The sequence below is a fragment of the Micromys minutus genome (genome assembly GCF_963924665.1).
Source record: "Micromys minutus genome assembly, chromosome: 1".
In the NCBI taxonomy this organism is placed as follows: domain Eukaryota; kingdom Metazoa; phylum Chordata; class Mammalia; order Rodentia; family Muridae; genus Micromys; species Micromys minutus.
Window position 1 is genome coordinate 131,022,597 of NC_137969.1, and position 72,089 is coordinate 131,094,685.

The following is a 72,089-nucleotide window of genomic DNA, read 5'->3' on the forward strand; positions in this document are numbered from 1 at the left end:
GGGTGAGAAACCATGATGTAGACCACACCAAGGAACTGGCCAAGAGAGTGTGGATTCTTGGCAGATGTATGTGGGAGAATGGACATATTCTGAGACTGACTGAATCTGAGGATGAGGCAGACAACAGAAAGAGCTCCCAGCAAAAGGACAAACTTGGCCAACAGAATTCTTTTGTCGATGGAAAATGCGTAGATACAGTTTTCGAGGATGGGTGTTAAATTCTGTGCGAGGCAGATTTGGGTCAATGAGTGTGACCCAAGGGCAGGTGTTGAGTAGACATACTGATGCAGAAACTTGGAAGGCAGAGATCTTTATGAGAAATGAAACAAAACCAACCAAACAGAAAACTCCCAAGGCATCTTTGGCAGAGCATGGCAAGGTCATGTCAGGTATGAAAAAGAGAGCACAGGGCTGGAGGAGGAGGTACCCGCTGCTGGGGGGACAGGAACCTTTGTGTTCTTGCAGTCTATACTCCAGAGAAACACATACAAGCCTACAGTTGGCTCTACCTCCCAAACCCTCCCCTCCCCCACTCTTGCTTTTCCTGTTTTTGCTTTTCCACCACATCTCTACCTCAGTGTCCTGTACTTACTTTGGCCTCTCTCTTTTCATGTCTTTAAACAAGATAGGTAAGCTCTTCCTGCATCTATCTGGTCTACTACCAGCATTATTCATACATGTCTGTGGTGTAAAGCAGAAACAATGATCTGTTTTGTTCACGCAACTACAGTTTGAAGACTTGAGCAAGAGCTCATGTCTCTTACCCGGGGCAGCCTGATAGAGGTTGGGTTGTCTTCTAATATGGCTCTTATTCATGCCTAGCAATCTGCTACTGACTGACGTCTCAGCCAGGGCTGAGGGCTGGGGGCTGGGGGCTGGGGGCTGGGGGCTGGGGGCTGGGGGCTGGGGGCTGTGGAATTGGCCCATCTGCAAGTGGTTGGATTCTAGGGGCAAGTTCCTAACCAGCAGAGGAGGCTAATCAGAAGCCATGCTGTCTTTGATGATGAATCTCTAAAGACACATGGCATTGTTTCCGATGTGCCTTCTTGGTTAAAATAATCAGAAATACCTGTGTATGCACCCATCGCTCCAGGTAGTATAAGGGTGTTCCTGTGATGGGGAGGATGTGCAGTTGTGTCTAATTTTGAAAAAAATAAACCCTCGTCTTTATGCTACTTTCACTTTTTGTTAGTTGCCCCTAAGTATCTGCTTAAGTTTTGCTCTGCAGCCAGATATGGGACCCCAGATAAACACAGAAAGAGGCCTCTCTCCTCTTTTGTGGTGTTCATCATAATTTTACACTTGTGATAGCTTTGGTGACCTTATAACACACATTGCTTCCTTCCTGTCTGACAGATGCTTCAAGTGTATCAAATGTGGACTCTGGAGTAGGGCATCAAAGTGGTTAGCTGGGATCCTCCTGTCCCTGCTGTTTACACTCGCTGTTAGTCCTCATGGTCTCAGTATCAGGTGCGAGTGAGTGCTAAGGAAACTCTGTTGGGGAGAGTACTCAAATGGCTCGTGAGCGGACATTACACCCTGTGTGAGTGCCAGCGGGACTTACAAGTCATTCTGAACTTGAACACAAAATGATTGCAAATGTACAGGAATGGGAATAGATAATTCAGCATAACTTCCTGGTGTTGAGTCTGCTATTGCTGGTAGATGCTTAACACAGAAAACTGCGTAGTAAAACTAATTTTTTGCTACATTTATTATTATTGGTTTTGTGTGTGTGTGTGCATGTGGAGGTCAGAGGCCAACTTGCAGAGTCGGTCTTCTTTCATCCTGGGTCCCTGGGAACAAGCTCGGGTTATCAGGTTTGGCAGGCAAGCACCTGCTGAACCATGTTGCCAGCCCCAGAAGTTGTTTTAAATGAAAGTTTTACTTGAAAACCCTGGATAGCTAAGACAATTTTGAATGATAAAAGAACTGAAGGAGGTCTCACCATTCCTGAACTCAATGTAAACTATAAATCTACACTCATTAAAAACAGTATAGTATTGAGATAAAAACAGACACATTGATCAATGGAATTGACTTGAAGATCTAGGCATAAACCCATCACCTATGGACACCTAATTTTTGATACAGAAGCTAGAGATATACACTGGGGACATCTTCTTGGATGTCTGCATGTAGAAGAATGCAAATAGATCCACATCTATCACCCTGCACAAAACCTGACTCCAGATGGATCAAAGACCTCAACATGAAACCAGGTACACTGAACCTCCGTAGAAGAGAAGTAGGGACTAGCCTTAAACACATTGGCATAAGAGAAGACCTTCTGAGCAGAACAACATTAACATGGGTACTAAGATCAGCAATTAATAAACAGGACCTCGTGAAACTGAAATGCTCTGTAAGGCAAAGGACACTAAATTGGACAAAGCAGCAGCCTCCAAAATGAGAAATGATAGTAAAAAAGCCTTCAAAATGATAGTTAAAAAACCAAATAACCCAATTAAAAAATGGAATACAGATCTAAGAAGTAGAATTCTCAACAGAAGAAACTCAAATGATTGAGAAACAAAGAAATGTTCATCCTTAGTCATCAGGGAAATGCAAATCAAAACTATTTTGATATTTCATTTTACACCTGTCAAAATGGCTAAATTCAATAATACAAGTTGTAGCTCATGCTGTTGAGGATGTGGAACAAGGAGAACCCTCTTCCATAACTGGTGGGAGTGCAAACTTGTACAACCACCATAGAAATTAGTATGGTGATTCCTCAGAAAGATGGGAATCCACGAGGCAGTGGTGGTTCATGCCTTTAATCCCAGTACTGGGGTGGCAGAAGCAGGTGGGTCTCTGAATTCAAGGCCAGACTGGTCTACAGAGTGAGTTCCAGAATATCCAGGACTACAAAGAGAAACTCTGTCTACACAGAAGACAGACAGACAGAGAGAGAGGGAGAGGGAGAGGGAGAGGGAGAGAGAGAGAGAGAGAGAGAGAGAGAGAGAGAGACAGAGACAGAGACACAGAGAGACAGAGACAGAGACACAGAGGGAGAGAGAGAGACAGAGAGACAGAGAGACAGAGACAGAGACACAGAGGGAGAGAGAGAGAGACAGAGAGACAGAGAGACAGAGACAGAGACACAGAGGGAGAGAGAGAGAGACAGAGAGACAGAGAGACAGAGACAGAGACACAGAGGGAGAGAGAGAGAGACAGACAGAGACAGAGACAGAGACAGAGACACACACAGAGAGAGGAAAATCAATCAATCTACTTCAAGATTCAGCTATACCACTCTTGGGCATATACTCAATGATTCTACCATAGGGACACTTGCTTAGTCATATACATTGCTGCTCTATTAATAATAGCCCGAAATCAGAAATAATAACTCAAATGCTACTCAACCAAATAATGGATAAAGAAAATGTGGTACATTTATATAATGTTGTATTAGCTCTTAAAAAATGACATCATAAAATTTGTAGGCAAATTAGATGGAACTAGAAAAAAACAAAACAAAACAAAACATCCTGAGTGAGGTAACCCAGAACCAGAAAGATAAATATGGCATGTGTTCAGCTATATCTGGATACTAGCCATAAATAATAGCCAATCTACAATCCATAGACCTAGAGAGGTTAGGCATTGAGGAAGGGACTAAGAAGGACACATGGATCTTTCTGGGAGGAGGGAATAGAATAGGTTTTATGGGTGGACTGACACTGAGGGATGGGGCAAGAACAGGAGGATCAGGTGGGAAGAGGGAAGAAGGTGAGATTGAGGTAGGGGATGGGAGGGGACGCAGCAGGAAGGGCAGAGCATTTGAAGGGCAGTGTGGGAGCCTAGTGCAGTGGAAACTTCCTATAATATGGGAAGGCAATGCTAAAGATGTCTCCAAATAATGAGGGAGATAGAACCCTTACTGGCTATGTCTTGTCACCAAATGAAGCATCCAGTGTCAGGACGGGCTTTCATCCACTTGAACTGTTGGCGAAAGGGGCACAATGGAAATCCCCAAACAATCCAGGCTGTTGCCAAGATGACAGACAGGTTGCTGACAACAGACAGCAACATCCCATTGCAGAAGACAACACTCACACAACTCACTGAACACAAATAGGATGAGCTGATGTTTTCATAGAACTCCCCCTCCCCCGTGTTCTAGTGTCTATGACATGAAAAGGTACTTTACAGGCTACCAAAAAAAAAAAAAAAAAAAAAAAAAAAGAACAGTAAACACCAGCCCAACCACAGACCTTTGATCTATAATCTTTTCTGCCTGCAAAATATGCTAAGGCAGTTGTTCTCAACCTGTGGGTAGTGACCCCTTCGGAGAGTTTGAATGACCCTTTCATAGGGGTTGTCTATGACCATCAGAAAATACAGATATTTATCTTGTGGGAGTAACCAACCAATGTCTGATTTGACTGAAGGACCAGTCCACGAGATAGAACCTACCTCTGACAGTCTACATGTGACCAAGATCCAGAGTCTAGATAGCCCAGAGAGCTAGAGTAAAACCAAGTACTACTGGGGATGGGTAGGGGGTAGGGGACAAAAATCCATAAAAAAGAAGAGGTTGTTGGTTTTCAAAGCCTTTTGTGCTGACCAGTCTTTGTTAACCTGACAGCCTTCACAATCAAGTAAAATCCAAGTTGCTGGGCACTCCTGTGAGAGATTTCTTCAATCAGATTATTCAAAGCAGGAAAACTCATCCCAAGTAAGTGCCACATCATCTGGTGGCAGCCTACATGAAAGGACACGGATGAAGGAAGCTGCTCTTACCTGCTTGCCTTGCCTCTCACTTGCAAGTTCATCTCTATTGTTGCAGTTGGTGTGGAATCCAGTGTCCTCAGGAGTTCAGTGCAGACTGAAGACCAGCAGCTCTCTAGGACTATGGCTCTAGACTGATACTGCAGAGATATCAACCTCATGGGTCAATCATGAATCTTTTTATCATGAGACAGTCATTGTACAACTACCTGGGCCACGGTCTAATCTAATTGTAAGCCAATCCAATAACTCCCCCTTTAGTATGTATCTGTTCTCTCTCCTCTAGAGAGCCCAGATTAACACCTGGCTAGTCAGCTTCAATATGAGACAGTCTGACAGTATCTCAAAAAAGAGAATTTTTCTCCTTGTTTTTTAAATTGATCATGGTTTTGGTCTGTTTTCCATCACTGTAACTAAATACCGCAGACAATAATTTACAAAGAAAAAAAAATCTGTTCACTGCTTACAGTTCTGGAGGCTGAAAAGTCTGGTGACATTTTGTTTTTCAGAGTCCTAAGACACAAGCATGTCAGATAAGTTGCTTTGATAACAAAACCACTTCCTCAACCCACATTAATCTGTTAATCAGCAAATGGATAAATCTACTTACAAGAGCAGAACCCTCGTGATCCAGTCTTGTCCCAAAGGTCCTCCTCTAATACCCTTACTTGTGACTTTGTCAACTGAATTTTTGATGCGTGACATTTGTGTTTTGCATGATAACATACAACACACGAGCCATGGTATCCATCTTCAGAGCTTGTGCATCAAATCAGATAAAGAAGCATAAATAATTCACTGAAAGTCAGGATCTTAAGGCAGCAGAGAACCAACTGCTCTGCTTTGGGTGGGAGGATGTAGGAGCTATGGGATGGAGGAGAATGCTTTGGGTGTTAATGGAACTCTGATGTTCCTAAATACAAGCTTCTTGCCAAGTCTTCATTTCATCTGGACTCACTCCATCCCTCTGAGGTAGTAGGATATACCATTCCCATGGGAAAGGCAAGAAGCCCAAAGTTCCAAGTAACTAAAGATCACATTTAGTTCTCTGTGGCTTTTGAGTCTGCACCATGCAGAATCAAGCCAGAGATGACAATGAGCTTGTATTGGGGCTTTCAAATATCTTAATTTCTGAGCAAATAGTTCAACAGGGACCATCCATATTCTTTGCTACTTATTTATATGAGCCCAGTTCTTCTAGATATTGAAATGACAGAAAACTGGGTAAGCCAGGAGCAAATTGGTATGTGTGTGTGTGTGTGTGTGTGTGTGTGTGTGTGTGTATGTATGTATGTATGTATGTGTAGACAGAGTTTCAGGCTAGCCTTGAACTCAGTGTCTTAGTTACTATTAAGAGACACAGCTATCAAGGCAATTTATAAAAGGATGCATTTAATTGGAGGATTGTTTACAATTTCAGAGAGCTAGTCCTTCATCATCATGGTGGGTAGTGTGATGACAAGCATGGTGCTATAGATGTAGCTGAGAACTCACATGATCCTTAAGTTGCAGGTCAGAAGAGACTGGGTCTAGCATGGACTTTTGAAACAAAGCCACCCCTAATGATATACCTCTTTCAATGAGGCCACACCCACTCCAGTAAAGCCATACCTTAATCCTTTCCAAACAGTTCCACTAACTGAAAGCCAAGCATTCAAATATATGAGCCTATGGGGGCCATTCTCATTCAAACCACCATACTTTACATCACCTCCCACCTGCCAAGTGCTAGGATTACGGGCATTAACTTTCACCCTGTTTTGTTTTGTTGTTTTGAGATAGGGTCTCATTTTACCCTACGGTGCTCTCAGATTCATGACAATCTTCTTGACAACTAATTCTGAGTGCTTCTTAGGTTTGAGCCAAGACATCTGGCTAATGGATATATTTCTGAATTTCAATTTGCCAGCATGGAACAAGAAACTAAAGGACATCTTGTAGCCAGTGACTCCATGTGTATTTGCTATTTCTATTGTTGCTATGGCAGAATAGATGTCAAGAAACAGCCTAAAGGAGAAAGAGTGGACTTAGCTTATAGTTCAAGAGGACGGTCTATCATGGCAGCTAAGGCATGGCAGCAGGGTTGTGAAGTGGTTGGCTACATTGTATCTGCAGTCAGGAAGCAGAGAGAGATGAATTGTAATGCTCAACTTATTCAGTCTAGGATCATTGACTAAAGAATGGTTCTGCCCAGAGTTATGGTGGATCTTCTCATCTCAGCTTACCCAGTCTAGGAACCCCTTCCCAGGCATGCCTGAAGGTTTGTTTCTATAGATTCTAAACACTATCAAGCTCATCAACAAGATTAATCATCACAGCTCTCCAAGGAAAACAGAAATGATCAGATTCCCCCCCCCCCCCGATCATTACTTCAGAATCACCTACAAAAAGCACAAAGGGTGTTTGATGAGATGGCTGGAAGGGTAAAGGCGTTGGCTGCCAAGCCTGATGACATGAGTTCACTCTCTGGGACACACAGAGGGAAGGGAGGGAACTGACTCCCACAAGTTGTTCTCTGACTTTCACACATGCACGCCCACCATTAAATAAACACATCTCATAAAAAATTAAAAATATAAAAAGTAGCAGAGATGTTGGTATGATTGCACGGGTTGCTGAGATGAACATTTACCAGCATCAGTGGAAAACATCTTCAGGAATGAAAAAATATAAGATCTCGCCATTTGCCTGCCCTGGCCACATTCCAAGGCTAATCCTTTGTCTTCTCCTTTTCTTTCCTTGAACAATCTCTGCCAGGAGAAACCACTCCTCAGAGGGGAGATCACAGGACTTTAAACTGGAGATACCAGAAGAACAAATGGTGTCACACTGGCCATATAAAACACCAAGGTTACTTCTTTTTTTAATATATGAAAACATTTATCTTACTAAGGCACCTGGAAGGTTACTTCCAGCACTAAGGAAGTTAATTAAGACTATAACCTGAAGGGCTGGTAGCCTTGGACTGTGCTGATTTCTAAGATAGCTTGTTAACCCAGGGTAATGAATAATTAAACAGAATGTTAATGTCCTCCGTATGTGTCTAGACCGGCAGTGTACAGGAGGAATATGAGAGCCACAGGTATGAAGCACAAGCTGAAGTTAAGTCTCCAGTAGCCATCTTAAAAAGGAAAAACAAAACAAAACAAAACAACAACAAAAACCCCCATGTAAATGTAATTTTGGTAGCAAATTATATACCTATCAGAATACTATAATCTCAACATACAATAGGCATTATAAATTATTAATAACACATTTCTTGTTTAAGATATATATGGTTCTTACACATTTATATCTCAGTGATACACACACACACACACACACACACACACACACACACACACATACACACATACATTCACACACACATACCTTACTTACCTTTCAAGCGCCCAGTAGCCTAGTGGCTATGGTGACATAGTAGACAGGAGGTTCAGGATGAACCAGAAGGAGCCTAACTGATATTTACAAGGATAAAAACCTAGAGGCCACCTAACATTTGAATTGGTCAAATAAACATTGGTCAGTCCATACGATATGCTTTTATTAAAAATAATGTAAAGGGCAATGATAAAAAAATCACATTGAAGATACACATTTTAGTGAAAAAAAATTCAGTCCGGGCAGCGCCATTTTTAGTCCCTGATATGACTCACATCTCAAGTGTCCCCTCAAGGGTCATTTCACAGAAGTTTAGCCCCCAGGTAGTAATATTCAGAAGTGTGTGTGGGGAAGTGATTGGATGAGGGTTCTGATCACATGGATAATCAATCCATTGATGGATTAATTATTGGATAGAGTCCTTTGGAAATGTCCTTGGGGGCTAGGAGTTTCCCCGAGGCCTTTCCTTCCTTCTCTCTCCTCCCCTCTGTAGCATGAGGTCATGTCCACTACATCTTCTCTGCCAAAGTCTTCACTGTAGACACAAAACAATGAAGCCAAGTGGGCGGGCCTGGGACTTTAGAAGCTCGGAGCCCAGGTAAACCTTTTCTTCTTTAAGTTGTTTATACCTATCATTTTTCTGAATTATTTTTATGGAGAATATACATACTTAGCCGATCATTTCTCTTCCTCTTTATTCTCCACTCCCTAATCTGCTTCATTTCATTTCATAACTTAAACACATCAACTACACGAATATGACCCGCTAATTTACCAACTTATTTGTTTCATTTCTGTCTACTTCCAGAATACAAAAGGTTAGACTGTGTGGAAAACATTATTCTAGTTCCCAAGCATAAAGCTCTGGACGGAGATTTAAAATATGTCTGTGCCTGCCCGTGGCCTAATGCTTAGTAGAAAGGTTTCATATAAGTCATGTGTGAGCAAATTTGCTAGATTATTAACCTCGCTCTTTCTTTGCCATTGCAGGGGGTGGGCTGTTCAAGAGATTCTTCTTTCCTTATGATGGCAGTTGAACCGAGGATCTGACACATACTAGGCGAGGGCCACTGAGCTACCTCCTCCAGTGTTGTTTGTTTCTGAGAGAAGGAACAATAGGAAAATTCTGGTAAGTTTTGTCTACTGGCAAAAATGATGAGGCACACGGGAGGAATCAAGACGGAGAGCAAATTGTGTGGGAGAGAGGAACTTGGGGTGGAGTGCAGAACTAATAATAGGAACACAACCAGTTGACCTCTGAACCGGAAGGGAGCATGGGATACACAGGCTCAGATGTGGGTCTGGAGGCTTGGAGGGTGAGGGGTTCTTTTATCTTTTGTCTATTTGCTCAGGGAACTACAAAGGAAGGCGTACGGTTAGATTATAGGCAGATTGGGGTGCTCCGGGCATTAAAAATAGTTCCCTCTATGTGTGGAGTTATGGACCTTTTCAGTGATCTTGGTTTTGCATCTGATACTGCTATCAAGGATGTCTGAGCATAGTCCTTTCTTTAGAGGCAGTATCCATAACTCCCCTTGTTAGCTGCTCTGAAGGGTGAGCCTAAACAGCCTGCCCCCTTGTGGTCCATCCGCAAGTTACTTAGATATCTCTGTGCCTTAAAAAAAAAAATCACAGCACAGTAATGTGTGCACCTTTCAACCCACTCAGACAGAAGACTCTAATGAGGAAGTCGGTGCACAGATAATTTGTAAAGCATCAGCATAGCATGGATATAGAAAATCCTTATTGTGGCTGTTTGTAGTCTAGGCAGGGAGGGATGAAGAGAGGCAGGATCTAAGAATAGCCCCAGATTCACCTCACTGGTACCCAACTGTCTCAATAGCAGAAACATTGTTCCAGATTTAATCTCAATGCATCTCTTTCTATCAACTGTGATTAAGATGAAAACCTTTGTGCTCACCCTAAAATACAAAATATGAGACACCCCCCCCCTTGCCTTCACATTAACTTCTCTTTATTGTTTGAAACCCCCGAGTTAAAACATTTCCTACAGAGCCAGGTTTCCCCTTTTGGCTCCAGATACATTAATTGTGAACATTTACCAAAAATTTTGCATTTGTATTCAAAACTACTCAGAGGCTATATAGCCATGATTATCCTTTTGTTAGTTTTTTCAAATCCCCGTGATTGCATTGTTAGATACGCTTCAGCACATGGGCCCCACTGGCTTGTCATCATTAGACACATTTATAGAAATCTACTAAATAAAAAAAAATTCACAAGATGAAGATAAAACCACTTGTTTAAGGCACTTTGCATGAATTAAGTAATGATAGTGGAGTCACATTACTCTTCCTCAAGGATAATTCTGGGATGCTTTTGTGTTTCTTGGCATTTGAATATTTCATTGTCAGCCTCAGGGATTAGGAAATGAAAAGACAATGCCGGGCCTGAGCTGTTGTACGATGTGTATACTGTTCAAGATAAATGCTCATTAATCTTTGCTTTCAATGTATTTACATTCTTCCCCTGTTTATTGTAACCCCAGCATCAAAGGAAAATTTGAAAAATGAGGAAAACACTCCCAGCCGTCTTCTCTTCTCAGTACAACTGTTCCTCCTTTGTGTATTCTTGGCCCATCATCCTCTAATGATCAAATATTTGCATGGTTGCAATCCTTCCACGCATGACACCTTGGATGTGGAGTTTCATTTATTTATTTATTTATTTATTTTCACCATACATTTTTTATTGATCTTCTGGGAATTTCCTATCATGTACTATGATTGCACTCACTTCCTAGTCCTTCCATGTCCACTCCACACCCTGGTTACCCCCTAAAAAAGTAATAATAATAATAATGATAATGATAATAATAATAATAATAATGATGATGATGATAATAAAAACTCAAGTTCACTCTGTATTATCCATATACTCACCGTGGCGTAGCTAAACTCCTAGTGGCTTGCTCCTTAAATAGAACTGTGTCCTTCCCCTCCTACACCCCCCTACCAGCCATCATTGTGGGGAGCTGCACTTCAGCTTCCCTATCACACTTTTTAAGAGTTCTTTTTGGTAGCTTTTGTCTAGACTGTTACTTTTCTCCGGGGGTTGGAGGGTAGGGTGGGAGTGGGGGTTGTCACAGAAGACGTCCATATCCTGTGGAGTTTCATTTAAAACAAAGTCTTTTTATACAGGAAGATGGCTCAAGTAGTGTCATGTTTATCTCTTGTCAAATCTTGATTGTATCAATAGAGGGCTGTGACCAGGACTCTTTGTTGGAACAACTGTAATGATCTCCCATTCTCTGCAATCTCAGGACTGGAAACATAACCTACAGACATGGGAACTTCCCACTTGCCTCAGACCCAGCACCACCTTCCAAAGCATCATCAGGAATTGATGAGCTTTTCCTCTGAGGACAAAAATCATAGAGGGAGAAAAGAGGATCAAGGTCTGATGTGGTGCTTATGAGTTTTAGGTCTGTGGTAGTTTGAAAATGCTTGGCCCATGGGAAGTGTCACTATTAAGAGGTGTTGCCTTGTTGGAGGAAGTGTGCCACTGTCTAGGCAGACTTTGGGGACTCCTGGTACCTAAGCCCCACCCAAAGTGCAGAGGGAGACTCCTTCTGACTGCCTTCAGATCAAGATGTAGAACTCCCAGCTCTTTCTCCAGCACCATGTCTGCCTACATGCTGCCATTCTTTCTACCATGATGATAATGGACTGAACCTCTGAAACTGTAAACCAGTCCCAATTAAATGTTTCCCTTTATAGGAGTTGCCTCAGTCATGGTGTTTCTTCACAGCAATGAAACCCAAAATAAGACAAGGTCTTTGACTTAGACTTTTTTTCTTTCTACGGTATGATTTACACGGTCTCGGAGTGATTACAACAGGGTAACATCTTTCGTGATCATTGTCTCTCATTTTACATCTCACCATGGGTCAAGTGTGAGACAGGTCAAGAATATTGTCCTTTCCATCCACCCATCCCTATAAATGCACCCTCCACTAAGTGACTGTGATATTCTTCCTACCGGTGGCCTGGTCCATGATATGCTTTCATGAATGGATACAGTAGATTTGGAAGAGTTTTGTTCTGAGTTTGGAACTCCTTAGGTTGTGTGTCAATCCATTTTCACTCTTAGGACACGGTCCAGCTACTTGGGTTGCACTGGTGGAGAGTGAGAGAACGTGGACGATCATCATGACCCAGTCTCCTTCCAACCATCAGCTGGCCTGCGCCTTAGCAAGTGCTCTGTTTGTGTGAATAGCCCCTGGCACACACGTTCCCCCCACTGTGTCTGGGAGTACTTTTGCCAAGCCTTCCTTTTCATGGCAAATTGATGCCCAATGAATCCACAAGCCAGAGTGGACTCTGCCTTCTTTGTATTATTTCAGTTAGGTTTTTAATTTTTTTTAAAAAATGTATTTACTAATTTATGTGTATGAGTGGTTTGCCTGCATGTATATCTGTATACCATGTTAATGCCTGGTGCCCCTAGAGTCCAGAAGAGGCCAGAAGATCCCCTGAAAGTGAGTTACAGGTGCATAAAGATGTGCCCCATCATGTCTAGCACACTGTCAGGTATTTCTGTCACAGAAAGTATGTAATCAAGCTGCTTAGTTATAAGGCAATAGGTTGCAGGGCAGTATTTTGGTATCAGGTAACTAAGAAGATGTCTCATCATATTTCGTACAATTCTGTTTGTCCCTCTTGCCTTTCCATCATAGCAATAAGTTATAAATTAGAGATAAGGACATCAGGAAGACAAATGCATCCTTCCCCTCATCTGTGAGATGCTTGAGGTCTCTACTGTGTAGGCTAACTGGCAAGGACTTCCAATCCCCAATGAATTACTGGGCTATTCCATCCCACCTTAGAGAAGCCACGCTACCTTCTTCAACCGGAATCCATCACACCTATGCTGTCTTTTCAATAGACAAGTCAGTGGGATCCAGATGCATGTGCTCAATTCACAAAGACCTCACAAAGCCACCTAAAATGTAAACACTTTGCTCTTCCAGTAGAGAGTTTGAAGCTATTCATCTTGACTACAATTTCTAAATGGTTCGTGATATATACTCACCTTTATTCCATACATAGCACAAGTACACGAGACTATGCCTAAGCTTGGGTTTAGGCATCACATGGGTCAAACATATCTCCAGGTCAGGTAATGTTCTTCAGCAGACAGCAACCATATTAGCCATTTATTTAAGTCTCTTGGTGCATTGAGTTCCTCGCTTACTTTTTTGTTTCTCTCTTGTTTGCAGGACTGAGGAATTGAACCCAGGACCTTGCACATACTAGACCAACACCATCTATGCTCTACAGCATTTCCCCTTTTGTCTTTAGTCAGATTCTCTCTAAGTTGCTCAGGCTGTCCTTGAACTCATTCTGTAGGGAAAGCAGGCCTTAAACTTGGGAATCCTCTTTCCTCAGCATCCAGAGAAGCTAGGATTACAAGCTTGTACTACCAGACCCAACTCTGGTTTCTTATTTATATGTTCTGACAAGAGAGTCTAAATTATTTCAAAAAGAGAGCAATAGAACCGATCTCTTATTCCATCTTACATATCTCAGTAAGCACACACACACACACACAGACATACACAATTAGGCTTAAAAATTTGCAAGTCTCAAAAAATAGAAGGCCTATAAACATCCAAGGTTTCTGTCTCTTGCTATGTGGTTCTTTGTACAGCCTCAAAAGTAGGATGCCAGACTAATAACTTCCGAACAGATGTTCTTCCCCTCTGCCCCAGTGTCATTACCAGAAGGCTGGTGTGTGTTGTATCAGCTGACACTCTTCAGGTCTGCAGAAAAGCTGAGTATAGCTCTGCCTGCTGTTTTTTTTTTTTTTTTAATGGCTACTGTATTATTTGGTCAAGAGGAATCATTTGTAATCACTCTAAAACACAGAAGTTAGTTTGCTGATGTGTGTGTGTGTGTGTGTGTGTGTGTGTGTGTGTGTATGTGTGTGTGTGTGTGTGTGTGTAGGGACATTAGTAGCTTCACAGTGCTTTTAAATTTGGCTCTATAACCAAGTTGATCACCTGAACAGTCTAGGTGTAGATGTGTTATTGGGACTCAATTTACTATTTGTCATAGATAAGTTGACACTAACTGTGGTGCAAAGGTGCAAAAAAATGTGTAGCTGTCAATGGGTTGCAAATGCTTAATGCAGCAAAAAAAGAAATCAAAATAAAAAATGATTAATGTGCATCAGTTGTTCAAATAATAGGCTTCATCATGCCATTTTCATGTATGCATATAACATACTTTACTTATTTGTTTATACATCATATTTACTTCATTTCCTTCTTTCGTTCTCATACCCCTCCTTTCTTTTTCTAAATAATCTCTCCTCTACTTTCATGTCTTTTTAAAAAGTCTAGATTTCATATATGAGAGGAAACATGAGATTTACTCATCAGAGTCCGAGTCGCTTCCCCGAACACAACCCGCCTCCAGCTTTCTAGTTCATTTTCTTGTTATCAGCACGGCTTTATTCTTCATGATTAAATAAGACACTATTTTCTTTATCTGTTCACCTGGTAATGGGCACCCAGGCTGAGTCCACATCTTGGCTTCTGTGAACAGTGGGGAAATAAACGTGGACACGCAGGTGTTTCTATCCTACGCTGACATTGATTCCTTTAGGGATATTCTGGGAGTGGTGCAGTTGGACCACACAGTATGTCTATTTTTAGATGAACCTCCATACGGGTGTCTACAACGTCTGCTTTCATTTGTGGATCTTTTCACCTTCCTATTTACCATCTTCTGCTGTTTTCCTGAAGACAGGTTTTGCATAGTTCTGACCAGCATTTCCCTGATGGCTGAAGATGGCAGGGATTTTTTTTTCCATGTATTTATTGGACATTAGTATTTCTCCTTTATGAGGACTGTCTGATCAATTTATCCGCTCACTTGTTGACTGGGTTATTCTTTCTTTTGGTATTACTTGGAGTCCTTTACATATTATCGATAGCAATCCCCTCTTGGATGAATAACTGACAGAGATTTTTTTTCCTGTTCTGTGGTTCATCTCTATTCCGAGAATTATTTTCTTTGCTGCACAGAAGCTTTTTAGTTTCATGAAATCCCATTTGTCAGGTCTTTATATTACTTCCGAGCTATCTGGAGTCTCATTCAGAAAGTCCTTGGCTATGCTTTTATTAAAACAAAAATTTTGATCAGTCAAAAAAGACAAAAAAATTAATAAAGTATTGTCCTTCAAATAACCACTACACTTTGGGACATTTACTTCTTTTATTCCTTTTTTTTCTCCCTACACAAGGCTTGGAATAGACTTGAGACAGGGTTACACTCCATAGGTCAGGCTAGCCCAGAGCTTAACGTAGCCCAGGCTGACCTTGAACTTATGATCTTGAATTTATGGTAATCTCCCTGGCTTAGCTTCCTGAGTGCTGGGACTCCAGGTCTGAGCCACCACCTGTGACTTCTACACATAACCAAAATAAAACATAATAAAACTGAAGGTATTTTCATAAGAGCTTAATAAAGATAACATCAAAGTCAGAAGCTCAAGGAGACCAGGACCAGCCACAGGCCATCCATCTGTTTCCTACTCTAGAACCACAGGGAATCTCCCAGCAAACCCTCTGAGTCTTTCCACCCCTCCTTCTGCAAGGTTCCCTGAGCCTTTGGTGCAAGAGTCCTGCTTTAGACTGATTCATTTGGACTGGGCTCCACGTCTCAGCGTTTTGATTGAGGTTTTTTTTTTTTTAATAGTAATTGCAAAGAGAAGTTTTTCTTGATGAATGATGAGGGCTACTCTTATCTGTGGGCATAAGGGCGAATATTTGTCTTTTGGGTCTGGGTTACCTTACCCAGTGTGATCTTTCCTAGTTCCATTTATTAAGAAGTTAGCAAATTTCACAATTTTGCTTTTCTTTACAGCTGAATAGTGTTCCACAGATCCCAGTTCTCACCCTGTGTCAGGTGGAGGCCATTTATGTTGTTTCTATCTTCTAGCCATGGCGACTTAGAGCAGCAGTAAACATGGCTGAGCATGTATGTAGGCAAGATGCACAGTCTGTGGGGCATGTGCCAGGGAGTGGGATAGCTGGGTCACGTGGTCAGAGCTTTAGCTTTTAAAATATTCTCCACACTGGTTTCCAAAGTGCTTAGTCTAGTTTGCAACTCCATCAGCAGCGAGGAAGGGCGTCCTTCCCTGATACACCCAAAATTTGTCATCTATAATTTTGTTGATCTTTATTGATCTAACTGGGGGGAGATGAGATCTCAAAGCTGTTTTACTTGCATCCCCAGTTGCTAGAGATGCCGAACATATTTTGAATATCTCTTAGCAGTTTTTAAAAAAATTCTTTTGAGAACTCTCTGTTAAATAGTCCAGGCCCAGTTTTTGAATGGGTTGTTTGTTTATTTGTTTGTTTAAACTTTTTATTACTATTGTTTTTTCTATGCACTGGATATTGTTTTTGTCAGACATAAAGCTATAGAAGCCACGGGTATAAAATCTCACCAACAAGGCTGCCTAAACCTAACCTGAACAAGAAGGGTGGAACCAACAGATAAGTCATCACAGAGTGGAACCTAAGCTGTACACAAAGAACCACAAGGAATGCTGGGAACAGGAGAAGCAGCTTTTCCTGTGGAAGAGGACACTAATGGGTTGTTCAATACCAAATGGTCAGTCCTGAGAACACACATACAAGTAACATTATATAGACTGAGCAGGTTGTATCTATGTATACAACAGATATGCATGTAATAGCAATTAAAGAAAAAAGGAGGCTGTGAATTTAAAAGAGAGTGAGGGAGGATATATATATATATATATATATATATATATATACATATATATATACACACACACATATATAGTATATAGTATATAATACTATGTAATGTTATATATAATATAAAATTATAATATATAGTATAAATTATAATATAATTACATCATTTTCTCCTCCAAACCATCTCTATCTATCTATCTATCTATCTATCTATCTATCTATCTATCTATCTTACTGTCATGAAGGGCTTGCCGAAGAATAATCCCACTGGCCTGGCAGGACTGGCTGTGTGAGACACTCCCCACAGGAGGATCACAATATTGTATAGAAAGTTTTTTGATCTCCAGGAGTAGTTCCCTAAAAGCTCAGCCTGTAGGAAACACACAGAACAGATTACCTCCGAGAAGCTGGGTATGGTCAAAGCGGAACCAGATGTTAACTAGAAGGGATGCTTCAGGGAGGGAAAGCTGAAGAGGTGATTCTTCAGACTGCAAGCGAACTAAGTCTGGCAAGGGAAAATGTTGCGGTGGAAACCCAGGGAGCCATTAGTGGAAGAGCCTCCTGCCCGCTAATGGAAGAGCCCCCTGCGGGCAGGTGGAAAAGCCTCCTCCCGACAGGTGGAAACGGCCAATATGATCACACTCTCTGATGGTCGATGAGAAATATAAAGTTATATAAAACCTGAATCACAAGGTCAGTAGTGGCACAAATGGAAGTTCAGGGCAGATTCAGCTGGGAACCTGGCAGACAGTGAAATTTACCATCATCACTACAAAACCAACAACATCAATGTAGCACTTACTGGCACCGGGGATGTTTGTTTTTAAAATTAACCCATTGGATACTAGCAGCTCACCAACAAACAAAGGGTTGCTAGACTTCCAACTTTACACACACCACTGAGTCACTTGCTCAAGAGTGGAGCCTGGATTCAGAGTCGAGAACCTGTTTGCGATGCCCTGGCTCTTCAAAGACTGGCTTGTTGAACTGTTTGCTTTCATAAGGCTGTGCGGGGAGCCCTGTTGGACACCCTGGCTGTGTAGAAGGAGTCGGTGTGGCTGTGGAGGGCTTCAACTCCGCTTCGCTGTCGTGCACCGAATGCTCACGCACGCCACACGTCACTATTCCTTTACGTTACTGTCCATCGGTACCTTCCTGTGGTTCCACGTCTTTCTCTGAGCACAGTCAATTTTATTCAAATGGCATTCAAGAGAGAAATGTCCCCCTCCTTCCTCACCAAGAAAGCCGGTGACTGGGCGCGGAAGCCCCGGGGAGGCAGCATCTGCCAGCTCTCGAGGATCCCGCCCGTGTGAGCCCAGGATAGAATTAACAGGCGCAGTCGTTCGCAGCTCAACATTTGTTCAAGTCTGGCACATGCACACATCATTAGCGACTGTATTTGAGAGGAGAGATCAAGGAGGTGGGGAAAGAGTGGATTTGATTAAAGGGGTAATCAGGACAGGGGAGTCAGCATTTATGGAAAAGCTTCGGAGCTGAAACGAACTATCAAAGGGGGTTAGCAGTCAATCTGGATAACTCTGGCTCTGCGACTTCCGGTGCAAAATCTTGTCTCTTCTGTGACTCCCTGAAACAGGCTTGTTGCTTGCATGAACTCAAAGGAAGACTGGGAATGGGTGGGAAGGGTGAGTGGAGATTCCCTTGCCCCTCCTTTTTTGTAGTTTTCATCTTGTCTCCAAACAGATAAGTATTCATGGATAAGTTAATGTCGAACAAGAAAGCGCAGTACTTGGTAGAGTCTGAGATGTTCAGAGCAACCGTAAGAAATGTGCATGTGTCATCCAATAAAAGCAATCTTTTTCTTATGGAGACAAAAGCTCCTGTATCCCATGTCGGCCTCACTGTGTAGCTGAGATTTGCTTTAAACTCCTAATGTCCCTGCTTCAACCTCCTTAGTGATGGAGTGCAGGCATTTTGTGTTGTGCTGGGATCGAACCAAGGATGTGGTGCACACTTGCCATGCATTCTACCAACTGGGCCACTGCCCCTTGCTCATGCCGACTAAGTGTATAGTGTTCATGTTATGCCTACCATTAGGCTTCTCAATGGAAATGGTACTTTAGAAACAGGGTCCCAGGAGTCTGGCAAGAACCGGTTTCTCCACACCAGCTGTGGGGCAGGGAGGTACAGGTGTGGCCAGCTCCACGTGACACACAAGGAAGGCACCTGGTGCCAGGGTGGTTAGTAACCTGCAGAGTAACCACAGCTGGCAAACGGAGGGGGTGGGGAGCCCAGCTGCTGTGCTCCTTTCTGCCACCTCCTGGACTTCAGCCCTAATCTGAAGATGAGACAGGGATTCATTTGAAGCTGACGGCCATAACCATCTAGTCTTAAACTTCACGACCTCATCAACAAAAAAGAAGAGTAAGGTTTCCAGTGACCTAGAAGGGGCCTGCTTACGAGTCTAATGTTTAATCAGAACTGCTCTCATGTTGGAGTCACCCTGGGTGGCAGCTAGCGCTTTCACAAAGGCACACAAGCATTGGTCAGAGCCTAGGTTCATCTGTTGCAATGCAAACACCCCAGTACTGTAGCACAGATCAAATAGAAGCTCGTGTCTTTCTATATGATAATCTGGAAGGAAGGGACGCTTGGCTTCTGGCTCTGACCAAGAAAAGGATACCTAGAGACTCAGGATTCTCCTGTCACTTTAGTCTGCTGTACCTTTGGGTGGCACTTTTAAAAATAGGACTTATTTGTGTGTGTGTGTGTGTGTGTGTGTGTGTGTGTGTCTCTGTGAGTGAATGCATGAGTGTGTCAATGTGTAAACTTGGGCACACTCAGATTGGCCAGATGAGCGGGCCAGGTATCTATCACCCACCTCCTTTCTTTCAAGGCTTCTCTCTGAGCTTCGGACTTGTGTTTTCTCAGGTAAGCTGGAAGTTAGAAAGCTCCAGAGATTCTCCTGTCTATGTCCTGTTTGGAGCTGGGGTCTCGAATACACTAAGGACACCAAACTTGTTACCCAGCTGTTGGCATCTGAACTCTCGTTCCTGTGATTGTGCAGCAAATGCTCTTAACCACTGAGCCATCTCCCCAGTCCACATGGCCTAACCTTTGTCCATATGCTGGAAGCTATGGCAGTGCCCTGCACTTGCCTTCTAGCCCAGAGGAGGGAGGGGCTGAAGCTACTTCTTTCCTTCCAGGGAAGTCAAGATACTGCCTTCCTGCCATACACACTTGGTCTTATGGCTAAACAAAGGTTTAATCTGCCTGGCTGACCTGCTAAGACATTAAACTCAGGTCTACGACTAAGAAAAAGAATAGACACAGGGGACAGTGGCTTTCTCCATAGTTCTGGTTTCAAGGGAGCCAGGCACAGTGTACCCAGCTGTAAATACATACATGCACACCAGAGAAGCACCCAGAGTCCCCTTTGACTCTGAAGACAGTAGAGTTTTTTAATATAAAAATTTTATTTTATGTATATGGGTATTTTACCTGCATGTATGTCTGAGCATCATGTGAATGTCTGGTGCCCATGGAGAAGAGGGTGTCAGATTCCCTGGAACTGGAGTTATAGAAGGTTGTGAATTACTATGTGGGTGCTGGTGGGCTGTACTGTCTGGCTGTACTGAATTCCCAGAAGCATTATTAAGGAGGCTCTACCTCAATTAAGATAGGAGGAAAGATACAACCTCTGATATTCTCTGACCTCTGGATGTATCCTGTAGCACACATGTATTTGCATTCATGTACACACATACACACCAGTCACACATACATACAGAAGGGAAAAAAGATGTCAGGACATATTTGTTAAATGCTTACAAAATGGTGGAAAAGGTACACTATTAACAAGCTCGAGGCTTTGGCACAGTCACAAGACTGTATGGGCAGCTCAGTTAGCCTTTGACCTACTTCTGCTTTGTACATTAGGCTGGGGTGGCCCTGGCAACAGAGTAGGTATCTTTCAGGCCAATCCTATTCCTTGGCTATGCCTTGGTTGATGAGGCAGGTTCACAGTGTATGCTAACAGACTAGGGTCTGCAGCTCACCTCCCTACCCACTGTGCATGGCGGTGCCATCTACATTACCTCGGAATGCTTTGTGATCCTCAGGACAGTTCTGGAGGGTGAGCAGGGCAGGTGAGCAGGATGTCTTAGTTAGGGGTTTACTGCTGCAAATAGACACCATGACCAAGGCAAGTCTTATAAGGACAACATTTAACTGGCAGTGGCTTACAGGGTCAGAGGTTCAGTCTAGTATCATCCAGACAGGAATACAGTGGCATCCAGGCAGGCATGGTGCAGAGGAGCTGAGAGTTCTACATCTTCATCTGAAGGCAGCTAGGAGAAGACTGACTTCCAGGAAGCTAGGATGAGGGTCTTAAAAGTCCATGCTCACAGTGACATACCTACTCCAACAAGGCCACACCTACTCCAACAAGACCACACCTCCTAATAGTGTGAATTCCTGGACCAAGTATATTGAAACCACCACACTGGTCAGTGGGGTGTGAACAAATTTCCAGACCTCCTGCTTCAGGGTAGCTCACATATCCCCACAATCCCACACTGCTCAGCCCTTAGGCATGTCACCCCTGAATCCATAGCTCTCACTCAAATACCCTCAGAAGACCCAGGGAAGTGTCCTGTTTTCTTAAGGAAAGTTCAATTCCTTTCTTCAGGGGGTAAATTCAGGACTTGAGACAATTGTTCTGGTTCCTGCCCCCTTTCTGGAAACATGGAAACTTGCCGGTAAAACATGCAGTCCTTGCTCTTGGAAAGATAAATGTGTTTTCCTTCCCTTCATCTTTCCTACAGAGATTTGGTCACAGGTCTGTTTTATCACTTGATATTTTTTTCCTGGAAAAAAAGAGAAAAAAAAAAAAAAGACCAGAAAAACTTCCTCCTAGTTCTTAAGGCCTTTCCTCTGTTACTGACCGAGGTCAATTCTGAGTCTTCTGGAGACAATCTATTCTGACCTCCCCTGCCCCAATGACCTGCTACTCTGCCCCCCTCAAACTTCATCCATTTGTTCTTTAACATACCTGCTTGATAAATGGCACAACTTCTAAAGTAAATATTTTTAGAGTCATTTCCTCCTCCTTCTCCTCTTCCCCTCCTCCTTCTGTTGCTGCTCCTCCTCCTGCTTCTCCTCCTCTGCCTCCTCCTCCTCTTCCTCCTCCTTCTCTTTCTTTTCCTCCCCCTCCTTTTTTTTTTTTTTTTTTTTTTACAGGTGGGTTGTAGATTGGTTCTAGTAATTCCCAGATTCAGGGGTACACACTCTTGTGTAGATCCCTCCTCATTCTCTGCAGTCTGGGCAAGATCTATGATTTATGTAATAATCATACTTGTATATACTTCTCGGTCCAGGCTGGTCTACATTCTACCATCCAAGTGTGTGCCACCACATTAGGTTGTCTTCACAGATCTCTTTGGTAGATCTTGATTAAGCACTCTGTGATGTTGACCAGGACCTCAGAACGGACTCCAGTGAACAGGCAGTAAGGAATCCAGGCTCCCAGTCCAGCCAAATTTTTTCAACAATCATCTGCCCTTGAAAGTGAGTATCTACCCTGAATCTTCACATGGGACCTCTGTCCCTGGGAACAACCTGACGAACAATCCTAAAGCCCAAGATCCAATGAGCCATGGTTGGATTCTTCCCTGCACAGAAAAATTCGAGATAATAAGGTGTGTTATTTGAAAGCTGCTGAGTATGTTACCTAGTAGTAGGTAACAAACAGACTCTCCTGCCTAATTAATCCCTTGCTCTTTCCTGCCAGATAGCTCTAAAATCTATTTGTCTTCTGTTCTGCCGCTGTTTTGTGTCAGTCCCATAGGTTTCATTTGGATAAACAATTACTTCATATTAGTTTGGACCCCACAGCAGTGAGGACCCCTCCAAGCAGCCGGAGAATGTGTGCACCTTAAGTAAGCCAACATGATTTGGGGTATCAAGGTGACCTGGCCACAGCAGAAAGACATAGTTATGGCTCCCTAACAGCTCAAGGGGAGCAAACAGCAACAGCAGAGTTGGATGAAAACTAGCAGGGAGGCCAGCTATCTTCTGTGGTTTCAGACTGAGACTGGGCTGTACAAGAAAGTCCCCAACCTCTCTCCCTGCCCTCCAAGCTTTTTCCAAATCTCCCATTTGGTAAATGTATCCAGAGGTTATAGGTTCAAGATGGCATAGGGCATAGAGCAAAAGAGAAGCCTTGGGAAACCTATCTGGGCAGGGAACAAAGGGAAAACATATAGAATATCTCCTAACTGGGCTCTTTTTACCTTGCTCAGCTCCAGTCTACGAAATGAGCAATCCTCTGCTAAAAGCAGCACCCCTTTAGACACTCTTCATGGTCCCAGAATATCCTGGAAAACACCCACTGCACTGTCATCTTCCTGGCTTTCTCTAGGGATGCCCACCACCATGTCTTGGGTCAACTCAAGCTGTCCCATGGAGAATGCACGCATGGAGAAAGAACCCCTTTTCTTTCTGCCCATGTTCAGCTTACTTCTGTGTTCTAGCCATACCTACTCTCCCATGACCTTTTCTCCCGCTCTGGTTTTTCACATTCCAGAAGACCGAGTCATTATTCTCACCCACAAGAATGACCAATCATCCTGTAGGGCTGTGGTTCCTCCTCAGGGTAACTCCGGTGTCTGCTGACCTGAGGAGGTTTCTTCCTGGAGTGTGTGACTACAGCTCTGAAGGGCAGCCCTGCTTCTGTGGTATGGACCTGGAACATTCTACGGATTGCATCCACATTTCTTAGCACTGGGTACGAATGGGGTCACACTGATAAGGGTAACTCTCCTTCTCTATGTGCCCGAGGTCCTGCTACATCTTAGTGATCCTCCTGACATTAATAACAACTCACCCAGAGCCTCAGTTTTCACCTCTCTGGCCCCTTGGTGATATCTCTACTTCCCACACAGGCTTGGAGAGGCCAGCCCTGCATCCTTAGCTCTGTAGGGTCTTCTGTGACCATACTGCTGTGTCCCTGTCATGCCACATCTTGACACCGCACAGCTGGAAGCCCCGTGCTGCTGGCTTAAAGCCAGTCCCTGCAGCTTGCTTCAGTAGAGATCTGTAGTTCTCAGCGGTACCCCCTCCACCTCTGCACTGTCATTCAGTGTGGTCTCAAAGCAACACAGACAACCCTTTGACTTTGTCTGCAGACTCTGGGGCTTAGACCTGATAGAACTGGGGCAAGAAAGGGGCACCTCGCTGTCTCCTTCTATCTTCGTCTTCTCTAGGCAAATTCCTTCACCCAAGAGTTGTTTCACCTACTTGGATGCTTGTAAGTTCTGTAGTCCACCAAACTATCAGGCTTAGATGGGTTTATGGCTTCATTTGTCTAGTGAAAAGAGCTGTCTGTCTGTATGTCCAGCAGACTGTGGTATGTGATAAACACACTGGGAGATGCCCGATGTGGGGAAACCCTGTTAACTAAGGTAGAAGTCTACCATTGACTGGATAGCTTTCGGGGCACATAATAAAGGGCTTCCTTCATCGGCAGGGCTTCCCCTTCTCTGACCTTGTATGGAAAGTTCACCCTCCCCCCACCTCTACCTGCAGAATGTCATATAGCCTTAGTTAGATTACACAACCAATTACTTTCCTTTCTCTCAATAAGAACCCATTCAGCTAGCACCTGAGATTCCTGAAATGCTTCCCCATGCTGAGGTCATCCTCAAGACTTCAGCCAATGATCTTAGCTCATCCCAGATGTTTCTACCCCTCACTCCCACCCCCATACTACATAAGCCTTGCAAGTAAAGTTGATCTGCCTCCTGAAGATAGTCCTGGTGTGTTCTCTTCACTGTACTTACTCACAGGGCTTCCAACCACTCTCTATGTTGTCTCTGCTCCCTTTGAGCTCATGGACCAAAATTGGCTAATGATGCCCAAGGGCAGGAAGGTTCACACCCATAATCACTCAGAGAAATGGAGCAGGGATGTGGAGCGGTGGGCTGGTCTTAGCACTGCCCTCACAACCCTTTAGTAAGAAAGTGAAAGAAGCCCACTGTAGGCCAAATGAAAGACTTGGCTTTGGGACTCAGTCATAGCACTGGTTTGGAGCCTCCTTTGTCTCTTGAGTTGGGATTTTGGTTTATTTAACTCTAAGTTCTGGCCTTGAATTCTCAGTAATCATCCTTCCTCAGTCTCCTAAGGACAAGAAGTGCAAGTGTGAGCCATGAGCCCTGGGCTTGACTACAGATTTGAATCGAGTTTTGTTTGCTGTCTGAGATGGATGAATTCCTTGAGAACAGGAAGAGAGAGGCACAACATTGTGTGAGTCTCTGCTGAGGGCCACTCAGCTCAGTCCTTTGAGAGATCCCCAAGGAAGCTTGTGGAGTATTTGGAGTGGCCCACCAGCAATCAGTGAGGTGTAGAGATCACCAGAGAACTGCCACTCTTATTAATTAATGGCTGCCTCCCACGAGACTTGATATTCACGTGCTTCTGGGTTGTTTCTGGCAACAGAGGGCGCTCAAAGTGTGAGAACCCCTCAGGTGGAGAAGCAGAGGATGGGAGGGGGCAGAGAGAGGCTGTCATGAGGTTGAAGATTACTGACTTACCAGGGACGTGACTACAGATGGATACAAGCGGCTCTGGATAGGAAAGAGATGGACCAGCAGTGCCTCATAAATTGGGAGAGGAAGAGAACACCAATTCTTTATTCTCCATTTAAAGATACCTATTCCTGTGAGCAGTGTTGTCTTTGGAGGCAAATAATTTTGGAATAAATGAAGAGTCTGCGTTTATTTTATCTATTTATTTTTGTTTGGTTTATCTGTCTGTCTGTCCATCTGTCTATTTCTCTGTGCCGAGACTTGAACCCTGGGCCTTACTCATGCTAGGCAACTGCTCCATCACTATTCCTGGTCATTGGTTTCAAGAATTATTTATGACACCTTTGTTCTCTAAAGAGTCCTGCTTCAGACAATAAATGAATGCACCCTGCCTTATTTAGATGAAACTGCGATCGCCCCACCCCCACCCTCATCGTTAAAACCTTACTGTGTGTGTACTCTGCATCCCCCTAAGCCAGTGTGGACCAGGACTGCTGAGTCTGGATCATCATCCTCATTGGACAGCAGAGCTAGGGGCTCAGTGGGCTGAGCTTTGAAGGGCACCTTTATCCTCACCTAGCATCCTGCAACCTGTTTCCCTCTGTGACATGGATGTTTTTGGCTTGGTCTCTTCCCTGGCTTTCAGCTCACCTACATCCCCCCAGGTTCCATCTATGTTCTGTGGTTCAAGGCTGCACACAATCCCTGGTCATCCAGAACTTTGGGCTTCTTATCCCTCTGCAGTCTCCTTCTCCTAGGACTAGATTCAGCTTTCTGGTCTTTCTCTTATGTGCATCAGCTATTTCTTTTCTTTACTCTTTCCCTTCCAATTCTCTTCTTCTTCTTCTTCTTCTTCTTCTTCTTCTTCTTCTTCTTCTTCTTCTTCTTCTTCTTCTTCTTCTTCTTCTTCTTCTTCTTCTTCTTCCCTCCCTCCCTCCCTCTCTCTCCCTCTCCCCCTCCCCCTCCGTCTCTCTGTCTCTCTGTCTCTCTGTCTCTCTGTCTCTCTCTCTCTCTCTCTCTCTCTCTCATATTTCTTGTTTTACATCAGATATTTCTATGTTTTGAATGTACTTATCCAAAGTCATACCAAAATCAATCTCCACCAAGGACTACTAGAAGAAGGTATATAGCACCAATAGGCTGTGATATTTGGAAGTGAGACCTTTGGAAGATGATTTAGGTTAAATTATGCTACAAGGTTGGGGCCCTAACCTAAAGCTTTATAAAAGAGGAGACATGAAGTAGGGGATTTTGTGCTCTGTGTGATACCACTAGCAAGGAGGAGCTCACCCGCTGTGACCCCTTGACCAGGCAGGAACTCCCTAGTCTTCAGCACTATAAGCAAAATAAAACATTGTTCTTTGCAAATGACCCTGTGGTTTTCAGCTACACTAAATGATAGCAGAGTGAGACAAGGCTCCCAAATATTTGCCAAGAAGCCCACTCTGTGTCCCTGCTTGACCCTGACACTGTGAGGCTAGAGCCATGTAGCCCCAAGTTCATAATGCCCTAGGCCTTGCATCTGGACTCCAAACCCTTCCTTGTTAAGGGTTGTCTTCTACTGCCTTTGCTTTTCTCTCATTTGTGTCTCGAGCAAGTCTTGAGTTTTCCAGTGCACATGTGGACCATGGTAGTGTCTGTATTGTACCAAAATTTGATATAGAGCATGCTAAAATAAGTGAATAAGCCTCAAGGTATGGAAATGATGTCCCTGAGACCAACTCATTACTGAAAGCCACTCATTCATAAAAATATTCTGAACTGTATAGGAGCACAACTTTAGACTCCAGCATGTAATTGAAATGTGAAATGTCCCTGCTGGCTCTGTTCCTGATGACCTGGTCTTTAGCTTGGGCTGCGGTTTTGGGAAGTTGTGGAACCTTTAAGAGGTGGAGCCTAGCTGGTGGAAGTAGGTCACTTGGGGAGGGCCTTCTGGGACTTGCTTCCCGTTTCTAGCAACCAAGCAGGGGAGAGCTGGAGTTCTCAACCCAATTTATCTCTCACTTAAGCAAAGCAGATTCCCCCCCTGGACAAGAAAGGTGAATCACATCTAGTCTCCCAGCTGAAGGACCCGGGGACATAGTCTAACACTGAAAGGATGCTCTGGCCTAGAGCTGGCACAACTCAGTTCTAGACTATTTCTTCTCCCCTGTTCTTCCTTCCCTCTTCTTCTTCTGGTTGCTCTGAAGGAAGTTCGGTGATGACGTGCTAAAGTGAGCAGTGTAGGGGAGCTCAGGGCTGTGCTGCAGTACTGGGAAGAGGAAGCCCTCAGTCCTCCCTGCCTCACAGGTTAGAATAGAACAAAGGGATGCTATGATTTGTTTCACACACACACATAGAGACGACAGGAGGATGAGAGGCAAGCAGAGCCCTAGAGCCTTCCAGAGGCAGAGAGACATCTGAAAACACACACACTGTGTCCTGAGACTGAAGCTCTGGTGTTGGAATAAAAAAAAAAAAAGACATATTTTTGTTTTTATTTTCTTACTATTTGTGAATGCTGGATGATCTGTGTTAATTTGTTCTCTTTTTTACCCTTTCTCCTCCTTTCATTACTTCCCTGTGTCTACCTTATTCCTGGAAATAGAGCAGAAAACAGCAAACAAAGACTCTGTCCCCATAGGTGTGGGGGTGCACACCACTGCATCCAGCGCTAGGGAGGAAGTTGGGAGATCTCTTGAGTTCGAGGCCAGACTGGTCCACTTTAAGTTCTAGGACAGCCAGGGCTACATAGAGAGATCCCATCTCAAAAACAAAATGAAACACTCGATGTTGGTCTCATAGGGTTTATAGTCTAATGGTGTGAAGCCTGTGTACAAGGAGCAGATGAATGAAAAGATGCCCACCCAAGTCTTCAGTGAGTGTGACAGCGATGATCCAGTGAGAAGTGAGCCATGTAAGTTGGGAGGGGGCCTGGGGATATAGAGGGACAGAGATCCCCTTAGCTCTGGTCACACTGAGAAGGCAACCTGTGAGCAAAGCTTTGGGAGCAGTGGTTTGAAACTGCTCTAAGCAGGGGCCAATGTGATGGTTTGTATATGTTTGGCCCAGGGAGTGGCATGATTAGAAAGTGTGTCACTGTGGGCATGGGTTTAAGACCTTCACCCTAGCTGCCTAAAAGTCAGCCTTCTGCTAGCAGCCTTTAGATGAAGATATAAAACTCTCAGCTCCTCCTGCACCATGCCTACCCAGATGCTGCCATGCTCCTGCCTTGATGATAATGGACTGAACCTCTGAACCTGTAAGCCAGCCCTAATTAAGTGTTGTTCTTTATAAGAGTTGCCTTGGTCATGGTATCTGTTCACAGCAGTAAAACCCTGACCAAGATAGGCTTCAGGACAAGAATGTTCCTGGAGGATTTGAGGGGCAACCAGAGGCCAGGTTGGCTGGTTGTGTGACAGGGAGAAGAACAGGTAGATGTTTGACCAAAGATGGTGTTGGGTGAGACTATGTGAAGATGTGCAGGCTGTAGGGAAGCCATGCCTTTTTCTGCACAAGATAGGAAGAAGTAGGAGTGCTTTTGGCAGAGAAGTGACATTATCTGCCTTGTTCAACTGCACAGCCAGCTGCTGTGAGGGCAATAGCTGAGGGCACAAGGCACAAGCATCTCTGGGGGGCAGGCAGTTATGGCACGTGCCTTTAATCCCAGTACTTGAAAGGTAGAAGTAGGTGCGTCCCTGTGATTTTGAGGTCAGCCTGGTTTACAGAGCTAGGACAGCCAAGGCTACAGAAAAACCCTGCCTTGAAAAGCCAAAAAATCCAAACCAAAGTCTAGCAACCACCCCTACAACACAAAACCAACACGAAAAGAAACAAGCAAATGAAACAGAAGAAGAAATAACAGTGGTGTTGGGAACAAGAGATCACGGAGGGATTTAGCCGAGAGAGTCTGGACCGGAACCAGTGTCCCTCCCTGGAAGCATTGTATTGTAGATGATTCTCCATGGTGATGGTGGGGTACCATATTTATATCTCAGGATGCTTCTCATCCCATCATTGAGCACTGACCCACTAACGTCCATTGCATTCTTTCAGTGTGATAGCCCAAAGTGTCCCCAGACAGGACTTAGAATCACTAGTGTAGGGTAATAATAAGAGACTCTAGCCAGCTGGTGTGCGAGCCAGTTGAGTCTGGCAGGCCTTGCCCTGCTCCCCAATTCCCTCTGCCTTGCTAAATACCGTTAGATTACATTTCCAAAGCTACCCATCAAGATTCTCTTATTTGGACAAGTCCTCCTCCTGAGACTGACTACCAAGGTCCAGCTATCAAAGTCCAGCAATCAAAGCTCCCTTTGGCTCACCTAATTAACATGCCCAGTTAAAATTAAACACCTCATCCAACAGAGGGTTTCCCCCTTACCTTTATAAACTGACATTTCCTTTTGGGTGTCTGTCTCCTTCTATCCAGACATAGACCTTTTTCCTCCAGGACAAATACCTCTCCCCTTCTCTCTTTCCCCTCTCTCCTTCGTTTTCTTCCCCTTCTCCCTCTTTTTCTGTCTCCTGTCTATCCCTGCCTTCTGTCCCTCTGGGGTAGATAGACCTCCTTTGTGCTGAGGGTTCATATGCTGAGAACATGGTCTTGGGCCGACTTTGGGGTTTCCTACAATAATGACAATGCAGGAAACAGCCTGATCCAGGATGCGCTGAGATTATAGGTTGGGAATTAAAGCGGAGTCAAAGAAGATTCCAAGGCTTTTGGTTTAAGTGACCAGATGGAGCTGCCATTGTCAGAATAGGGCAGAGAAGGCTACAGTTCACACACAGAAGGCTATAGTGGAGTTAAATACATGCCTTACATGTTGTTACATAATTTTAGAAAAAGCAAAAAGTAGCTGGTGCGAGGTCATGAGGGCATAGCCATACAGAAGTGGCCACAGACAATAATAATATGGCCAGGGGTTCTGGCACCCCAAGAGATATATTCCAGATTGTCCTGTCTTCCTGGGTTTTGAGACTAGTGTTAAGAGTATCTTATTTTGAGGGTTGAGGGTTAGTATGCTGGACTCTTTTAATACAAATGTCACCAAGATGTCTCCCGGCCTTTGAAACCAAAGCAACGTGTCAGGACCATATCTCTGCTCTCACAGCCTTGAATTCTGCATTGAGTCATTTACTATTGTATACCTGCTTTATCCAGTGTTTAGTTTCACCATGCCGAAGAGGAAGACATGGTTTGGAGAAGAACCTGGCTCTTGAATGACTTGTGTATCTGGTTTATGGAGCTGGAAAAAAAAAAAAAAACCTATTCTCTCCTTGGAGGAGGAAGGCGGGAGTGGGGGTGGGGGAATCCAGTTTATGGAGCTGGAAAAAAAAACAAAAAACTATTCTCTCCTTGGAGGAGGAAGGCGGAGGTGGGGGGTTGGGAATCCATTGTGTCTTACCTCCAGCCTTTGGCTGCAGCCCTAAGTTGGAACGTGTTTTGCTGAGGCACAGCTATAGATAGAATGTTCTCATCTGCTTGGAAGCATCAACAACCACAGGAAGTTTGGAATATGCTGCTGAGCCTGAGCTACTGCTTTTCCCGCCACAGATTCTGTTGCTGCTCCACACAGGGTGTGCTGTTCACTGTTTGCTGTGTGGCTTCCGCAGCTCTTTCTCTCCCAAATCTCTGCAGAAGCTCCCATAATGCACTGCTGAAGACACAGAGAAAACCAAACCCAAGCAAGACTCACGCCTGCCTTTTAACCGGTCAAACACTCTTTTTCTCTCCATCCCCTCCCGAGGCAAGCTCTCCTCATATGTCCAGACCACATGCTCGTGTTTTGAATACTCACTTCCTAGCATATGGGGCTGTTTCTTTATTATTTTGAGACAAGGTCTCTTTCTACCCCAAGCTGGCCTTGTACTTGCACTCTGATCTTGAACTCCTGTTTCTTCTGCCTCCATTTCTTGAGTTTTAAGATAATGGGCATGTGCCAACACTGTGGTGAGATGTCATAGGTTTGATGACTTGAGGTCTTGTGTATGTTAAGTGAGCACTCAATCACTTGAGCTATCCCTAACCATTGTGTTGGTATTTTGAAGATAGTGATGCCTTTAGGATAGTGATTCTCAAACTATGGGTTATGTCCTCTTTGGGAGTTGAACAATCCTTTCACATGAACTACCTAAGACCATTGGAAAACATAGATATTTATATTCACACATTATAGTTACCATGTAGCAATGGAAACAGTGGTATGTTTCAGAGTCACTGCAGCATGAGGAGCTGCACTAAAGACTCTCAGCATCAGGAAGGTTGAGAGCTGCAGCTTTAGAGATTCAGGGTTGAGTGGCAGAAACAGTTCTCCAGGGGCAAGACTTTGAAAGCCACCCTACCCTTTATCTTTCATCTAGCTGATTTCTGTCTGAGCCATGTTAATGTCTGATCAGCTGTCCACTCCTGTTGCCATGGATACAGCTGCTCCCACATGCCTTCCTGCTGTGATGGACTGAGACCATGAGCCAAGACAAACTGTCATGGCTGCCAGGTACTTTGATCAAAACAATGAAAAACAAAAAGGTATTCTCCAAAACTCCTATGCAGACCAGGCTGGCCTTGAACTCCCAATGAGTCTACCTTAGTCCCCTTGGTGCTGGGACTAAAGATGACAGCGACCATGCCATTTCAATGTTAATAAGAGAGTAAGTCTCACTATATCAAGATGGAGGTTGCAGGGAAGTGGGGATTGAGGGAGGAGGAGGATTCCAGAGAGAGAGAGAGGGAGACTCTGTCTTTAAATCAGTGAAAAATTTGGGACTAAAGAGATGGCTCCCAGGTTAAGATCACTTGCGACTCTTGCAGAGGACTTGGGTTCAGTTCCCAGAATCAACATGAAGGCTCATAACATATGAAACTCACAGGTTCTAGGGCACCTGGTGCTCTCTTCTGACTGCTGTGGCCATTGCATGCACATGTGGTACATATACATGTATGCTGGCAAAGCCCTCATACCCATGAAGCAAATAAGTATGAAAGATTTGAATTAATAAAAATTCTAAGATGAAGAATACATTTTATAAAATATCTACTTATTTAATTTTATGCAAATATGTATTTTACCTACATGTTATATGTATGCACTGCATACATATGCATGTATGTATTATGCATGTATGTTATGTATGTGTATTGCATACATGCAGTGCTTGAGAAGGCCAGAGGGGCTTTGGGGTCCTCTACCATATGGGTTGATAGGAGCTGGGCCTGAATCTTCTGTAATAGCAACAAGTGTTCTTAACCACCAACCCATCTCTCCAGTCTCTCATGCATTTATTTATGCATTTATATTTTTAAAAAGGTGTGTATGTGTGTATGTGTATGTATTTGTGTGTGCTTGGGTGTCTCTCACTTGTGTGTGTGTGTGTTTGTGTATCTGTATGTGTTTGGTTGTCTGTCACATATATGTGTGAGTCTGTGGAGGCCTGAAGATGTGCTGTCCTCTGGAGATGGGTTATAGGTGATTGTGGGTGCTAGGAACCAAACTCAGGTCCTCTGGGAGAGTAACAAAAAGTCAGTTGCTGTCCAGGGCCCAGAAGATTGCTTTTGCTTAATTTCTTTTATGTAAATAGAGCCATAAGAACTAAGCTAATGAAAATTTCTTAAGCAAAATTCCTTCAGGAACCCACCTTAATAAGCATAAAAAAATATATAATGTGTGCACATTAGAGCTACATGCTTTTTAAAAGATTGCCTGAAAAGAGAATTTCCTTTAGAGTTTCTATATTATTAACCAAATTACTACATTAAGAAAAGACATAATTTCACAGTCAGTGTTAATGGATTAAAATCAATGTGGTTTCATGCCTGCTGCCCCTTTACGATCACAGGGCTTGCTAATTTGCCTCACTCCTGTGAGCCTTGTGTCAGGGTGGTGGTGTTTCAAACATGGGTTAAGGTTAAAAGTAATGGAAGTAATTAATCATAAGGAGGTTGGCTTAAAAAAAACCTTTTAAGATTCTGCTGCAGGTCCATGACATCATAAAGTAATTGTGAGAACCACACAAATTTAATAATCTCTCTGTTGTTTAGTTCAGGGATAGGTTGAAGTGTACCTTGGTAGGGAAGTGCTTGCCTAGCATTCAGAGGCCCTGGGTTCAAGCCCCCAATACCATGAATAGTAGCAATAGCAACAAATACCCACCCCATCAAACTCAGACTTTTCAGTTGTTCATATATAGAAATTATGTCCTCAGAGAAATACTGGTGGCTTCCCATATTGTGTTCCAGAATGAACATGCTGAGGTCTTCATTCCTAAAATTAAAATGAACCCATTTCTGGTCTCTACTGCGAACCATGGATGGGCACTCAGGACCCTTCCCAACATCTGCCCAACAATGGAATCTGCGGCCATGGAATTGTCTGTGCCATCTGTCTCACAGGGCAGACTCTGGCTTTGGAGCACTTGAAAAAAATGATTTCTGCTGATGTGCTGAATTTTGAATTTCAACTAATTTTAATTTTAATTATGCCCATGGCTGATGGCTGCACACTCGATGGAGCCACATTCTGAACACGGATCTGAAGAAAGAGAATTAGATTTACTATTCCTTTCTACCTCCTCTCCCCTCCTTGTCTCCCACTCTTCTGTTTTTTTCTTTCTGGATACACTTATCTTGTACCTCCCATGTACAGGCTCTGTGCTTGGCCATAGAAACTTGAGATGACCTCCAAAATTAGGGATTTAGTAAAGGTTGAAACAAGAGTCTCAGTCTATGGAGAGAATGGGTGTGCAGTCGGGACCTGAAGACCACACAGAACAGGCTTCTTCCTGAAGATAGATCTGTATTTTCAGACACCATTTGAGCTAAACCTTATTTTTCTCTTATGTTGAATATTCATCGAAATACTCATCAGAAGTAGTCGAGGAGGATATCGAGAAATTTAATGAATAGTGGATGATTTTGGGATCCCTGGATTACACAGACAAGCCATAAGGAAACCGAAATGAAATAAAACTAGGGTGAGGGAAGGAAGAGACCTGTCTTGTTGGATCCGGGATAGGCAAAAAAATAGAAAAGCAAAAGGCTAACCGCATCTCAGCCACCCAGACAGAAGGAAGCCCGAGTCATGCCCCTGACTGTCCTTGGAACGCACTGTGGGCTCTGACAGCGATTGGCTATATATGTAGCCACTGGCTGAGGACTGACAGTGCTGTCCCCATTCTTTCTACTCCAATGGCTGTCTGAGTGTGTTGCTACTGGGTCATCTCTGCAGAGGCTAAGGTGACTCTTCTGCCTTGGACATGTGTTTATGGAACAAAGGAATAAAAAAGGAAGCCTCTAGATTCCCATGACTTAAGTTAAGGGACTACTCAGCACCTGAGTCATGGTAAGAGATGCAGGATCTGAGACAACAAATGTCCTATCAAAGGGCTGCTGGATACCCAGACTTCTTGGCACCATTTTGTCAAATATCTACTAAACATATCTGTTGAAGAGGATTAGTGGACCGCACCATGGGCACAATAAGGATGGAGCCTTGGGGCACAAGCAGGGAGCTGGATGCTGAGCAAATGATCTTAGAGATACAAACTAGTTGATTTAATTTCCCGATGCTCTGAAGAGGAGTCACAGTGCAAGTTTCAGAGAATTTTCAGTTGACCTGAGGGCCCAAGAAGGACGCCTAAAGAGCAGGCTTGTTAGCAGAAGAGTCATCCAGGCCAGACTGGGGAAGAGATTTTTAGCAGGAGGACACTGCTCTCTGCCCTCATGGACTCTCTTGCTGCTACCTATATGGGGCCATTTCTCTAACTTCTTGACCTCCAAGCAAGTGCTCTATCACTTTATCTCTAACTTTTAATGGCACACTATTGAGAGGTATTAAGTAAGAAGTGATATGAGCTTGGGGGTGTGGTAGGCTGGGGAGTGAGCTAGATCTATGCATCTATATATGTATCTATGTATTCTCTATCTATCTATCTATCTATCTATCTATCTATCTATCTATCTATCTATCTATCTATCTTTCTATCTATCTTTCTATCTATCTTGGTTGGTTTTTTTCAAGACAGGGTTTCTCTATGTAGCCTTGGTTGTCCTTGAACTCATAGAGATCCACTTGCCTTTGCCTCCCAAGGATTTAACTGGGATTAAAGGTGTACACCACCACCATATGGCTGGGAAGACTAACTTTTTATTGTATCTTTTGAGATGTGAAGATCCACTTTTAATCTGAGCCACATGTTCTGCTGGCAGCCTACATAAAGGCTCTGGGAGAATAAAGCTCTCTCTCTCTCTCTCTCTCTCTCTCTCTCTCTCTCTCTCTCTCTCTCTCTCTCTCTCCTTGCCTTCACTCTCTTTCCGACAAGTTCATTTCTTTCCATCACAACCTACTTCTTCAGGATTCCAGCACATACTGAAGACGAGCTAAGTACTGGATACTTGGACTTCTGTTATTAGACAGCCACTGTTGGACTAGTTGAACCACAGCCTTTAACCCATTCTAATTAATACCCTTTATACATATACAGATTCATCCTGTTGTTTCTGTTTCTCCAGAGAACCCTGGCTAATAGAGGTTTACATTGTGTGATGTGGGCAAACACAGATGGTGAAGGAATATACTTTGTGCAAGCTTATCTTCAATGCCCAGGGAAGCATTTTCCCACAGAGTCTATAGCTTTCAAGGTTGGGGTGACCAGCCAGCAAACCCTCTGAGTGGCTAGAGATGGCTTATTTAAATTATATGAAAGAAACCTAGAGCCTTCCTGGGAGCCCTTAAACTTTAGAGACCCCTGTGTCTGTGGTATCAATAGGAGACCAGCATGGCAGCCTTCGGATTAATTTAATAGACTTTCATGTAACATTTATCAACATCCATGGAGCCGTGATACCACACAGAAGTGCCAGCAGGAGATGCACCAAGCATGTAACTAGTGAGAACAAGATCAGAGGGGAGCTGAAGGCCCGGGGTACGTGTTTAATAATAATAGCTTCCCCATGGGCCCCAATGCCATGGTAGATGAGAGGGTCTTTAAAGTTTAACTGCCTCTGCTGGAGAAGATTAGGCAGTTTCATCCCCAGGGCGAGCAGTCAGAGAAGGGACAAAACAGTGTTGCCAGGATCATGGATTAAAATGTCTCCATGAGTGGCAGATGTGATATGCACATTTTGCCTAATCCTTTCTTTTATTGCCCTGAGGCCTGGGGATGATGCTCTGTTATGTTTATGGGATATGAGAAAGGGGACAGGAAAGAACTGGGGCCCCAGAATAGAGGGGCAGGATGTGAGTTTACTGGGACTTCAGTTTAAAGGACAGGTCCAAATGACCAGCCATGTCTAAGGAAGCAGCCAAGGTGAGAGAGGCTGGTATAGGGCAGAAAGGCCAGCAATAGGAGCTGGAAGTGGGACACGTGGAACTCAGTGTGTGGAGGCTGGTAGGATGGAGTCCTCCAGAGCTTTCTCAATAGTCTCACCATGATCTAGGCAGGAAAACAGTGTAGGAAATTTCAGAGGGCAACACAGAAGAAAACTGTTTGCTTTGCAGCCACAGAAACAAGACCTCAGCAATTTCCCTAGATGGGGATCACAGGATGTGACACACCTCAGGTATTAGTGGCAGGAAGCCTGGGTTCTGGTTCTCTCTGTCTCGTTCCCTTCCCCTCCCTCCTCCTCCCTCCCCCTCTCCCTCCCTTTCCCTCACTTTCCCTTTCTCCCCCTCTCCTCTTCTCTCCCTCTCCCTTCCAATCCCTCTCCCATTCCCTCCTCCTCCTCCCCCCTCCCTCCTCCCCCATCCTCTCTCTTTGTGAAGTAGGGATGGGAGAGATCATGGAAGCTCAGTTTACCTAGTGGCCTGCTAAGTAAGTGACTGGAGGTAGTTTAGCAGCAGCAGGCCCTCTTCAGACTACAGCATACATTCCCATACTGCTTTATAGAGGGAGATGAGCATGGTGTCCTAGTTCCTTGCTGCACTAGTGAGATAGTTATCTGAATATGGCTTAAGCTTCCTAAGAATCCTCATAGCTGTCCCACGACCCTTTGCTATGGGACATACTCAGCAGGAGCAGAAAAGCAGGGACTTATAACATCAAGGGCAATTTTTCTAGCTTTCCTGTGTTTGAATGGTTTCACCGTCAGGATGTGAGTGCGGTGCAACCAGAATTGTCTAGACTGGGCATGGCTGTCCACGGAAACGTTGCATGCAAACAGTGGCTGGTTGTGTTCTGGTGTAGGTTTTAGTAAAAATTGTAAGCAATTTTTTAAAAAGACTGTGTGTGTTGTGGGGGGGGGGCAGAAGTTATGTGTGGGAGTCAGAGAGCCCCCCTTGGGGAACCAGTTCCCTCTTACTACCACATGGGCCCTGGGGATCAATCTTGAACTGCCAAGCTTGGCAGCAGGTCTTTTATCTCCTAGCTGTCTCACAGCCCTAAACGCGTATCCCATCTATCCCACTGTGCATAGCCGTTTGATCTTATGTCAGGTATTGCTTGTCATAGGAGCTGGAGTGCGCATAAGGCTGAGAATACAGAACGAGGCCATTCTGTCATTGGCAGAGTGACATTTGTTGCCTTGGTTGTGTTTCTTGCTGTCTGTAGGCAAAGGTGTCAAACTGGAAAAGAATAAAGGATGTCAGGCACTCAGCAAACTGTAGAACAATGATAGGTGGTGTGTAACCGCTAAATGAAATGGTTAGTGACAAACCCAGGAGGTGCTGTGACTAAGACACCCCAAAGAGGCAGAGAGAATACCCACAATGATCTTGCGTGCCCACTGGCTCTTAACTCAGACTTTTCTATTGACTGAGTTGGTTAGTGCACTGGCTGGTCTTGTGTCAACTTGACACAGGCTGGAGTTATCACAGAGGAAGGAGCCTCCCTTGAGGAAATGCCTCCATGAGATCCAGCTGTAAGGCATTTTCTCCACTAGTGATCAAGGGGGAGGGCCCAGCCCATTGTGGGTGGTGCCATCCCTGAGCTGGTAGACCTGGGTTCCATAAGAAAGCAGGCTGAGCAAGCCAGAGGAAGCAAGCCAGTAGGTAACATCCCTCCATGGCCTCTGCATCAGCTCCTGCTTCCTGACCTGCTTGAGTTCCAGTCCTGACTTCCTTTGGTGATGAACAGCAATGTGGAAGTGTGAGCTGAATAAACCCTTAATTCCCCAACTTGCTTCTTGGTCATGATGTTTTGTGCAGAACTAGAAACCCTGACCAGGACAATTAGGTAATCCCTGTCTACTACTTATTTGAGGGTGATAGGCTTTATAGAGAAACCAAAATGAAAAAAAAAAAAGCCAGAAATAGGATGGTTACCTTACAAAGCAAAGGTACCATCTCCTTGACTAGGCAGAGGGACACTAAGACAACATTATGATCCACTCACAGCCCATTCTCAGAAGATGGTTAAAAGGCTTTGTACCTAGAACTTTGCTTCTTTAGAAGTGAGACGTCTCTGGAAGTCTAGAGAGAACTTAATAGTTGTGGAAAATACATGCATAATCCTTACCAATGGGACAAGGACCTGGGAAGAACAAAGAGGAAATACATGTGAGCAAGAGGCCCAGGATGGAGGAAGAGGAGCTTCCCCAAGAGAATCACTGATGTCTTCAGAGTCAGAAGGGAAGCTAACCTGGATGGAATCCTGGGTGAGAGAAACAGGATCCGGAGGAGCATCCAGGTTTACATCTCTTGATTCAGATGAGATTGTGGGTCCCATCGATGAAACATGGGGGGTGGGGTTAATTTTCTCATAGAGGAGAATAGAGAAGTAACCAGATGACCTTCTCAAAAGGAGCCGAAGTTCAGTAATACCCAGAGGGGTGTCTTAGAAATATTGATAGAGTCCACAGTAAGACCAACCAAATGGCCACCACTGAAGTGAGACAATTGTGTAACAAGGTCACACAATAAGATGTACAGGCAAGGGGAGGCTAGGAAAATGGTTATAAAATAGGGCCGTGTTCCTAGGTGTGGCTCTGTAGTTGATGTAAGTGAGTGTTCAGACATCCCCTACTCTCTGGGGGGTTTTATGAATAAGACTTGACCTTGCAAACCTAAGGGAGGATGTGACCTGCCACCAGGAGCAGAGCAGGTTGGGGCAGAAGTTAGTCTGCTGGTACAGTGTCTTCTAAGAGGGATCATCTTACCTAGAGTAACATGATTTAAACATTCTGTCATCTGTTGACTGTTTTCTCTCTTACTGTGGGAGACCAATGTGAGAAGGTGTTGAAGCATTGAAGGGTATCACTGGGTTCATAGAGGAGAACCCAGGAGGGTATTGAAGTATGTGAGGTTTTTTTGGGGCGGGGAGAGGGGGAGAAGAACAGTTCAAGATGTAGGGCATGTTGCTAAGAACTAAGCTGGGGTTTTCTTGGAGCAGCAGGGCACACGTCACAGGAGCAAATGTCACTTTGCAGCAGCTGGAGTAGAAAGCAATAGACCTGGAAGCTTGAACTGCCAAGCCCGGAGGTGTCGACCTCCTGAAGGGTAGGCGGCAGGAGTAGGGTTTGTAGGTCCCCCGTTATGCCAATGTTAGCATCGACATGGGCAGCCAGGGATTTGCCAAGTGTGGTTTGTGGGGGAGGCAAATTGAAGGGGAGGAGAAATCTTAGTAAGTAGGTTCTCTGGCTTCGGTAAGCCGGTGCTGAGAGAAAGGGGCTGCATTACTGTAGCCTAGGACTGGTGGCTTCCTTATAGATCCAGAAGAAAATGACCCCATGTCCCTCATAGCACACACTCCATTTCTGAAAGAGATGTCACCCATCTCTTTCAAGGGGAACGATAATCTGGACAGGGAAGGAAGCAAAGGAAGTTCCTCTGTAAAACCCACTGAATAGGTTTAGGAAATCTATCATACAGTGTGACGACAATAGTTATGTCCTAGTTAGACCCACCATTGCTGTGACGATACTTTGACCAAAGCAATTGGGGGAGGACAGGGTTTATTCAGCTTACACTAGCACATCACTGTTCACTAGTAAAAGAAGCCAAGACCGGAACTCGAGCAGGGCTGGAACCCAGAGGCAGGAGGCGAGGCAGAGGCCATATAGGGTGCTGTTTACTATCTTGCTCAGTCAGCTTTGAGACAGAACCTGAAACTACCAGCCCAGGGGTGGTTTCCCCCATCATGAGAAAATGTTCTACACACTTGCCTGTAGCCATATCCTATGAAGGCATTTTCTCACTTAAGGCTCCTTCCTCACCTATGACTCTAGTTTGTGTCAGGGTGACACTGATGGGAATACATTATAAGTGTTCTTGTTACCGTGTGTGTGCTCACACACACACGTGTGCACTCAGATATGTATAGAGAGACGTACTTATATACACATGTATTGGAGGTTATATATATTAGGTTGATTTAGCCATCCCATGATGATTACATATTTCAAAATGACAGCATATATGATGAGTATATTCTATTTTTATTTTCAAATTAATGAACATATCTTGTGCCTGAGGCAAACACTACCATCCCATCCTTATGCGGCCTCACACAGAATGGACAATTATCGTCCTGCAACTGGTAAATAAATTGCTTCACAGTTGAGCCCTGCATGTAAGAGTCTTCTCACTGGACTTAAATTCCAGCTATGTACACTTGGCATAGATCCTGGGTGGACCAACTTCCTTCCCGCACCATTTCTCTGCAGGTACCCTGAGACCCTGCTGGGGTCCTGAACAGCACCACACACCAACTCTAGAAAGCTCATATATCCTTAACTATCAGAGATGGCTTCTGCTTCCTACATCTTAAGGTGCCCAAGCTTGCACTGAAAAAAACTGCACATGTCAGAGCAGAGCTTTGCTTCTAAAAAGATGAGCTTCATGAGGGACTATGAAGACACCAGGTCCACCCCAATGACAGGAAGGATTGGGGATATCTGCAGAAAGAATGTGGGTCCCACTGCCCCTTTTGTAAATTTAAAACTGACCAAAAATTTGCTATTTTGTAATCATAAGAGCGAGACAATTTGCCTTATTTTAAACTTTAATTTGCAAGATAATTTAGCTCTGAGGTAAAAGTTCCCTAAAAGGATTTCATAAAAAGAAATATCTTTTATTATTGAAATATTTTCATGTTGTCAATAAATCAGACTTTAGAATCTTTGATGTGTTATACTGGGTGAGATACTTTGTTACAGAAAATGGACAGGAAGAATATTCCCAGCCTTGAATTGATGTACCATTTGCATTCTTGAGTCATGGGCTAGCTAGATGATTTGTGAACCTGCAAGTGGCTGAATCTACACCTTTACCCAAAGACCTGTGGGGAGGAACCTAAAGGAATGGTACTGTGAAAAGGCTTCAGGGATGATGGATGAGCAGTATCCACCAGGATAGTTCTCCTCTCCTCCATGTGTTGGCTTAGGGAACATCCCCAGGAGGAACAGTCCCAGATCTTCTCAGTCTGACATGCATGGTGATTATTTGAATTCTTCCTATACATCCTGAGTAAAGTATTGCATAGCAGCCTTATGTTCTATTTCTACAGGCTAAACAGTGAACTTCATCCATTATGTTAAAGAATTGTCTGTCCACTGTGCACACTGCATCATCTTTGTAGGGCATGAGAGAGGTTTGTTAGCATCTTTGTTGAGCACAGGTGTAAAAGATGCTAAAGGCCACAAGCTTTATTATCAGTGACCCCCTCCCTTATTGGAAGAAAGGAGTATTTAAAATATAATTAGGGAGGAGTTCAGTGGCAGGGTGAAATTGTAGAAGGCTGTATTCTTGTGCGGAAGCTAAAGTAGATATGATGGGCCCATTGATCCAACTGGTTGCATTATATGCGAATTTCAAGCTTTGTGCACATTTGATTGGTACATTTTAACGATTTAATGCTGTGGCACTCAGGACCTGGAATCTTTTGCTTAGATTTGGGTAAACCTAGACAGAACAAGTGCTTTTTGATGAGCTCTGCGGATGCTTGTTGGTTTTCTTTCACAGATACATGGTAGCTCCGGTTCTAAGGAGCCCTTGTGAGCTTCAAAGAGCAGAGAAACCCCTCATCTCTTCTGCCAGTCCTTTCTAGGAGTCACACACGGTTATCTACCCACAGGGTAGATAGAAACCCAAGCCCATGCTTACACGGACTAATGAATGACCAGGATTTGTTAAGCATAGACTCCGACTTTAATATTAGAGTCTGAGGTTCTTCTGTCATAGATGTTCGGGACACGTTTATGATGCTATTGTAGCCCGAGCAACATATAACACACACGCACATGCATGTACATATGCACACACATACACACATGCAGGTACACACACCTTTTTAACTTCCCTGTGTTGTGGGATGACTATCTGTGTTTTAGTTGGCTAGATTGCCAGGGCTTTCCTTTGTGTTCAAGAAAGCAACAGGCCCAGTGAGTCTTCAAGGGCCAAGAATATGTGTGGCCATCAGTTACTCCTCCCTTCTAAGGCGCACCACATTCTCCAAATTATCCACAGAGTGCCTATGGAGTTGTCCAGTTGTCTCCAGTGGTGATGAGGAGACCACGGATGTTACTGTGGATTTGGATGAGGAAATTAAGACACAGAGTTAAACCGTGGAGTACAGGCCACATTGGGATTAAGCCCCAGTACATGGCAAAATGTCCACAACTGTGCCCCTCAGCTGCTTCTCAATGGTAGCATTCTGAGCACTGATGACACACCCAAGGGCTGACCCTTCGTTATCCAATTACACCATGCTCTATGTCCTTCTTCTGGAACATTGGCTATTTTCCCTTTCCTAAAAAAGTCTTTACCAAGGATTGGGAATGAGCTACAAGGCAAGTACAAAATAGTTGGACCTCTGATCTATCCCTTGCACTACAAACATAAAATAAACAAACAGACCCATGATAATTAAACCGGTTAAAACAAAAAAGTCTTGAGATGAGTGATAATGTTTATATTTTTCTACCCTGAAAAATCTTTTAATCCTTAAAAGTGAAAAGGGAGAAACGGGGTGGGGGGAGGGAGTGTAATCAAGTATTTTAGTCTTTGCTCAAGCATTCAGTAGAAAGTAGTTAAGCAACAGGAATTCCATTCCAAAACCTGGAGGCTAAGGGCCCACTGGGAGGTCCCCACTGTTCAGTTCTGTTGAATTCTCACTTCTCCTCAGGTAGTCACAATCTTCAGGCTGGGTTCTCACAGGGCAGAGAGAGTGTGAGCTTTGGGGTGTTTTGCTTTATGAGGGTCCTGATGCCATCATCAGGGCCCACCCTCCATTATTTTATCTAAACATAATCATCTCCCAGAGTTCCCATGTGTCTGAACACAGTCTCAGCTTTGACCCAAAGGCTACGATATATGACTTTGGGGCACACAATTGAATGCATATGACTTAGTTTTGGTGACTCTTTTGTACATTTTGGCCACAGAACCTTTGTCACAGAGCAGGTTACAAACAGCATATGGGGATGAGGGTTGTGGCATAGATTATAAAAGATACTTTGTAAAGCCTTCATAGACTATCTTACCTCTTTTAAGACCTGCGGGAACAGAGGTGATGCGCTGGGGTAGGGGGGGAATATACACTTGACTAAGTCTTATAAGCGAGGAACAATTATTTGGAGTGGTAAACTGGCGGCCAGTCTTTCTCCCCTTCCAGACTCCATCTCCTCAGCATAGTCAAAATTGAAATATCCTACCCGGAGGGCACCTGCATTCTGCAAGACAACTTTGCACAGGAAATGAATGTTACCTTAAGCATTTGGCTGTGAGGAAGAATGGAGCCCCCCCACCCCCAAAGGCTAGAGTTTTTATGAAATAATTAGAAAATGAGAACGTTTTGTTCTTCAAAATGCACTCTCTATAAAATCAAAGGCTGCTCTTGGAACCCATTTCACCATGTTCTCCTCAAAGTCAGAGTTTAGAAATGCCACTTTAGTAAAACCTCTGTTCTCATTAGGCTAATAGCCCTCCTCCAGGGTGAAGCTAGGCTTGGGCTAAGATACTCAGGATGGGTTCTCGGGTGGATAGACTATAGGATGGTCAGGGGTACCTAGTGCCATTTTTCCCTGTGGATCTGTTGCAGGCGAAGCTGAATGGACAAGTGGGGGTTAGGGAAGGCGTGTCCAAAGGGAAGAATTATACCTCTTCCTGGTTTGTTCATTGAAGTCTTCAACTCCTGAGCCTCTGACTATGAACATATTTGGATACAGGGTCCTTAGAGAGGTGAACAAAATAAGATGATATCACTAGGACAGGTTATAATCCAGCATGTCTGGTTCCTGTGATATGAGGCGATTAGCCCAGGTGTAGTAGCTTAATATTGAGGGTTTGGGGAAAAAGAAGCAGAGAAGATGGGCGTGTAAGAGCTGTGTTCTTACTGCTATTAAAAGAAGTCCATAGAAACTGTCACATTCACATATGCTATAGAAACATGGAGAGCCAGATGTGGAGACAAGCTGCAAGGACAACACTTGGTAGATGGAAGCAGCCAAGAGGATGGTGAATCTGGAGCCAAGTCACATAGTGAGACACTTTTTCTTTTTTAAAGATTGGTTTATGGTTCAGCTGGTAAAGTGCTTGTCACACAAGCATGAGGACCAGAGTTTGGGTCCCAGATACCCACGGACAAAGATGAGAGCAGCAGCACATGCAAGTCATCCTAGAACCGGGGAGACAGAGACCGTGGATCCTCTAAAACCCATAGCCAGGGAAATGAGCCTCTTTCAAAAACGAGGTGGAGAGTAACTGAGAAAGACATTGGCATCAGCCCCTGGCCTGCATGTGCATGTGCACACACATGCACATACACATATATACCACACATACAACATAAAAGGCAAGGAGAAAGACAGAGGGAAGACAATGTGAGGGACATGTCCATCTACAAACCAAGAAGAAAGGCCCTCAGAGGAACCCAGCCTTATTGACTCCTTGATGTCTGGCTTCTAGCCCCTAGGACTGTGAGAAAATATATTCCTGTTGTTTAAGCCACCAGTCTGCAGAGCTTTGATGTGCCTTGGTAAGACAACTCCTTAATGGGATGCTTCTGAAGCTCAGGACCGATTCTAAACTGATCCTTCCACCTGGTAACAGATTCCTGAGTGCGTAGTACAAGCTACTTGGATTTATATTTTCACCACTTACAACCAAATGGGTTCTGATAACTTAGCACTGCCAGAAATGTATGGAAGAATCAGTGAAAGAAGGAGGAATCCATTCTCAAAGGGCAAATCTACAAGCACTGAGAACATCAGAGCGGTCTGGGACCCACAGGACCTGCCTTTTGTGAAGCAGGTGGGCACTCTGGTGATGGGTGATCACTGAGCTGATTCAAAGAAGAAAAGGAGGTGATCTAGTTTGAAAATTTTGAAAAAAAAAACTCAGTATAAGAATATAGGGACTGTGAGCCATTAAGTTATAATTATGCATTATAATAAGACATACATACACACATATATAATACATACATATATAGCACATATATCATATATGTGTGTATATAGTCATATAGATCACATGATACATATCAGAGTGATCTATGTCTTTCCTATGCCAATAAAGTGACTGGTATCTGGTAGCCCCTGAGGAGGCTCAGGAGAAGACTGGCTATCAGGACGACCAAAGCACAATTAGAAAGGCTTGAGATTTCCAGCATAGCTCCTTAAACTCAAGGAAAAAGAGAGAGACAAAAGCTTGAGATGATCGTCTTTGGCCACTGATGTAACTGCATCTGCACAATGAAGCTCCCAAGAATACCCACTGGATGGCCTTGAGAGGTTATTGATTGCTAAATACCTGGGGTGCTTGGAAGGTGGTGTCCCAGGCATGAAAACTCCATGCCCCTTGTCCCACAGATTTGTCTTAGTTGTGTGTGTGTGTGTGTGTGTGTGTGTGTGTGTGTGTGTGTTTTGTTGTTGTTTGTTTGTTTGTTACTTAGAACACCTGAGACTGGGTAATTTTCAAAATACTCCATGTCAGATCATGTGTTGGGTGGCTAAGTAGTGCAGGACAAGGCAGCTGAAGCCCCTGGGCATTTGATGAGGGCCATGTGATGTTTCTGAGACTGGCAGGAAACTTTAAAAAAAAACACATGGGAGAAGAGAAAGGGAGCCACTCATTCCTTTGAGAAAGCATTAATCTATGTATGAGGGCTCAGCCCTTGTGACAAGGACCTTCCCTGGTCTTAGCTTCTAACATAAACACAATGAATAATTAAGGTTCCAGCATGTGAACTTTAGGGGTATACTGAACCATAACAACACCTTTGGCATCTCATTGTTTATCTATATTCTTTATGAGGCCTCGTAACAAGATATGCTTCTCTGAGTTCTATAAGCTGCTTTAGCATAAAAACAGGGCACAAATATGAGTTCTGGGAACTGTAACTTTGTAGCTGGCTTGTCAGAGTATAGGAGACAACCTTTGTGCAACTGGTATCAGAAGTGGGGTAGTTCTGTGTGAAGAGACCTATGAGCTCTGAGGCAGAGTGTTCGAAGGTCATGGAGGGGGAAGGCAGGGAAGGGAATGTGGGGGAAGATGGGAAGGACTCACGTTTCTTTGACATAGGAAGGGAGAGTGATGAAGGAGTACAGGTAACTTTGGAGGTGCAAAGGTAGGAAGTAGATGGTAGCTTGGTTCTTTGGATAAAGCCATTTATTATAAGTAGACCGGAAACCCTTAGAGGGAGTCAGGTAAGAAACTGACTCAAGAGACACTGAAGGCTCGCAAGCTGCATCCAAAACTCAACTGAATCCAAAGACCATAAATTTGTGAAAGTCTAAATGCATGGGAGCATTCTCCAGCAGAGCTCTGACACAGGCACCGAGGAGGCTGGCCACTGAGAGTCTGCATGCTTGAAATACCTGCTCCACTTACTTTAATCTCTGCCTTTGATGACTCGGTAACAGACCCTCATGGCTTTATAGCATGGGTTCTGAGGGAGCCCAGGCTCTGGGGAAAAGAGTGATGCTGATTTAGCAACATCTCCAAGGGTGATAAAATAAGAAGTGGAGAACTTGAGTCACATTTATATTGACTGTGATCTAACTGACCTCATCAATCCTCCAGAAACACCCCAGTGTATGTATCAGGGTCACCAAAGATGACCTGCCATGTGGCCATTATACCTCATGGATACTACTTTTAGGCTGTAAACCTTCCTTCTCTCTCTGTTGCTAGTCAAGCAAGTAGCAGCCCTGTGGTTGGTGCCTTGGAGACACAGATGTTCCAATAGAACAGACAGTCAGACTTTATGCCCCTGGTTTCCCAAAACCCAAGTCCCTGAGGGGACTAGATTGACCCAGAGAGATAATGCTGAAGCCAGATAAGGGAAAACATTGAGTGTATCAGTTTCTGTGAGCTGCCAAAACAGTCTGACATTCAGTGGGCTTACCACAGCAGAAATCTTTTGTGTTTGAGGAAATCTGAAACCAAGATGTGGCAGACCCATGCTCTCTCTGGTGGCTCTGGAAAATTTGTCCTTGCCTACTTATTGAGGTTGTCAGTGATCTATAGCACCTCTTGTACAAAACTTGAGCCATGTGTGTGTTTGTGTGTATGTATGTGTGTATGTGACTGTGCACTCGAGCACACGTGCAAATGAACGCAGGATGACACTATAGTGTGTTACTGTATAGGTGTTTGTGTGCTTGGACGTGTGTGCTTATGCTCTTGAAGGCCAACAGTTAGTGCTGAGTGTCTTCCTTAGTCGTCTTCACATTGCTTTTGAGATGTGGTCTTTTACTCAACCTGGAGCTCATACATTCAGCTAGACCAGCTGGATTACAAACCCCAGGACTCTTGTCTATCAGGGCCTCCACAGTGCTGGCTTTGTAGCTGTCTGCTGCTGCACCTGACTCTACATAGGTATTGAGGATCTGAGCTGAGGTCCTCATAATTGTGCTCAAGTGCTTGCCTAGTGACCCAGCTCCCTAGCCCATCCAGCTATTTTCCATGTGTCTGTCTTCATGTTGCCTTTCCCATGCGCGTCTGTCTCTGTGTCATTTGCCTTTTTTATGAAGATCCTTATCATGTTCACGGTGACCTAGTTGTTGCTAATTTGTCTCTATGAGGGCATTTTTTAATTAAAAACTTTTTATTAATTAAAATTTGACATTTCAAATGTGAACACTACACACTCTAACTGTTCTCATTTCAATTCTCTATTTTCCTCCCACCCTTGTAAATGCCCACCCCCAACTCTTACAAATAGCTCTCCCACATTATGGATTTGGTTTGGTTTTGTGACCTTGAGTCTAACCACGGCCATCTGTGTAGCCATGGGTTTGGAAGTATGCATTTGAGCTTGTTGAACTCACCAGCAGAAAATACAATGGAAGACAACCTCTCTTCCTCTCCCAGAATCTATCAGTAGTCAGTAGCTAATTATGAGTTAGGACCCCATGAGCCCCTCTTCCGTTTATGACTGATTGATGACAGGCTCAATTTAGGTAGGCCCAGTTCAAATAACCACACTGGTACTTTCAGAAACAGAGAGACAGAGACACAAACTTGTACACATAGAGAGATAAAAATACAGATAGACATCCACAGAGACAGACAGATTGACCCACATATAGTTGGAAGAGACATGGCAGGGGATGCCCAGAGAAGGAAGCAGAGAGTTCACATCTCTGACCACATGCAGGAAGCAGAGAGCAGACTAGAAGTGGAGAAAGGCTGTACAGTCTCAAAGCCTGTCCCAACATAGACTTCCTCCACAAGGCTCCACCTCCTAAAGATCCTGTAACTTCGATAAATGGCATCACTAACCATGGACTAAGTATTTCACTATAAGACCTCCAGGGGATATTTCTCATTCAAACCTCCACATAGCCCATCTTTCTTCTAATTCATTTCTTAAATTATGTTTTTGAATTGGGTTATAAGATAGGAAGCTTCAGCGGGGTCGGGGGTATAGCTTAGAGGTTAAGCTCTTGTCTGGCAAATGCAAGATCCAGCTTCAATCCACTGCCCTCAAAACAAATAAAAAGATGGTAGATTTACATATGGCTTTCTCATGAAGTCTTTCTCTTAACTAAGCTTCCCCCAACTTATCTCCCTCATTCCTTACTCCCTTCTCTGATGCCACAGGTACTCCAGGTTAAACACAGATAACTAAATATTTGAAGGTGGAATTCATATTGATAACATTTCCCAGTTCTATCCATTTTTCCGCAAATCATTTCTTTATTTATAGAATCAAGTTTCACCGTGTGTATGCACCACATTTGTACTCTTCACCCACCAGTTGGTAGACGTCTAAGCTGATTCTGTTTTGTTCTGTTTTAAGATATTGTAGACGGAGTGGCAGTGAGCATAAATGAGCAGGCATCTATGTTGTACATAGAACATGGAGTTCTTTGGTAAATGGGAAAGTGTGGTATAAATGGGCTATATGATGATTCTCTTTTTATGTTTTGGAAACCCCCAGACTTCTTGCCGAAGTAACTTCACTAGTTTTCACATCCCCAACAATTTACAAATGTTCTTTTGCCCCACATCTTGGTTGACATTCATTGTCATCTGTATGCTTGAAGACAGCCATTCTGCCTGGGGTTACATGGAATCTTAAAACCTCTAACTCTCATTTCCCTGAAGGTTAAGGATGTTGGACACTTTTAAATATGTTTAATTGCCATTTTGTATTCTGAGAACTCCCTGTTCTATTTCAGAGTGTTCACCGCACTCCTGCACCCACTGCTTTTAAATTGTTTTCCCCCTTGATGTTTATTTAGTGAGTTCTTTGTATTGTCTAAACACTAATCCTCTATCGATGGCAAAGATCTCCTCCCATTCTGTAGGTTCTCATTACTCCTCAACCAACAGTTTCTTTTACTGCAAAGAGCTTTTCGGTTTTGTGAGATTCGCTTTGTTGACTTTTGCTTTCATTTCCTGTACTACCAGAGTCTTGTTTAGAAAGTCTTTACCTGCATCTATGTAGCCACACTTTTTTATTCTCCTTGAGAAATTTCAGAGTACGGGGTCAGGGTCTCATGTCAAGAGAGGACAACATATTTTTTTTAATTTAATTTTTTAAATGTATTTACTTTGCATCCTGCTCACTGCCCCCTCCTGGTCACCCTCTCTTATAATTCTTTCCCTATCCCCACTCCTCTTCTCCTCTGAGCAGATGGGGACCTCCTGTGTTATCACCCCCCACTGTAGGTTGATATCAAGGTGATACATGACTGAACAGTAGAGAGTGGGGCAGGGACAGAGTTTTGGTAAGGCAAAAGAGAAAGGAAAAGCAAGATATTCAAGATGGAGGTGGCATAGAAGGATGGTTCAGATCAAGATAAACAAGATTTTATTTTGTCTAGGGCGGCAGTTTGTATCTTTATTAATTGACAGTGAATTTACTATTTGGATGTATTGTGGATTGAGAATTTAACATATAAAACTGTTTGATAAGTTATTGATTGTTGAGTCAAGTTTTTACAAGGCTGTGGAGAACAGTGTGTGAAAGTGGTGGCTGGAACATACAGTTCTCGCTCTGTTGCCTGTTCTTGGTGAGGGTGCATCAGGCCCATAGAATAAGATTTTTGGGTACCAGGCTTCGTAACTAACCACCTAGAGGACCATGTGGGACTGGGTGCCTGGCTACACACACACACACACACACACACACACACACACACACACAACCTGGCACTTTAAATCTCTGCAAGGCTAGGCACTTCTGAGAGAGGCCATGTTCTGTGGTGCTGAGTCCTAGTACATTTGTATATAATTTCTAAAGGGTGCAGCTTGACCCATAATACTGAGCGTCTCTTCCTGTCTTTGTTCTCTGGCTTCCTGGCATCACAGATAAGATGTCAATACACTCCAAGCAAGAACACCCTGGCAGTGGAGTCTCCCATGTGACAAACCAGAGGATGTGCTGGAAGTCATAACTGCATTGACACAGCCAACCTATAGCCAAGCTGCATGGGCCAAAATGTCCTCTCCAGCTGCATCCCACCCCAAACCCCCAGGTGAGTTTAGAATGGTGGCAAAAACGGGACATAGAGAGTGCTTATCTCACAGAGAAGTCACCGTTAAAAGCTATGAGAGATTATGGAATCATTATATCCCTGTGATAACCGTCCTTTTGTAGCCACAGTTTTACATCCAGAGTCCCAACCAATTCTGGCTCAGAAACAGGACAAACATAACACCTGGACTCAACAGGTCTAGTTTTTTTGTTTTGCCAGTGTTTCCCAAACAGTACAGTATAAAAATTTTTTTACACATATTTACAACGTGTTTGGAATGATGAATAATTGAGGGGTATTTAAAGCATATGAGAAATGTGTCTTGGCTATTTGCGAATACTACAATATTGATATATTAGGGTACTGAACATTTGGTGTTGGTACACTCAAGACTGGTGCCAACATCCATAAACACTGAAGGTCAACAGCATACTTGAACGTTTGACCCAGGGCTTGCCTCCCCTTCACTGTCTTCTGTGCCTGTTCCTCTTCTTCCAGACAGGTCCATAGCATGAGATGTGTTTCCTAGCACCTGTTTATTACTAACCCTCTGCCTTTACCCTCCCCAGTAGCTCTTTTATTCCATACAACCAATCTCTAATACTGATAAGCATTTTCTTGAAGAGTCAGTTGTACTTTTAAAGGAGCACATGGTGAACTGAACTGCTGTAAGCAACTTGCCTAGTCACTTCATGTGTTTACCTCTACTTCTTTTCCTCCTCTTCCTCCTCCTTCTCCTCCTACTCCTCCTCCTTCTCATCCTCCTCCTCCTCTTCCTTTGCCTTCTCTTCCCCCTCCTCATATCAACCCTTTGGTGATAAAACTGTCTATAAAATCCTCTGTGAGTCTAATGTGTATCCTTGTTTGTGAGGTCATTATTGGTATGACCTGGTTCATGATCAACTAGCAAAAAACCTTATCTGAAGTGTGATTTCAGTGTGAGGCTTTCACAAGATTGTCGCCAAGGAGGACACTGCTTCTTATGAGAAACCTAGTAGATCAGTAGATGGGTCCATAGATAAAAGGAAGCACACACAGAGAATGTTACTTTCTAGTTATGGATTTTGTTAGTGACTTTTGATTTTCTTTCGCTTGCTGCATTTTGTATTTCCAGGATTGCCTGGAGTTCTCCCACTCATTCCCAACTTCCTCAAAATACAGTGGGGAGTGGGTGATCAGCAGATCCATATTCAGGTCACCAGGTCTGCAATACCTATCAACCTGAAAACTGAGTAGGTTGGAATCAGTTGGCTGTGAGCTGGGATCTTAAAGAAATACAAAGGATGAGGGTGCTCCAGACTGAGCTCTGTCTCCCCTAAATTCTGTGCTGAAGCCCTAGTCCTAGTATGGATATATTTGCAAACAAGAAGTAATTAAGGCTAAAGCTAACTAACTCTAGTATCACTCTATTTGGAGAAAAGCAGCAGCAAGCTATGTCCCGAGGGGTAGAGCTATGATGGAATAGGGTTAGTAGTGTTCCTACAAGACTCCAGAAAGCCTCCCTCTCTCTGCCTCATGGGACAACACAGCTGGGAAGTCAGCCTTCAGCAAAGCAGAAAGCAGGCTTTAGGGGTGGGGTGGGGTTGGAGAGGAAGCTTGTCAGAGTAGAGGGGAGCTCACTGTGATAGAGATGAAGCTGAAAAGTAAACAAGAACTGGCTTGTTTGGAGCCTTGTGCACTGCACTTGGATTCTGGGGTTGGCTTTATGGACATAATATTATTGATAGATTGGTAGAGTCCAGGGTCTCCAGGGTCTCCATGTGTTAGATAAGTCTCATTTCCAGCCTCCCTGCTTTCTTTCATAACTTAAAAAGATTTAAAATTCTGAGAGAGAGAGAGAGAGAGAGAGAGAGAGAGAGAGAGCGAGAGAGAGAGAAACAGATAGAGACAGAGAGAGGGAGGGAGGAAGAGAAAGAGAGAGGAGCGGGGAGCACATACTCAGGTGAGAGGATACCTTTGTGGAGTTGTTTATCTCCTCCTGCCTTTGTGTGGGTTCCTGGGACGGAACTCGGGTCATTAGGTTTATACAGTGAATGCCTTTACCTGTGGAGCCATCTCAAAGGCCTACCCTCATTGTCTTAATTTATTATTAAGACAATAATCTGTGATTTCTCAGGAAGGTGCTGGGCCTCAGAGCCCTGCAGCAGGGTCAGACACAGAGATATATCTTTAAAAACACTATCATCATCATCATCATCATCAGTAGTAATAGTAGTAGTATGTGTGTGTATGTGTGTGTATATGTCTTACCTGCTCGAGTATGTATGTATACCTTGTGTGTGTAGTGTCTTTAGAGACCATTGGATATTTGGCGCTAGAGTTACAGATGGTTTTGAGCCACCATGTGTGTGCTAAGAATTGAACCACAGAGCCTCTGGAAGAGCAGCCAGTGCTATTAACCACTGAGCCATCTCAGAGCTAGGTCTTGACAAGACTCTAGTGCCCAGATCTCAGGCAGATGTAGAAGGGAGCCAGCTGCTCCTCTTCTATCTTTTATCTCTCATTTTCCCACATCTCCACAGACATGGTTGCTCACTGTTCAGGGAATCAAAATGCAGATACTCTCAAAGAGGTGCTCCCTAGTGTATTGGGTGATGAGAAGGAAAACTGAGATGCATCCCTTCTCAAGTGGCTGGAGAGATGCTTCTGTATGCAATCTGAAGGAGAAGGGTTCCTATCTACATAGATCAAGTAAAAGAAATGAAAGAAGAGAGTCCAAAGCTTGGCAGAGAGTACTGGGGGATGCTGAGATCATTGTGAGCTCCACAGATACAATGTAAAGAACAACCCAGAAGACAAGATTGGGTTGTGTCTTAGGTGAGGGCTGGAGCAAGTTAGGTTACCCTGAAAAGGAGGAATCACTGTATAGATTCTTTAGGATATTAGGTGTGATTTTAACCTCAGGGTTCTGTGGCACCTATACCCAATCCTTTCCCCTAACACATTGGCTATCATTTCATTTCCTGATTCTTTCTTTTTCCTCTTGTTCAGTCCAGCAGACAATAAAAGAGAACAATACTTTAAGTTCCTACTGTTTCATCAGTAAGTCATATGGTGGTTTGTCATGATAGATATAGACACCCCTTCTTTGAGATATCCAGTTACCTGCTTAGAGTAACTTGCCCCACCCCCTGAGCTGGTTCTAGTATTCTCTGTCAATTTTTGCCCTTAGCAAGTCATTTGTCCAAACAGAATTCTTGGGGAGGGTTCTGAATACAACAACAACAACAACAACAACAACAATAACAACAATAACAACAACAAAGTCTGAGATTAGATTGCAATTAATATATTAATATTATATTAAAAGAATATGTAATAAGTTATACAAATAAAATGTATTTTGATCATATTCAGCCACAATTCCTCTACTAACTCTTCTGAGGCCCTCTCTTCATCCCCTGATATTCTTTAAATTTCACATTCCCTTTCTTTTAAAAAAAATTCATTGGGTCCAATCTGTTCTTCACATAAATGCATGGGTATAAGGCTGTCTGCAGAAGTGTCATTAACCCACCAGGGATCACACTCTTAAAGAAAATTATGTCTCTATCATCTAGAAGCCATCTACTGCCAATATCTCCCAAACTAAGGATGAAAACTCATGATCCCCTCCCAGGCTCTATGCTGGAAGCTGACTGGATGGATAAATGTTGTACAGGTCATATGCAGACAACCACAGTTGCTCAGACTTTGGACTTTAGGTGTGCAGTTGCTCTGTCATGTCTAAAAAATAGTTTGGCTCTTATAATTTTTCAGACCTTCTTTTCACTATGTTTCCTGATCCTTGAATGTGTGTACACTCATTTGTGTGTGAGTGCACATGTGTGCCTTCATCCATGCATCTCTGTGTGTGATAGATGTCTTTTTTTTTTGTGGCTGAGCATGTCACAGACACTTACTCTTTGCACTGTGACCAGCTGTGAGTTCCTGTGTTAACTACCATCCACTGCACAAAGAAACTTCTTTGATGTGGTCTGAGACCAGGCAGGTACAGTTTTTAAAGAGTAGGGAAAATGCTGTTTGGAACAGCAGAAGCTGAGTTCAAAAGTGCTGTTGCCATTCCTCCACCCCCCCGTGTCTGGACCACACAGGCGTTTGGAGCATTCAGAGGAGACCCTGATGTTTCAGTGCAAGGCTCTCTGTGCACATTGCAGCTGCTTCTTGCCTCATACATATTTTATGTTTGAGTGTGTGTGATCTGGGGCAAATAAAAACAAAGTAAGTTCTGTGCCTCCACTTTTTCCTCCAATATGTAGAGACTGTTTTTCTACCAATGCCTCTGAGATATAAGTAAATGCAAAAAGTCTCTGCCAGCTAACATTGAAGTTCTCTGCAAAGCAGGGTTGTGGGCTTGTGCATTCCCATTAGTGAGTTGGCATCTCATCCTTCCCTCTCCTCAGTTGGGCCTCCTGGGGCGCTGAAATGCCAAGTTACTTCCCCCTGAGAAATGCTTCCTTCACACAGTACATTTCGATCAGACATGTCACACATCCCCAACTGTAACGGACTATCTGTCCGCCAGCCTCATCTACGGTAACTGACATCAGTTGAGCCTGTCACGTGCAGAAATGCTCGGAACATAAATCTTTCAAAAGATTAAGAGGGAAGTGCAGAACCAGGCACCAAAGTGCTCATGAGAAAACATCATGAATGACAGAGACAAAAGCTGTTCAGATTCTCTGTAAAGATTAGGAGACTATCAGAAGTGGCCAGAAGTCATGTAATCAGCTTGGGGTGTCTCATTTGGATCTACTGATAATGCTTCTGGTCTCCTACAGAGATTAAAAATTGTGGCTGAGCAGAAATAGTCATCTCAAACACCTTTACTTTCAAATATAATCTCTTCTGAAGAAATTACATCTCATTGTGCCACCTCACTGCTGAACTTCCAGTGGCCTCCAGTGCTCACAAAGAAAAACATAAATGTACCAGCAGACAAGCCCCTAGCAGACTCTCCCTGCCGTCTCCTTCTGCACTTGAGTTACAGTTGGTTGCTCAAGAGTCTCACTTATGCATGTCAACTCCACACATCGCTGCTGTTGCTGTTCTCATGTCCTTTCCCTGTGCTCTGAGCTCTGCCACATTCATCCTGCTCTACAGCATGGGACTAGATACATCTATCTGTGCTACAGAGACTTTCATTGATGCCTTTATGACTGTTTACTCATGCACCTGCCCCTTCTCTGGACTCAGAGTTTCAGGCATGCTATCTTCTCAGCTTATTCTGCAATAACCTGTAATCAACAAAATATCTGTTGTGTTGATGAAATGAAGCCACATTTAATAAGTTCTTATGCACTTCTGTATTGTACTTCTGGGAATCGAATCTAGCTCTATTAGTGCTGTGTAAATATGCTACAAGAGCTCTGCCCATGAACTACATCAGCAGCCTTGGGAGTCCATTGTAGAAAAGATACGCTATCCCTAAGTTATTGACAAGAACTGATGGTCTATTTTAGCAGGATTTAGTGTGGGCTTATATAAGTAACTCCAAAGAAGAAACTGAGAATTCTCAAGGAAGCAAAGTTACTGTACTTTATTTGAGTATTGTTTAATTCATTCATCCATTCAGTTGCTTATTTAAGGCCTACTATGTGTGAGTAATTATTTGAAGCATCAAGGATTTCGATTAAGCAATATACATAGAAATTAGTTTATGGTCTCAGTATATAGTGGTTAGCATAGGCTCTGAAGCCAGCGACTGTTTTTATCACCTTGAGAAAATAATTTAACCTTCCTGTAACTTGGGCTTCTCTCTCTCTCTCTCTCTCTCCCTCTCTCATCTATAAAAGAGAGATAAAGGGTAATGTCTATTTCACAAGGCTTTTGTAAAGATAGATAAGTGAATACATGTAAATTACTTAGGGCAACAACTGGCACATAACATACATTCCATAATCCATATGCATGATCACTTTCTTGGGAGGTGGACTGACTTCCTAAAACAGAAACAGATTCCCCATTTATCTGATTTAACCTCTTAAACTGGCTGCAGTTAGGCCCATGGGCAGTTGCCCTCCCTGAGTTCAATCTGACATGTCTCTGCCCTCATCCTTGCTCCTTAACTTTTTCTGTGATGGACATCACATGCTTTCAGTGTCTTGGCTGAGAATCAGTGTGTAGAAACTAGAAGAACCTGAAGCATGATGATGACAGATTGCTCATGTAGGTAAATGTATCAGTACCTATTGATGGTCGGATTATTCAGTCTTCCACCTTCTATTGCCTGTACCTCTTGGTTCTCCAGGTTCAGCTCAGGGACATTCTGCGGGCTTCCTAGGAAGTAGAAATTCTTTTTTGTGACTTCCCTGTGCAGGACACTCTTTCTTGTCAACCACTAGCTGTGTGTTCTCCAGTGGGTCACTGACTCTTTCTTTTTAGTAGTTTTGTCTTTAACACAGAAGCCGTTTGTACCTTTAAGCCACAGCCAGTGTTAAAGATTAACTATGTAAAATATAGCTAGCTAGGTGGTGGCACATGGCTTTAATCCCAGTACTCGGGACTCAGATCTTTAAATTCAAGGACAGTCTGGTCTATAGAGCAAGTTCCAGGACAGTCAGGGTTACACGGAGAAACCCAGTTTGAAATATACCCATTCTCAGTATGCAAAATGTTATACTTGGAGTCCTCAGTATAGTAAGCACTAAATGATATTAATTTTATGAGTGTATGTGGGACTATGCATGCATATATGAGCCTACATGCGTGGAGGTCACAGGTAGATGTTCGGTGTCTTCCTCAAATTTTTCTTCCCATTATATTTTGATACATGGCTTCATTGAACCTGGAGCTCAACATAGCTAGACTGACTGGCTTTCACCTGTGGGGACCTTCCTGTTTTTACCTTCCCAGTGCTGGTATTTTAGGTGCCTGCCACCATGCTCAGCTCTTTCGGTAGGTACTTGAACCATTATGTTCACACTTTACTGACTGAGCCATCTCCTCAGACTCTATTATTTAATTTTTATTAGTCAGAGTCTGGTTGATGCCTTGTCTAGTTGCTTGAATCAATGACGTGTAGTATTTTAATAGCAACTTTAAAGGGAGCAAGCATGGCAGCATGTAGTGTCTCTGATATTAGTCACCTCATTTACCATTATTAAAAAGAAAAAGACTTTAAAACAACCTTCCACACTCTGCATCAAATCCTTTAACAAACATTTATTTGAACAGCAGTGGTCGTAGGTCAGGCTTTATAGCAATGGTGGTAGGTCAGACTGTTTGGCAATAACACACTGCCTGCAAGTCTCAACCATGTACAATAGGAAAGACTTGTTTCATGTTCATGTGACATGTCCTTTAGGGGTTGGGAGTGGGCCTATGTCCATTGGAATCCTGCAGAGTTCCTGGACTGATGATAGGGCAGCCATTACCCAATTGTTCTCTTTGGTTAAAGGGTAGAGGATGGTTCTAACTCAGCCATAGGTGCTGAAGTGTCACTCATCCATCTGTCTCCTCCTTGCTGAGCACAAGGTTACTTACCCAACCACACCCAAAGAGCTGACAGTGCAGTTCCAAAAAGACAGGAGACTATGGATAAGCATAGGACACTAACCACATTTAAAACACTGAGCTAGGGTCAGTGGCTCTGACCCTGATTCTTGGGTTCCTTTCACTCCGATAGAGGAGTTAAGAGATAGCAGAAGACAAAGGTTCCACGGATACTATTTCTGAGCTTCCATCAGACTCCTCTGGAACCCAGAGGATGAATGGAGTGATTAATTTCCATGCACTGCTCAAGACATGGAGAAAATTCATTACCAGGGGCTGGCAGGCTCTCTGTAAAGATGTTATGAAAGACGAGAACCAGGGCAGCAATAGCTCATCATTTTTAAACTTCCAGCGAAGGCTGTCATCATCAAACCCATAATTTATTTAAACATCTATCTGTCTGTGCATTGGACCCAACGAGCAACAGACATATCCTGCCCTCAAGGAGAGAATGGGAGGCAGGCGGCCACATTCCCATCAGACTTGCAGACTGGGGCAGAACACCTGGGACACATGCAAATTGAATGTATTTATTTTGAACACGAGTCATCTCTCAGTCATAGATGTTCATCGGGCACTAATTTAGTACAAGAAAACAAAACAAAACAAGACAAGATAGGGACACAGGAAGATGGAGGGCTGAGCCCAGTCCTTCAAATGCTTATAAATAGTTAGAGAGCTAAGCCAGAGATGGGGCTGTGTTTCAATAAAAATGCTGGCATGGTTAATGCATTAAATGGTGGGTCCAGACATGCCCCTTGGCATATGAAGTGGGAAAGAAAACTTCCCTGATCGCAGAGAAGTTCAGGACTGGAGACAGAGGGTTTGGGTTGGTGAGGAGAGGAGAGGGCATGAGAAATGACATTCAGGAATGTGTTTAGGAAGGAAGATGAGAGAGTTGATCAGGATCAGGGTTCTGCATAGGTGCATAGTAGGCACTGGAGAAGTAGTTAGAAAACTCGTAGGAAGATTGAATTCTGGGTGTAGGTTTTATCTGAGGAGCACTGAGGACATAGGAAATAGGCAAAACCATGTTTTCTGGAAGCATTGGCTATGTGAGGGTCAAGGCCTGATGAGGTGCCTTTCAGACATTACTGTGTCCGGGCTTTCCTACTGAAGGATGGTAGGAGTGACCCTTTTTCTAAATTGGGAAACCGAGGATCACAGTTATCCCAGAGGAGAGGCTGATTTGAAGGTCAGGCCCAGGGCTGTGATGACTCAGGGCAGGAATTAGGACAGAGCTCTATTTACCATGATCAAGCACCCTGAGGGGAGAGAGGCTGGGTGATGAGGAGCTGATTATAACTATCTCAGGTTCGGTAAGGATTTAAATTGAGGTAACCATGGGGGAAATGGGTGTGTGACCAAACACATAGGCAATAACCACAGGGAAAGTATATGAAATTGCCAAATTAGCAGAATAATGTCAATCCTGACTTCAGACATGGTGATCATGAAGACCACAGATAGCCAGGTAGTTATTGTGAGAAGAGTTGGGTTCAGTACTACAGATTAGAAGTGTAAGCACTATAATCTGTATAGTGGTTGGGTTAGGGCAGCTGTCCGCTGTCCCTTTCACAGACTCTAATTTCTCTCTTTACATAGATAGATCACTAGAAGTCATAGACAAGGTGATGCTTGCAAAGCATTGCCAGCAGAACTCAGCAAACTAAATGTATTCAATTAGTAGATGACATTTTATTAGAGAGGAAGGGCCAGACACAGAGTGGTGTCTGTTCTTGATTTTGATGCAACTCTTGGCTATAAATATGGACGGGGAGGGAGAGAGAGACAGAGACAGAGACACACAGAGAGAGACAGAGACAGAGACAGAGACACACAAAGAGAGACAGAGACAGAGACAGACACACAGAGAGAGACAGAGACAGAGATAGAGACACACACAGAGAGATAGAGAGACAGAGACAGAGAGACAGAGCAAGACACAGAGAGAGACAGAGAGATAGACAGAGACAGACAGAGACAGAGAGGAGGGAGGGAGACAGAGAGACTATAAATAAAGTTTAGCAATGGGCCTTCTCTAGGGTTGTACCTTTTGGCCTGAGAGTCCTGTAGCAGTTGTCTCCTGGGTCACAGAAGGGCTACTGACAGCTTCTACCACACAGTGCATATGGTTGATCATCTTGACTTTGCTTATTTGTACAATGTTCCTGCCCTCCTGCCTGCATCCCACCTCAGCAGCTTGGAGACAAGCCTTGCCTGCCTTGTGCCATGGCTGTGTGACTTCTGGGCTTCCTAAAGTAGACCAATATCAGCATCCTCCATTCTAGCATACAGTTACAGGGCTGCACAGCGTCTTCTACACACTGCTAGATCATACTATGGTACACAGAATAATTAAATGTCCTACAGACATACAGTGTTTGAGGGGAGAAGCCCTCAAACCATATCCACCATCACCACAAAGTCACATAAATACTCCCAGTTCTTATCTCATTGCAATATCATCTGATGCTGAAGAATTTCATAAACAAACTTGGATGTGCAATAAAAATAGTCCATACACCCAGCAGGCAATCAAATTTCTACATCTTAAAAGCCCCAATGAATTATATACACAGTAACCAAGTTTGTCCTCATAAAAGTCATTCTTCCATCCTCAAACTCATCATAAAAGATCTATATTAAAAATCAGCATCCTGATGTCCATATAAGATTGAAGAAAAAAGTCTGTGGTGTCTAGTTCTCCCAGGGCCTGAGGCAATGCTGGCTTTGAGGTTTGGCTCTTATGAATGTCAGTGTAACTGAAGGATAACCACCATTTCTAGGTACACTGGGGCTGTACTGCACTTGCTAGTATGTCTGAAATCATAAGGCCTAGAGTTGAGGGGGCTTCCTCAAGCAGCCCCCTTGACGACCTTTGTTATTCATGTGACCTTAAAATTGGAAGACCACACCTCTCCCTTCTCCAAGTAGAGGGAATGTGTTTGCCATTCCCTCTACTTGGAGAATGCTTTTATCTTTGTTCTGGGTGTGCCGAGTTCAAGCACTGTTGAGATGGTCGAGTCTCATGTGACTGTGGAATTTTGGACCAATGCTCAGGAAAATGTAGGATTGAAGAATTTCAGAAGCATTGACCTTCTAGGTAGGAGTGAATATTGAACTCCTGCAATACTGGAGATAAGATGGAGACGACATTAAGAAAAAGAAACAGGAAGGGAAGTTCGGATGACAGCTCACTTTGAGATAGACAGAAAGCGTATAACTAGAGCCAACAGATGGAGAGAAGCCGAAGACCAGGTTCTACAGGAGCTCAGTAGTAAAGCAATTGCCTGACGTGTGTCGGCACCTGGACCCCATCCACACTACCACGAGAAAATAAAAAGAGAGGAAGAGGAAGGTTAGATGGGAGGAAGGAAGGAGCAGAGGCAAGGAAGCTGTCTATGTTGAAGATTCTGAAAAGTGTCTTCAAGAACAGAACAGCACTGGCAAACAGGGTTTGGCTAGAAGGCGGTCACAAAGAGTTACTCAGTGCAACAGCTAGTTGTCATGGGAGACTCCTGAGCAGGAGAGATGGGAACCTACCCTCAGCACCTCCCTCCCTCAGGGAATGGTTTCCTATTTTCCACTCCCTTTCTCCATACAAACAATTAGCAAATAATTCCAAGCAATTTTAATTAAATGCAAAAACTGAGTAGGCATGCTCATACAACACCAAGGAGTTACTTCTGTCCTCATCTGGAGACTCTTGCTTGGCAAATGTCACCAATCTAAAAATAGTTTTAAAATAAAATGGTTCAAGTTCCTTTCCCCACTTGGCTGGTGTGCAATGTTAGACTATTTCTGTGGCTATTAGGGTTGCTCTAATCCACCTAATTTGGAAGCAAGTTGTTACCTCAGAAGACTCTAAATTGGGTGCATTCTTGACTATTTCTGTGAAAACTTGATGTTTCTTAAATGTCACTTTCTGAACTTTAGATATGCAAACATAGAGGGAAACTCTAAAACATGACGGTTTCTTTTTACAGCACTGATTAGATTTGTCTAAATCATTGGGTCAGATCTGACAAGTTGTATTAAAATCCTTTTCTTTTAAATGATAGAAACCAGAACTTTCTATCTAAAGTATACATTCTTTCCTGATAGTTTGGAAAGTCAATAGCACATGCTTCGTATGCAAGATCCTGAACTTGTGATTGGTATGCACAGATCCTCAAATGTTGGTTGACCAGTTTTCTATAAACTTGATCTTCCAGAGCACTGCTGCTCCGTCAAGGCATCACTAAAGGCAGGTTTCCCGGATGTGCAGTTTAACAAAGCATTAGATGGATATAGCCCAGTATTCCTGTTCATATAAATATTTTAAGTTTAAAAAATCCCTTTTGTTATTTTTTTCTCTTCCTAAGAAATCCTTCCATGATCTTTTCCCATAACAAGGCTGTCTGATTTCAGTAACCCTGCACGAGGTGACAAGGAAATGTCTTCTTCGCACTGTTGGCTTTCCACAGCTAGTCTAAAAACAGAGTCTATGCAGAGACACACCACTTCTGTGCAAATGAAAAGTGCCCTGCTTCCTATAAACTGTTCATCCTCTCTCCTTCCTGGTTCCGGATGTGGGAAAATAAACCAGAGCATGGATAGGGAAGGAAGTCTGAGCATCACACTTTTAACCTTAGAAAGCTCCATGAGAGTATCTGATTCCCCCCATGGCAGAACCAGGTTTCCACTCAGGGCTGCTTCTTCTGTGAGATTTGTGTGACCAATTCCAGCCACCAGTTTTCTTCCTTCCTTGCCTTCCTCTGTAAATAGGGAGTATTCCTGTTCATTTTCTGTGTTGTTTGTTTGTTTGTTTACACCTTTGCCTCCCCTCATCTCTCCCATTGACTTATACAGTCCTTCAGAATGAAGATCAAAACATCCAAGCAAGGATAGATATCTAGGTATAAAAAGAGTCATCATATTAGCATTCTTGGAAGAGGTGAAGTCAGGAAAGAAAGACATGAGGTCCAATCTAGGCTTGTTCTACATTATCTACATTTTCTACGTTTACTAGCACATTTTTCACTCAGTCCCCTAGCTCCACTCAGGTAGTTGTGTGTGTGTGTGTGTGTGTGTGTGTGTGTGTATGTGGTCTTGCTATATGGTCCTGTCTGTCCTGAAACTCATTGATATGTAGATCCGATTGTCCTTGAACTAACAGTGATCTTTCTCCTTGACTAACAGGGTACCTTGTGTGTTCCTGTAAGTTGATGTCAAAGTGATACATGATTGGACAGTAAAGAGTGGTCAGGAATAATGTTGGTAAAGCAGAAGAGAAGGAGAAGGCGGGAGATTTGAGAGGAGGCAACATGGAGGCAGACATAGATGTTTCTCTCGGTGCATCCCTGCATGGATCAGGTTATAAATATTTTATAAGGGATGGAATTATACAATATTATTTGACTTATCCAAGTGGGCAAATTATATTATACCAATTGGATCAGAGTGTTTTGGTATGTTCTTTGTTGTGATGGTTTAATTGAGTTCAAAGGGTGTAGTGGCGGAATGCACAAAGCCCATCACTGAGTTGGGATTCATGTGTACAAGGCTTGGCAACAACAGGCCAAGGGAAAGTGAGTGAAAACAACATGCTAAGGCAGTTGTATCCACCCAAGATAGAAGCAGAATGGATCGTGCCTGGGTCAAAAGAATCTGGTGTTTATAAGTACTGAGAGGTATCATGGAGCCGCTAATATACAAATACCCCACAGGGCCATGTGGCCCTACAGGAGCCGGCATTAGTGAAGGATAAGAGATTATCATCCACTTATATTTACTGTGACATGTTCCTAGCCTAGCCACTGTGCAGTTCTCACACAAAGTGCCAATAGAAATCCACAAACTCACTAAAAAGTTGGTGTGTATTTTTGTGTGTATGTGAAAAACAGAGATATAAAGATAGAGGCAGACAGACAGACAGATGGATAAAGAGTACACATGGAGTCTTCTTTATCAAGAGGTCCAAATGCTCAGAAGCTTGGAGACCTAGCCTCTTTCTGCATGGTGACAGTAAGTAGTGGGTAGGTTGCTTTCCAGTTGTGAATAGACAACATCCATTTCTTCAATACCCATCTGACTGTTAGAGCTCAATGGTAGGCAAGCGGTAACCTTTGTTACAGTGAAGGGAGAAGAGAAGCTGGAAAGAGAGATTTAAAAAAACACAAAGAAAGACAGGACTATAACGCCAACCTTCAAATAGATAACAAATTATGTCCTTTCATAGAGAGTTTCCTACACTGCTTAAGAAGGAACCGGTTCACCAAATTGGAAACACATATAAGAGTTCTGAACACATTTCAAGTAAATTACCTAAGTTTATTAATGCCAATATTTTAGGCCCATTTAGGGCTAGAGGAGATTACTTTTCTGCTGACTTCCTTAGGAAGTTTCTTGAGTGTCCATCTTGTAGTGCAGAGACAGAGGTGTGTCAGGTGATCTGTGAGCTGGAAGATGAGCGATACACTTCTTTGACAGGCTCAAGTGTCCTCTGAGGCTGTGAAGAGTGTCTCACACTCTCAGCTGCAGAGACAGCCATGGTTAAGTGAGGGAGATTCTGGCCTTTCATGGAGTGGCTGGTTCATTGGAGATTTGTACTGGTTAATTCACTTGTTGCCATGGCAACCACTGGAATGCAGAGTAGTACATTTGTTCATTTTATTATTATTCTATTATTTATACTGGGGCATCTTTGAGAGGATGATACATTTCTTAGGAGGAATCAGAACTGCTCTTTCCCCAGACAAGAGAGGCAATTATCTACAAGGTACCCCAAACTGGATATACCTGTTTACTAATCACTAGGGGCATAGTCTCTTTCCCAGCATCCTTGAAGGAAATCCTCACTACCCTGTGAGATTTGTCTGCTAGCCACAAACTAGGGAAATGGCAGGTCTTGCTGATCAAGCTTAGGTGTCAGTAGTAAGTACACATTCCTTCTTTATTGGATTATATTTAGTGTCGATGCTGGGTCCTCTCACAGTGTGCGGCTCATCATACTTAATTAGCTGAAATATGTCACCTCAGACAGCAGTAAGGTAGCTTTTTATAAACTCACCTGGGAAAACTTCTTCCTTGACTCTATAAACAATGCAAGTGTTAGGTATGAAATGTAATATTCTCACAAATCTAGTGAAATAAATAAATAAATAAAGCAGACCTGGAAGCCAACAGACCTCTCCAACCTTTAAGATGTAGTGTTCATAATTTAATACATTTCTAATGTTTGTTGGCTGGATTTCAGGGATTTTGAGTAAAGGGTATTAGAACGAAGGAATTTCCTGGGGAGAAGAAGGAAGTGAGAGAAGATGTGTGTGTGTGTGTGTGTGTGTGTGTGTGTGTGTGTGTGTGTGTAATGTATGCTGGAACAAATCTAAAACTGAGAAATTTGGTTACTATTGGTTCATACAAACCAAAGAATCTCTGCAACCCCAAGCTCACCAGAATACTGATGAGGAAATGTGTGTGTATGTGGTTGCAGAGATGGATAAGTGGGGTAAGACCCCTTTCTAAACAAACATAAAGATCCAAGTTTGAATTCCAAGTACATGAAAAGCTGGACCTGGCAGTGTATGCCTATAACTCTGGAGTTGTAGTCCAGGACTGGGAGACATCAGTTGGGCAGATTCCCTAGACACCAACATCCTCCTCTGTGCCCAAACAGACAGGAACACCCATTCACATGTATGTGCATGTATGCGTGCACATGCACACACACACACATTAATTGATTATTAGTTAAAACATATTTACATGGAATAGCACCTATAATGTACTGGGATTTTTAAAAAGAAAAGAGGAAAAAAGTAAGTAGATTACAAACAGTATGTATATATCTTACAATTGCAATTAGCTTAAAATATGCAAATTTGGGGCCTAGGGATATAGCTCAGTGAGAGAGCACCCGTCTAGCTTGTGTAGAGCTCTAGGCTGTATTCTCAGCATTGAAAATAATTTTGTTTTTGTTGCCACGTTTTTCTGTATGACTTTATCTGTATGTGTAGAGGAAGAGAATTGACAGTCATCAAATATTGAATAACCATCATCTCTGATGATGGGGTTATATGTAATTGGTCTTGTGTTTTTTTCCTCCTCAATAGACTATAAAGAGATTAACAATGTAACCTTGTTTGCATTCTGTCTCTGGCTTTGTTAATCACCTATTACGTGCCAGGTTTTATAACATGTGCTGAGAAGACATTGGAGAGTGTGAGACCTGGGGGGGCTAGTTGTTTGTTTGGGCTTTGGAATGAGGTCTTACTCTCTAGGCCAGTCTGGTCTGGAACTCACTGAGATGCACCTGTTTCAGCCTCCTGTATGCTGGGAGTTACGGATGAGAGCCCCATGCCCTGTGAGCCCACATGTTATGTCTGAGTGTGCCCAGCTCTGAGCCTAGATTACGTAGATGTGTGATTTACTCAAGGATTGTAATCACTCACACTGTCACTGAAATCATCGGCACACCAGGAAGAGATAGGCGCTTTCACCAGCAATGTTCCAAATCCAACTACAGAGATGTCCTGACGCAGTGGCTGCTGCTTGCCAAACTGGGAACCAAAGGAGTTGACCTTGGCTCCCTTTCTGTCCACTGGCCAGCACTCCTTCTGAGCCAGGAGCATGGCCAGCCCTGTGAAGGGGGCTTGAGTCATAGGGTTGGTCCCCTGAGTAAAAATGGTAATAGATTCCCCACAGACAGATGCATACCCTGCACCTGCCATTTACTAGCTGAACTGTCCCAGGAAGCTGCTTTCTCTGTACCTCCATTTTTTTTTTTTTTTTTTTTTTTTTTTTTTGTATAATAGAAACAGAGGCAAGTCTATGGCAAATAAAAGGCATGAAGGACTCCCTGTTGGAAAGGTGATAGAAGTGCCTGACACGGTCGATGGTAGGATGTAAGCATTTATGTTACAGTTCCATTTTATTATTCAAAAGAAGGGAGGCAGCGGGCAGCGGAAACTCGTGCTTTCCTACTGAGCAGCAAACCTGGCTATTGGAAGAGTGAGTGTAGAGTTTACAAGGAGGTATAGGCTTCAGTCTGGTGGCTGCAAGAGCTCACTGTTTCTAAAAGGAGAGATCAGAGTGTTTGACCTCCCAGGGACAGAGGGCTGATGGGGAGAAAGAGGAACAGAGCAAGACTGTAATGCTGCGGGTGTATCCAACAGAAGTGCAACCTGCCAGTGCGGTCTTCCCTATGGTCCTCTCTCTCTCTCCATTTTCAACAAGGTTTCTTGTAGCCCAGACTGGCCTCGGACTTGCAGTATAGCTAAGGGTGACCCTGAAATTCTGGTGTTTATTCCTCCACCTTCCAGGGGTAGAATTACACAGCCATGTCTGCACAGTGCAGGAGAAATGAGCTCAGGGCTCCTTCCTATACAATATGATCCTTTTCTTAAAGTCACATTGTTAATTTATATCCAAGTTTTTGCTTGAGACTTTCCTATACACGTCAAGAATTTTGAAAAGAGACAGATCATCGGGCTACATTAAAATTACAGGTTTCAGTTTAAATAAAGTAACTATCAACAGAAGGTGACAGCTTAGAAACAATAGTAATACCTGGATCTTATTAGGATTAATATTTAGAATGTGAGGGACTCCCCAGGTTAAAGAAATATAAATGGGGCATGACAGTTATTCCAGATATATCAACTGAGGATCTGCATAAAGATGTTCTGTAATGACAGAGGCTTGGAAATGGTCCAGAGGGATAAAGCACTTGCCATACAAACCTGATGTACTGCATCGGATCCCTGGATCCCATGTGAAGATGGAAGGCGAGAACAGATTTAACACAGTTGGTCTCTTTTAAGACATTAAGGGTGTGGTGCATATGAACAACACACACACACACACACACACACACACACACACATGCACACACATGCACGTGCACACATGCACACACACAGTAATAATAGCAAAATTTAAAAGCAGAGCTAACTCTGTACCTAGTTTAGACCCAATGGTATGCCAGCTAACTGCTTGATGTCCTCACAGATGTGGCCAGCAAGTTGCTGCTTGACCTAGTACTGCCTTCATCCCCGGTCACACTCCTGAGACCCTAGTCTCACCTCAGGACCTTCACCATTCTCCCTACCTGGAACCCTAATCTGTATTAAGTTATCTTTCCATTTGGGAGGTGCTCCCCATTCACACACCCAAATAGTAACAGAGTTTCAGAAACAGCATTCTAAATGTAATAATCCCCTTTGGCCTTCAGACTCATGGGATCTTGAGGAATGGGAAATGTAAAAGTAGATTCTTAGCATCCTTTATCTGCCTAAGGACAGTAGTCCAAAGGCAACTCAATCATCATGAATATGCACTCAGAGAATCTCATCCATGAAGACAGATGAAGTCACAGGGCAGAGACTGGAGCAGGTCACACCATTCACCTATTCCTTTGAAAGCCCATTTATTTTGTCCCCCAATCTCCTAAGCTATCTAAACTGTCCCAGCCCCTCTCCTATTACAGGAGTGTGTAAACTTCTAGAAGCCACAGGATATGTGAGAGTAGGTTTCCCTGATGCATAGGACAAAGTTGTGTCCTTTCATTTCTGTTAATCTGCCTAATACCATCTCATGTCACAGATTTCATTATCCAGCCCTCAAAATGGCAGAGGAAAATTTCCCTCCCTTTCAATAGCCAAGTCCCATTTCTCCATCCAGATCTCGTTCTTCTGTTGCCTCTCTCTTGCTTTCTCTCTCTCTGCTTCAGTGTGTGTGTGTGTGTGTGTGTGTGTGTGTGTGTGTGTGTGTCCAGGTGTGTGCTCAAATGCATGTGTGTGCAGTGTGTGCATGTGTATTTATGTGTGTGTGTGTGTGTGTGTGTAATATTTATTCCTATTAAACAAAACTATTTGTTGACGTATACCTCTATCCCCTAAGTAAGGATATAGATGACTTTTAGTGTCTACTCAGTTCTAATTGGACTCAACAGATCCTAGCTGAGAACACAAACCAATGAACAAACAAGAGAAGCAGGAGACAGAGGAACAGACATAAGGAGACAGTGTAATGGAGAAGGGGGACCATGTCCAGTTGGCCTCTAAGCTGACAGTTTTTCTTTGAAGTAAGTGAGGTTCTTTGGTCTACCCCTCCTTTCCCTCCTCTCCAGATTTCCTTAAATATTTCTGGATATTTTTCCAACCCTTAAGGAAAGTTTGCTCTTTTGAGGAAATCAGCTCATATTTTCAAGCAAGCAAGAATGGATCTACATATAGAGTTGTTTTTTATTTTTTTTTCACCCAATGAAATGTATAGTTTCTAATTGTTAAGAAACCAGGGCCTTGCTAGGTAGGCACTCGACCATTGAGCTAGCTCCTCAACTCGCACCCCCAAATTTAGCTTCTTAGAAGCAGGCAATAGGAATGACTAGGGATTGTCACATTTCTGGAGCTGTGGTTCTGTAGGGTCACCCAGACATGTTCTACCATGTCTGGTCTGTGTGGAGTTGAACGTCGGGCCTCATGCATGTTGGGCAAACATTTTAACTGAACAACATTCCAGGTTTCCCTGCCTCCTGTTAAACATGCATTTGCATTTCAGAACATTAAGAAAACACAGATACATAACAAGAATGAAGTAGAGATGCCCGGTGACCTCTGTCCTGGCATGGCTTCTCCTGGTGGAGTCATTCACTCCCTTCAAAGGGTTTGTCTATATAATCACTCTCCTGCGCTCGGATCCAACTTCTAAAAATGACACTTTCTTTCCTTTATAACGGCCCCCTAAAGGCTTACCTTGACTTTGAGTAAAACACCAGACAAATTCCATTTAGGGTACATTCTATAAAATAGTATATCGGTAAACCCCCCCACAATGTTTAAGATTATAAAAGATAAGGAAAAATCTGGAAATCTGAGCTACTGGCTCCGTTTGGGAGGAACCCAGTGCCTTGTGACTGTAAGTATGGTGTGGGATCCTGGATGGAGTCCCTGAACAGAAAAGGATATTAAAAGAAACTCGAGGAAACTTGCAGAAGGTATGGGGTGTTAGCTAATAGGTATCAATTTTGGTTAATTAATTGTAAAAATGTGTCACAGTCATGCAAGATGTGAATAAATGAGAAAGTATGGAACGCGTGGAAATCTTTGTTATGTTCATTATTTTTTTTCCCCATAAATCTGGCTGCGTCCTAAAATAAAAAGTTTATTTTAAAAATGGCATTTGGAATGTTGTCTCAAATATCTGAATGCCCTACATAGGAAAAGAAGGAAAGGGGCTGCCTCTGGGGACTTGTCACGTTTAGCACAGTTTGTCATCACCACTCACCATCAGCCTTCCCCTCCTTTCTCATGCTGAGTGATACAGGTAGACAGAGCCTCTTGTTACTTGTGAAGAAAACCCAGAACTGTTTAATTAGCTTTCTATCAGATATAGCCCGAGGATTTCCATGTTTTGCTGTGTTCAGCTGGCGGCTCGGAGCTCAGTCATGTTCCTGGCTGTGTGGAGCAGTATAGAGAATACATTCGTCTTAACAACAGAATGGATCTAACAGAACAATTTGCCTGAGTGTGAGCGGGTGAACAAGCCTGGAAGTCTGTGCCTCCATCCGGAGAACGGTTTGCATGGAATTCTCTTGGGTTCAGAAAAATCTTTCCATGTAATTTGTGAAGAGAATAGCTTTGGTCTTACATTTCTCCTCTGAGAAAGAGGATGCCAAGGACTGGGTCAGGTCTATTTTTAAGGGGCCGATAGGACAAATAGGGGATGCTGAGGGGACAGGCTGTTCTTCTGAATTCTGGAGCCTGCCTCTTCAACCCCCCCCCATGCCTGCCCACTTAACTGTCAAATCTTTAAAGTCTCCTTTATTTTAAGAGAAAAATATTGTTGGGCATCCTTAAGAGTGATTAACAAACTAATGTTTAAAATAAGAGTTATAGGTCATTAACATGTGAGAAAATGGAGTATTTCTTATTCTTAAGGTTAATTTCATTACTTTTCCTGTTGCTGCAATTTAATTTTAACATTACAATATTTTAATACTCTGACAGAAGCAATTTAAGGGAGGCAGATATTTTTGTTCACTGTATGAGGGAACAGTCTATCATGGTAGGGTACAGTCTATCAGAGTGGGGTACAGTCTATTGTGGTAAATTAGTCAAGGAGCAGGCAACTGTAGTCAAGAAGCAGAGAACAACTAATGCTGTGTCGCTCAGCTCACCTAATCCATTTACACAATGCAGGATTTCAGCTCAGGGAATGCTTCCACCCATAGTGGACAGGCCTTTCTATCTTAGTCAATCCACTCAAGATAACTTCTCACAGGTATTTGGGGAAGCCTATCTTCAGGATTCTAAATCTTATAAAGTTGACAATCAAGGTTAACCATCAC